This window comes from Oryctolagus cuniculus, chromosome 8, assembly GCF_964237555.1.
Source record: "Oryctolagus cuniculus chromosome 8, mOryCun1.1, whole genome shotgun sequence".
In the NCBI taxonomy this organism is placed as follows: Eukaryota; Metazoa; Chordata; class Mammalia; order Lagomorpha; family Leporidae; genus Oryctolagus; species Oryctolagus cuniculus.
In genome coordinates, this window is record NC_091439.1 from 95,075,940 (window position 1) to 95,148,028 (window position 72,089).

At 38.3% G+C, this 72,089-nt stretch overlaps 2 protein-coding genes and 1 long non-coding RNA gene across 7 annotated transcripts in view; 1 reads left to right on the top strand and 2 right to left on the bottom strand.

Moving 5' to 3' along the window:
• LOC138843285 (skin secretory protein xP2-like) overlaps positions 1-7,064 on the bottom strand; it is an 8,624-nt gene extending 1,560 nt beyond the window's left edge. The window contains exons 1-4 of the mRNA XM_070047098.1: positions 7,017-7,064; positions 5,016-5,105; positions 3,815-3,850; positions 112-635 (exon numbers count right to left, since the gene is read on the bottom strand). Coding sequence (XP_069903199.1) covers positions 129-635; positions 3,815-3,850; positions 5,016-5,069 — 597 coding nt within the window. The 5' untranslated portion in view covers positions 5,070-5,105; positions 7,017-7,064 and the 3' untranslated portion in view covers positions 112-128. The remainder of the gene's footprint in view (positions 1-111; positions 636-3,814; positions 3,851-5,015; positions 5,106-7,016) is intronic.
• A 14,960-nt stretch (positions 7,065-22,024) lies between these two features.
• On the bottom strand, positions 22,025-24,242 carry CABS1 (calcium binding protein, spermatid associated 1). 4 transcript variants are annotated; one of them, XM_008267775.4, is made up of 3 exons: positions 23,914-24,242; positions 22,780-23,706; positions 22,025-22,175 (listed from the first exon to the last, which is right to left on the bottom strand). In XM_008267775.4, exons 1-2 carry the CDS (start codon positions 24,104-24,106, stop codon positions 22,916-22,918), a joined length of 984 nt encoding a protein of 327 aa, XP_008265997.3. In that variant the 5' UTR covers positions 24,107-24,242; the 3' UTR covers positions 22,025-22,175; positions 22,780-22,915. The 4 variants fall into 4 exon arrangements, with proteins under 4 accessions (XP_008265997.3, XP_002717167.3, XP_051675696.2 ...); XM_002717121.5 differs by having other exon boundaries at positions 22,785-24,242; XM_051819736.2 differs by having other exon boundaries at positions 22,695-24,242.
• Positions 24,243-24,263: 21 nt separating this feature from the next.
• LOC127483198 (uncharacterized) lies at positions 24,264-40,134 on the top strand. 2 transcript variants are annotated; one of them, XR_011378058.1, is made up of 4 exons: positions 24,264-24,536; positions 29,595-29,732; positions 30,040-30,220; positions 39,558-40,134. It is a non-coding gene; the product is annotated as an uncharacterized lncRNA (long non-coding RNA). The 2 variants fall into 2 exon arrangements; XR_011378057.1 differs by having other exon boundaries at positions 24,265-24,536; positions 30,037-30,220; positions 39,558-40,132.
• Positions 40,135-72,089: the final 31,955 nt, after the last annotated feature.

Here is a 72,089-nt window from a genome sequence, read left to right on the forward strand (position 1 = left end):
CAATATCCCAGAGTTATTAGTTAGAAAATATTTTCGAAGATATTTTTTACCTTGGTTTGTCTTTGTCTTCCGCGGTTTGGGTCTATTTGTAATCTTGGTTTTAGAACTTACCAAGTCTATTTTCGCTTCTAAACAGCAGCAGGAGCTGGGGCGGCCTCATCCGCAGGAGCTGGGGCGCCCTCATCTGCAGGAGCTGGGGCTCCCTCATCGGCAGGAGCTGGGGCGCCCTCATCTGCAGGAGCTGGGGCTCCCTCATCGGCAGGAGCTGGGGCGCCCTCATCGGCAGGAGCTGGGGCGCCCTCATCTGCAGGAGCTGGGGCTCCCTCATCGGCAGGAGCTGGGGCGCCCTCATCAGCAGGAGCTGGATTATTGTCACTGGGGTTGTTATCAACAGGAGCTTCAGGATTGGAAGCCTCAGCTGGAGTGTCACCGACCGAAACAATGGCAGCGGTCGTGGGGGCAGTAGTGGCTGATGGTGCTGGTGGTGGGCGATGTGGGGGATGGGGTTGAGGTTGGGGTCGGGGGCCTGGACGGTGAGGCAGGAAGTGGGCTTTTATTCTGTTGACCAAAGCTTCTAGGGTTCCAAGTCCTCTTTGTAGAGTTGGTCTAGAACTTTCCTCAGACTCACCACTAGACTTCAGGGAACAAAAAAATACAAAAACAGTTGTTTATACACAGATGGGGTACACAAACTGAAATAGCCTTTAAATGTACATTTAGGAGCTGCTGTTCAACCTAGCATTTAAGATACCTGCCTTCTGGATCAGAGTGTCTGGGTTCCATGCTCAACTCTGGATACTAACTCCAGCTTCCTGCAAATGCAGACACTGGGGGGCAGCAGCAATGGCTCAAGTAATTGGGTCTTTGCCGCCTATGTTGGAGATCTGGACTGAGTTTCCAGCTCTTGGTTTGGGCCCCATCCCAGAACCTCAGCTTTAGGGGCCATCTGGGGACTGAACTAGAGGATGGGAGCACCGCCTCTCTGTCCTCCCAACTCCTGCCTCTCAATTAAATAAAAAAATTAATATATATTTACATTTTTATTTAGATTTGTGTAATTATTCTAACATAATCCCATAGGCAATTTGATAGGATAATGTGTGCATGCCATGTAGGGTTTTGGTGAAATATAAAGGCAATAAACTGTTCTTACTGATTTCATCCAAAATGTGTTCTGTGATGAGTGGTATATTTTAAAGACTTTGTTGATCAAAACACTATGCAAAAATTTAGAATGAAGTAAAATGGTTCTTTAACTGAAAGGACTTACTGAAATTGTTAATATAAAATGTCAATGACTGAAATATCAAAGGGATATGCACAATTTTCAAAGTTTACTTCACTGTCGAAATCTTGTGTGTGTGTGTGTGTGTGTGTGTGTGTGTGTATGCAGAATTTCTTCATTCTAGTGTTTTAGTCTTTTATGGAACACCTTGTTCTAATCTCCCTCCTGTAAAAGAACATACTGATTTTTCCTGCTCTAGATACAAAGAACAAAAAGATACTGTGGAAGCTTTTCATTATCCTTTTTCTTAGGTATTCCAGTAGCATGAGATTGACACAAACTCCATGAATCCAAGTGACTGACTCATTGCTTCATAGACAGTAAAGCTGGAAGTGCAGTTGATCAGCCAATGAATTTCTACTGTGTAAAAGTGTGTTAGCCAATTATTCGTAAGTGTTGAAATTTAACTGAAAAGTGATCCCTGTTAAGTATAAGAGTGGGAATAAGAGAGAGAGAAGATGTACAATTAGGGGCATGCTCAATCAGACTTGCCCAAAATGGTGGAGTTAGAAAGGTGCCAGGGGATTCCAATTCAATCCCATCAAGGTGGAATGTACCAATGCCATCTCACTAGTCCAAGTGATCAATTTCTGTTCACAACTGATCATAATGATAGGACTAAGAGTCAAAGGGATCACATAAACAAGACTAGTGTCTACAAATACTGACTAATAGAATAAAAAAGGGAGAGAACGATCCAACATGGGAAGCGGGATACACAACAGACTCATAGAATGGTAGATGTTCTAAACAGCACTCTGGACTCCGAATCAGCCCTTAATGCATTCAGATCTGGCTGAAGAGCCCATGAGAGTATTTTAGGCATGGAAAGCCAAGACACTCTGGCAAAAAGAAAAAAAAAAAAAAAAAGAAACAACAACAAAACAAACAAACACACAAAAAAAAAAACCAAAAAAAGCTAGATGAAAGATCTTTGTGAGTGAGATCCCAGTGGAAAGAATAGGTCATCAAAGAAGGAGGTACCTTTCTCTGAAGGGAGGAGAGAACTTCCACTTTGACTATGACCTTGTCTAAATATGATCAGAGTCGGCGAACTCAAAAGGCTTCCATAGCCTTGGTAACTCATGACAAGAGCCTAGGGTGATTAATGACGCCATCAACTAGAGTGTCAATTTGTTACGTCAACAACAGGAGTCACTGTGCACTTACTCCTCATGTAGGATCTCTGTCCTTAATGTGTTGTACAATGTGAATTAACCCTATAGCTAGTACTCAAACAGTATATTACACTTTGTATTTCTGTGTGGGTGCAAACTGATGAAATCTTTACTTAATATATGCTAAATTGATCTGTATATAAAGATAATTGAAAATGAATCTTGATGTGAATGGAAGGGGAGAGGTAACAGGAGAGGGGAGGGTTGCGGGTGGGAGGGAAGTTATGGGGGGAAAAAGTCATTGTAATCCATAAGCTGTACTTTGGAAATTTATATTCATTAAATAAAAGTTAAAAAAAAGAAAGTGTGTTAGGAATGCCACACACTTTTTCCCATAATTGGCTTTAGTTACAAAGAGTTTTAATGACACTTTCCTTTAGGATTTCACATTGTATTGCTTCTCAGACTTTTGGATACGATCAACCATAGTTTTCATTTTGTCTAATCTCTCCTTTTGCTTTCCCTGCAGAACCTAACTGTGATATTCTACATAGGATGTTTTCCTTCCTATCCATGAAGGATTAGTTCGTGTCTATCTTTGGGCTGTGAATTTCCCTCATGCCAACATCTTTCAGGCTGGATTTGGAGTATCTAATGGGATAGAGTGTTGGGGGGAAAATTATAAGTCTCAGAGTCTGATGGTCTGTGAACATGTGGTACTTATACACTGTTGTGTGTGCCCGCTGAGTAGAAACCCTCACACCCAGCAAGTCTTTAATGGAAGACCTAGGGGTTACTTTCAGCTTTTAGGATACATTTTGCTAGAGCACTGCTTTAACATTTTAACAATGATGTTTTCTCTGTGCCCTCTTAGAAACTTTTGCTAATAGGTAGATATGAGTTCCCAATTTAAAAAGCCAGTAATTGAACATCAGATTTTATCCCTTAAAAAGCTATTTGCATTTACATTTGGTTCCTCAACTTTGATATCAAGGTGACTATCTTTCTCTCCCTGTTAACGTTGTCTTTTTATTCATTTCGAGAAAGAGAGAGATAGAGATAGATGGATAGATAGATATGTCCACAATGGTCCCCAGCTGAGACCAAACACAGAAGCAAGCAGAAATGGAGAATGCAATCCAGAACTCCAGTGAGGGTGGCAGGGACACAGTTACTCAGACCACCCCCCACTTTTTTCCAGGATCTGCAGTAGCAGGGATCTGGAATTGGGGGCTGCAGGCAGGATTTGAAGCCAGGGATGAAGGCATCTTAACAACTAGGCCAAATGCTAACATCTCCTTAGATTAGAAATAAAAGGAAATATTTATACCTTATCGATTCCTCAGACACAACTGGCTTTGGTTTATGATTGAAAATGTGAAAAGATAATCAGAAATATAATGATACTTACATCTGTTTGGTGGTCTTGCTTAAATGCACCAGCAGACTAAAATGAGATAACACAAACATTAAAACATCAGATGCAGTACATGAGAACATACCATGGCATTTTGTGAATAGTGACTGCAAGTCATTATGAGGATGAAATATTGTTGGGGTAGGATGAATACTGCGGTATATAATTTTAAAATTTCTTGGGTCATTATTAAACATGATGGAGTTTCTAACTGTGTAAACAATACACAGTTCATAGATGGGGTGATCTGGTTTTCTGGGTTCCTTTAAGGAGGATTCTTTTTCGCCACATTCGTATGGGTGTGTTTGCAGCTGTTTCACTGTTTCTTGGAAGTGCTAGATTTGAGTCCTTTTGTCATTAAAACTGCCACTCACTCTGGTGCCAAGCTTAGGGATCATCATGTAACCAATATCTTTAAGAATTTTGTTTAAGGAAAACCCAGCATGTGGTTTGTGAAAAAGGGATGGTCTAATGAAGCCCTGGACTAGGGTTTATTATTATTATTAATTAGAAATCTTCCTTGTTTCATTTTAGCATGAGTCAACAGAGGAGGCAGTTCCTGTAGCTGGAAATCATTATAAGACTTTGCTTGCTCATGAAATGCCATTAGATTATGTTTGCAGCAGTACGTCTTAGAGAATGTGCCATTTCCTTTTTAGGTAATGTAGCTTGGGTCTTGGTGTGGGTAAACAAAAATATTATAGGAAACCAAGCAAATGGTCCCAGATGGAAGTTAATATCATGTCTAGATCTTAACTTATTTGACCCATATGAAATTCTGAATATGGCGGCAAATGTATTTCATCATGTCCCTTATAAGCTGTTTTCTACTTGACCCATTTTTCTTTTTGGAGTGTGTACAAGGACTAAATTTTATCTAGTAGTGCTACTACAAAGGTAGAATACAGTAAGCAATGTAAAAACCACAATGCTATAATAGTCAATTTACACATGCTTGCATTCTAGAAACTAGTAAGAAGAAAAAGAAAAAATATTAAGATTACATCTCAAGATCATCAAAAGATTGTAAAGTTAAATTAGGATTTTGGGCAGAAATAAAAAGCAGAAATAAAAATAAAGCAGAGTTTATGTAGTCTAAATATGTTTTATCATAAAAATAGTAAAGTGAATGAATACTTCATGATTAGGAACCAAGAAAGAAAAAAAAAATATGTGTAATGTGTTTTATATTTACCGAGAAGCAAGCAGTGAGGGTCAAGACGACAGTGAAGAAAATCAGCACCCTCATTATGCCTCCTGGAACCAGGCAGTAAGAGATGCGTCACTGGTAGTGGGATGACAAACACATTTTTTTTTTACTATATTTTAACCATATGAAAGACATTTATGCCTATTATGGCAGTTCAAGAATGTATTAAATTTATTAGAAAGATATCAAGAGTCCAGCACATGTGAGTGAAGAACAATGAATTTCTATAGTGGGTAAAAAATACACAAAAAATTTAGTTCTTGTTTCATTCTCAAGAAAACAAATATTGAACTCATCTTTTGACTGCTATTTTTTGATTACTATTTTTAAATTACAGGAATTTAAGTTTAAGGAATTGTTGAAGAAGGCATACTCAAGTATGACTGAGAATGTGGTGATGTTGATATCCTGTGCAAAACCATTGGTTCTATAAATTGAGATAATTTTTTTGATAAGCTATATGACAGAATGCTAGAGAAACATAAAAATGTTTGTATCTTTACCTTAAGGAAATCTGTTCTTGAAGTCATGTTTGATACAATAACTAGTAGAAAAAATGCCAATCATGTTCATTTTACTATTATTTGAAATTAAAAATAATAACCACATATTTTGAGACTGAAGACACGATTATGTTGTAACCATAAATGAAATTTTAGCTTTGAAATTTCCTAAACATGTAAGAAAAGTGAAAGTAGGTGTGATACAATGGTATCATTTATGTGTGTGAATATTCTGTTGAAAAATTTATGGGATTTTGTTGATTTCTTAAACACAAAAAAGAAATCAAGAAAATTCTATAGAAATGGTCTCCTGGTTCTGATTTTGACCTTCCATACTAGACTTCAAAATTTAAATGTTAACTTGTAACTTAAAAATATATAATTAGAAACATGAAACATTTGTTAGTTTTATCATTGGTATCATTTTTACTATCTAAAATTAATTAAAAATTTTTGTTGTTCCAGCTAAAAAATGTGACCATTATTGCTAGATTCTCTTCTCCAAACAAAATGTACAAAAGTGACTCTCCAGCTGTAGTTATTTGAACACTGTTATAGGAATATCCATTCCTTATGAATTTTGCAGTTACATATGATACTTTAGTAATGAATCAGTTGTTTTTGCTGATAGTCAATTACCTCATTCCTTTCCCTATGAAGCCAAATCGCTAAGAAGAATTTCTAATCTTTAAGTTCAAACAACAAAAAAAAGCATGATAGAAGCAACATAATTGATAGTGATAATTTTTTAATGAAGACTTGTTTCCTCGGAGCATCTCTGTGTGACTCTAATGGGAAGACCCCTTGATTAATAGTCACAAAATCCTCGTTTGTAAAATACTGAGCATGTTACCTAACCTATCAGAGGTCCATTCTCCTAATTAAAAAAGAAATGAAGGGATTAATTTATTTAATTGATGAAGTAGTAATCAGGTTTTAATACTCCAAGAATAAGAATAGAAATCCAAATAAAAAAAAATCTAAATCAATAAGAGTATCTCTGTCATGTGAAATAGTCATATTCTCAAGCATTAGATACACTAGATATTTACAGGCCCTCTCTTTGTAATAAAAAAGCAAATACAATGAAAATAGACAAAATATTAAAAAAGGCTCAATGATTTCTTGAATAATTAGTAAAATTGAAAAAAAATTTTGTTTATAGGTGCAAACTAACATGTGTCATACCTAGAAAGGACTATTTTAAAGTTACCTGGAATTCCAGAAAAGACATTTTTAATATAACTTTTACTGAAATTATCACCTGTTTACAGAAAAATGTAGCTGCAGCATTGGTTGAGAACTTGTTAAAGCATACCCACTTTTTTCTGTATACGATATTTCCTTTCAAATGCCTTGTCTATTAGTACTCAACAGAAAGCAGAGTTTTCGATTTCACAATTCTTCCAGAAATTCAAGCTATATATAGTCAAAGTCTGAAGAAAATTGTATATTAATCCTATGAAATTTAAAAAACAGTTACCGTAGGCTCTTTCAGCAATGTCAGCCCTTCCTCAGCTTCTGAAGTCTGTAAACTCAGTGAAAGAGTATGGGTGATCATGCCTTTTAAAGGATTTTTTTCTTTCCTTTATCCCTTCTAATTTGTAAAGCAAATACAATTATTATTTTTTTAGCATTTGTTTCTGAGCTAATTCAAACTATTTCCTGAACTAAAAAGAAAAGGCAGTGGCATATAGTGTTTAATCATGGGCATTGTTCTTTTCATTGTACTCAGAAATATCATGTGTAATTATCAGTACATCAAAATGAGTGAAGGATTATGCTTTGTAACATCAGTTTGATACTTCAAATCAATCACCTTTCATTTCAGATATTTTCTTAACATTTTACTACAAAGTGATAATTTATTGAAGATTGAGTACAATCTCTAGACCTACTGAACATCTGCATAAATAAATGTACTATGCTATTTCTAATATAATGCTTTGCTATTAAGTGCTAATGTGGACTCTGAGCTGGTGCAAATTATTTAAAAGCAATAGCTTCTTTTGTCTTTGTTTTAGCTTTATAAGTTAAAGTAATTCATTGCTGAAAGTTAATTTTAGAAATTGTAAAATTAGTGCAATTTAGATATTAGAGGTTCTAAAATATTGAATTTTTTTCTTGATGTAAAAATGAGGAAAAAAATGACTGATTAAACATGTTAATTACCCCTTTACCTCATGACTTATACTACTAGATTCATAATAATTCTTTAATTCTTATGGAGGATTTTTGCATCACAATAATCATCTTGCTTATGAGAAATGTGTCAGTTGTTGAACAATACAAAATGTGAGCATTGTGGTAGTTTGATATTTGCCTTCATGTCAGTAAGATTTACTTTCCATGAAAATGTCACTCATCATCAGAAAGATAGGAAAACATCAAGTAGAAGGCCCCTGGTTTATAATCGGATTTGCAATGATCTTCTTTCAAGCTGCTGTTAAGGATGGTGTATCCGCTTGGCATTATCCCAATGCGATGAGTTAAAGAGCAGAGGAAGGATCTTCCAGACTTTTAATCTAAAAGGTGAATTGGAGGACACTGTGTCTCTTTGGCTACTGACTTTCCAATTTATTCGTATCTTAAAAAGTTTTCAAGGATAACTAATAAAAAGAGAGCAACCTAAAATACAAATCAAGATGTAGATGCAGATTTGTGGGCTTTTCATGAGTAGTGATTTTACCTATGATTAGTCTGAGACTTGAAAGTACGTCTTACTCACAGTTTCCCAAACCATGATTTCAACCAAGATTTGTTTGTCTTTACAGCTTTTTCCTTTCCTTTCCTTGCACCAAGATATTCTTAAGTTCTAATATGTTTGAGTTCTGTGATGAACTTTTATTATTATAGTGACTTAGATGTAGACAGAGAGACTTTGTTTAAGGCATTTTTGTTCTCTATCAACTAGTAAATTTCCTGGCATAAATTTGAGTGAAATATAATGCTTTTTACCAAGTAAATAGAAATAAATTTCTCCACCTGTTAGGACTCTATTGCAAATGATAACTAACCCCAAATTCTGGAGATTGGGAGAAAGATGTAAGGATCCCAACTCACAGGACACTTGGCTGTCAGCGAAGAGGAGCAACCAACTTGTCTAGGAACATCTACACATTCAGGTTGGTCTTAGGGTTCTACATAAGATGTGATGTCAAAGTCTATGCAGTTACGTCTGTGATTCTTTTATTATTCTGGTTAATAGTTTGTTTCAGACTCCCCTGTTAAATGTTGTGAAATATTGATTTCTGCTTTTTAGAGCTTTATCTCTTTCTTTTTAGAGCTTTATCTCTGAGTGCCCTAGCTTCTAGCTTTCTAGGCTATTTCCAGTACAACTTTCCTTTTTCATACAAGTAATATTTCTAGAACAGTTATTATGTTTTTCTTCTGCTTAAAATTTTTGATGCCTCCCATCTAAATCAGCATTTACTAGGTCATATTACACAGAGCTGTAGTCCTAGAGATGCTTCCTGGAGCTCTGTGACAAAAGAGCTCAATAAACATTTTTTTTTAATTTTTTTTTTTTGACAGGCAGAGTGGACAGTGAGAGAGAGAGAGACAGAGAGAAAGGTCTTCCTTTGCCATTGATTCACCCTCCAATGGCCGCCGCAGCTGGCACGCTGCGGCCAGCACACCACACTGATCCGATGGCAGGAGCCAGGTGCTTCTCCTGGTCTCCCATGGGGTGCAAGGCCCAAGCACTTGGGCCATCCTCCACTGCACTCCCTGGCCACAGCAGAGAGCTGGCCTGGAAGAGGGGCAACCGGGACAGAATCCAGCGCCCCGACCGGGACTAGAACCCGGTGTGCCGGCACCACAAGGAGGAGAATTAGCCTAGTGAGCCGCGGCGCCGGCTCCATAAACATTTATACACATTGCCATTTAAAGACTCCAAAAATGCATTCCAGTATGTCATCAGTGCATTTTATCCTGATAATCTTTTTTTAGCTTCTGTAAAAAAATAAAATATACTAACTCCTATAAAACTAATATAGGGAGTATGGGCTATTAGTTCTATGAATTTTTAGTTCAAAATTGCTACAGGTGACAGTTTTTTGTGTCTTAACTGGGCAAGGCTATGATGTCCTGTTATTTTATCAAATACTAGTCTAGATGTTCCAACAAAAGTATTTATAAAGATATGGTTAACATATAAAGGAGAATATATGATATTTGTCTTTATATGTCTGACTTATTTTACACAATATGATGTCTTCCAATTGCATCCATTTTGCTGCAAATGGTTGAACTTCATTTTTTATACCTGAATAATATTCCATTGAGTATATATACCACATTTTCTTTATCTGTTCATCTGCTATTGATTGGAAGCAATTTGCTCTCCATTATGTGACTGGACCTTTGTCTAATGGGAAGCAAAGCCTAATACTTCCTTTAAAAGAAAGAATTCTACCTCAAGATGGCAACATAGACCTGTCTGGATTTTCAGCCTTCAGGCCTGCTCTGCAGATTTTGGACTCAAGACTGCAACACAAACTCCTTCCTGAATCTCCAGCCTGCCTATCCTATCTTTCTCTGTATATCCCATTTGTGGGGAGCAGCTCGGACTGGACTAAGTTACTGGAATTAAGACTTATTCTATGCATCTGCTCTCCCACAATATGGCGCTGGGAGAGAAGTAAACAGCTTCCGCACAGCTGCCTCCAGTTCAACCAATAAACTGTAGGACCTGCTCCTGATTGGAGAGCAGCGTACTCGGCGTGTGGGCAGCCGAGTTGGGATTGGCGGAGGAGGACTATAAAGGAGGAGAGAGACGGCATGCACCGGGAACATCTATGGGGAACATCTAGCTGAGGGAACCCGTGCAGCCCCCGAGAGAACCGGCCGGCGGTGTGCCGCTCCCCTGCGGAAGTGGGGAATGTGGCCAGGGGGAACTGCCCTTCCACGGAGGTGGAAGGGATAGTAGCCAACCCGGGAAGAACCAGCAGCAAACCCGGGGAGGGCCGAGCAGACGAAAGAACAGCGCAGGGTCCTGTGTCGTTCCTCCACGAAGAGGGGGAGCGACACCATTTAATTTTGTTTTTCTGAAGAACCCTGACTAATGAGCACGATCAGATATGGTTTGATTAGTTTTCTTGTTGGTTTGTATGCCTGTAATTCACTCACAACCTGGTATTTCTGTTACCATTCTCATGCAGACCAACTGTGATTCACTCTTACTTCACAATTTTTAAGCAGATTGAAGTGACCCTGACAGAAAGGACTCCATTTTAGAGCATCCAAGGCTCCATCTTGAGAAAGCACTCCCCACCATGAAACTATGGTCTGAAACTAACTATGGTCTAAAACAAAGACAATAACAGTGCCTTTCATCCCTCTTGGCAAAACATGGAAATCCCCTAGCATGATCACTCAAGCTTAAAGCAGATAGGCTGCACCTGGATTGATGTTAAGATTGTAATTTGTCCCACCTGCGGTGCCGGCACACCAGGTTCTAGTCCCGGTCGGGCACTGGATTCTGTCCCGGTTGCCCCTCTTCCAGGCCAGCTCTCTGCTGTGGCCCGGGAGTGCAGTGGAGGATGGCCCAAGTGCTTGGGCCCTGCACCCGCATGGGAGACCAGGAGAAGCACCTGGCTCCTGCCATCAGACCAGCGCGGTGCGCCGGCCGCAGCGCGCCAGCCGCGGTGGCCATTGGAGGGTGAATCAACGGCAAAGGAAGACCTTTCTCTCTGGCTCTCTCTCTCTCTCTCTCACTGTCCACTCTGCCTGTCAAAAAAAAAAAAAAAAAAGATTGTAATTTGTCTATGTCCAGTTTATGATTTAGGTTGAAACCTGGATTAATGTCAAGATTGTAATTGGTAATAGTTTCACATATGCTTTAGGTCAGCTTGACCCTATTAAGCATGTATTCCCCGACCCTAGCAACCAAGTATTCATCCTCCCCTCCTTGTGTTTTTTGTCTTTATAAACCCTGTTGCTATGAGCTTTGGGGTCAAAAGTTCTTTAGGGCATGAGCCTACTCTCAACTGCTGGCAATAAAGGACCATCAAATTTTATCAGTGTGTGGTGCTCCTCTGTTTGCACTTGCTGGGGCACAAGAGAAAGTATTTTGTGCTTCTGGATTTTTGCCCTTGCCCTCCTCTTGGCTTCTAACCAGTGATCCTGTTGTCATCCTGCTAAACTCATATCCAACTCTAAGTATGCAGCTATTACCAGCCCTCCTCTGAGAACACTCAAAGTTAACACACAGCAACATCTTTACCTCACTTACTGTTTATTTTTGTCTCTTCATTTATCAGGTGTTTACTGAGCACCTATGGTATTCCAAGGCATCAGAACTGAGTAGCAAATCAGTGGGATCTGATCTCTTCCCTTTGAATTGGGGGATCAGATAGCTCTATTTACTTTGGACAGTCTGATTTATGCTATTGTTTTGGGTTCATTATTAATAGTACCTTTCAGTCTCAAACGTGTTCTGTTCTTGATGATGAATTATGTGATCATCTTAATTATTGAACCTATAGTCTTATAGGGAAGAAAAACATTAAGTAGATATTATGGGTTATATTGGAGTAAATGTGACCTCTTTATTTGGAAATGGGGTCTTTTTGGGTGTAATCAACTTGAGAAGTGGTCATATTGTATTAGGGTGGGTTTAATTCAATGACTTGAGTCCTTGTAAGTAGAGAAAATTGGACATTAATACATATAAGGGAGTATGATGTGACAATGAAGGTAGAGACTGGAGTGATATATTTGCAAGCCAATGAGTGTCCAGGATTGTCAGAAACTGTCAGAAGCTAGGAATAGGCAAAGAAAAGTCATCTCTTAGAAACTTCAGAAAGAGTGTGGCTTGTTGACATGTTGATTTCAGATGAATGTCCTCCAGAAATTTGAGATGAAAATTTCCATAGCTGTGTTATAAAGTCTGGGAAAAGTAATACAACAATTGAAAATTTTATGGGTATCGTATGAAGTAAGGTATAATGTGCCATGAGAAAAATGAGGGAAAGATACAGGGGCCTACATGGAGAGGGGCTCAGGGAAGATATAACTAAGGAAGTAACATGGAGGTGAGCACCAAAGGAGGAGTTCAAGGATGTTTTAGGGAGAGCACCATATGGCCAGTGATCCTGAGAAAAGACATAGTTTGATGTGCTAATGAAATCACAAGTAGATCTGTACAGTTAACAATGGCAGTAGCATATGCTGAGGCTGCACAGATGAGCAGGGTCCTGGTTGTAGAGAACCCGACAAGTATCTCAAGGATTTTGCACTTTTTTTTTGAAGTTTTATGGAGTCATTGAAAGCTCTGAATATGTACCTGAAACTGACATGATTGATTTGTTACAAAATGTCACAATTTCTTAAAATAGAGCTTGGGTTATAGAAGTGGCAACAGAAATGGAGGCAAATGGATTTCTCTGGTATTAAGATGCAGAGGTAAAAACTTTATATTTGTTGTGTATGGGGAAGGAAAGAGAGAAATGAAGAGTGAGTCCTCAATTTTTCGTTTGGATGACTCTGGAGATGTTTTTTTGTTGAGACTGAGATATATTAGAAGAGGAGAAGTTTGAGAAGGGGGATGTCAATGCCAATTTTTTTATTACTGTTCTATTTGTAGTATGCATGAGAAATCGAGAAGAACATACCAGTAATGTTGTGGAAATAGATCGAAGACTCAAGATTTGTTCATGTATCCTTTGTTTACTTCTAACACAGCAGGTAGGATCGGGGAAGCACGAGTAGACTGGCCCAATGATTCAATCTTATTGGTCCTTTGAAGTTAAAAAGATTATTTAATGCATCTTCCTGTAGAGTTAGTTTAGCAACTTGAACATGTGCCTGGGGTTCTCCTTAGGAAAAGTTTCTTTATGGTCAGGAGTCTTTTCCTATATGACTTCTCTCTCTGTCCTCCTCCATTGTAGTCAGGAATTCCCAATAACATGAGGAGCTTTTTATGCCTTAGGATGTGAATAGCTGTGGGGGATTATGAATAGGGGTTACACTGGTACATAGATCTTGTGTTAGAGGGAACTATGGATGATTATCCCATGACACAGGAATATATTATTTCAAAATATTAAAATGTAATACTATAACAAAATATTATAGGTGGTATGATTATAGATGCATTTAGTAGTACATATAACAGGGTATACCCTGGGGTAGGGAAAGAAGATAGCACCTGAGGTGAACATGAAAGATTTACCCTGTGAGATTATAAGGAATTCTAAGTAAAAGGAGCAAGAGGAGCAGACACAAGGACTGGAAGTAGCTTGGATCCTTAGTTATTAGACTGTTTTTTCATTATAAAGAGAGAGAGAGAAAGGAAGGGAAAGAGAGAGGGAATTTTTTTTTAAACAGTCTAATAGTTTAGTCTCTCTTTTTATGTATGAGAATGGTATCATAGAGAAAAAGGGTGTAGGTGGGAGAGGGAGAAATGCATGTGCGTGTTACAGTGAAATTTTAGAGCTGTGGGAGTGAAGAGACCTTCTTTGTCCCCTGAAGTTTTGATACATTGGAATGTCTTCTGTATTGTCAGTTTATTATAGGCATGAGGCATCATACAAATCGAAAGTGAGTGCTCAATAACCCAAGGAGACTTAGAAGCTCATATGCTGTCTTCACGTGGACAGGGAAGTGGGAGTGTAGGCAATTTCAGAGGAAGAGTAAATGATTTTTCAGAGACTTGCATGAATGGGCCCGAAGAACAGATAATACCTGGGACAAAGTCCATCTGGGCTCTGGGTGTTGTATCACCTCCAGTTCATCTTCCCTGTTTTGATGAGATTATAGGGAGGGGTTCAGGACATTTGGTCTCCTTCTGGAAAAACTTCCCTTCGTCACGTGAGGGAAATTCTGATAAAGCTACTCTGCTTCAGGAAAGACAGAGGGGCAGGAGACAGGGGAGCAGTAGGGCAGAGAGAACTTGGTTCTGAGTTGGTTTCTTCAGCTCAAGGACTCAGCACGTCAAAGTGCCATTCTTTGGAATTTCATTTTCCAAGCCATAACAGTGGTCTAATTTTCTTAGATGTCTCACTATGACTTTTTAGCAAATTGCTTTTAGATATATTTTGGGTACTAACAAAACTGCCGTAGGGGTAGTGGGTAGTGGGCCTTGGCGCAGTGGTTAAGACATCCCTTGGGATCCTCATATTGGAGTGCCTGGATTTGATCCCCCATATATATTTTTAATCATTATTCTATTGTAGGATATTTAATCTGTTCCTAATTTTTATCAGTTTCAATATCCTTATGATTATCATTCTTATACATGGTCTTTATTTCTGATTATTTCCTTAGGATAAATACCTAGAAGCAGGAACAAGCATTTGGCTGAGTGGCTTGATTCTTACTGGAGTGCCTGGTTTGAGTCCCGGCTCTTCTACTTTTGACATTTCCTGCTGATGAGCATCCTGGGAGGTAGCAATGGTGGCTCAAGTACTTGAGTTCTTGCTTCCCATAAGGGAGACTTAGATTGGATTTCAAGCTGTGGCTTTGGTGTGGCCTGCTCTGGTTTTTGCCAGCATTTGGTAAGTGATCCAGCAGATTTTCATCTCTCTCTCTCTCTCTCTCTCTGTGTGTGTGTGTGTGTGTGTGTGTGTGTGTATGTGTGTCTTTGCCTTTCAAATAAAATTAAAATAAATAGGGGGCAGGCATTTAGCACAGTGCCTTAAGTCACTGCCTGGGACATTATTAGATTGCTAGCTTTGAGTCCAGGTTACTCTCCTGAGAGGCAGTGGATGATGGCTCAAGTACTTGAGTACCTGTTACCCTGTGGGAGACCTAAATGGGTCCAGGCTTCTGGCTTCATACTGGCCTGATCCTGGTTGTTGTGGCTATTTTGGAAGTGAACAAGTGAATGGAAAATACCTCTTTGTGTCTCTTTCTCTCTCTCTCTCTCTCCACATGTCTCTCTGCCTTTCAAAATAAAATGAAAATAAGTAATTACAAAATAAACTGCATGGAGGTGTGAGGAACTGTTTTCAGTGGCACTGTGGGCTCTGCTGGACCACAACAGATGCTTTTCAAAGCCTTTTTTAAATTCTACTCTTGATTCAATATGGACTTTTCTTATAGAGACTCTGGACTATGTTTAAAATAAAGATTTTTGAGTTTGGGCCTGCCTTGTAGCACAGAGAGTTGAGCTGCCACCTGTGGTGCCATCCAAGTCAGAGTAAGTCTCAACTGCTCTGCTTCTGATCCAGCTTCCTTGCTGCTAATGTGCCTGTGGAGGGAGTGGAAAGATAGCCCAAGTTTGTGGACCCTTGTCACCCACGGATACTTGGGTGAGGTTCCCAGCTCTTGGCTCCTGGCTTTGACTTGGTCTAGCCACAGCCATGGAGGCCATTTTGGGAAGAGAACCAGTGGATGGAGGATGTCTGTTTATGCCTCTCCCCCTCGGAAGAGAATCTTCTGTCTGCTGGGTTATTCCCAAATGGACGCAACAGCCAGGTTTGGGTCAGGCTAAAGCCAGGAGCCAGGAACTCCATCCAGGTCCCCCACATGGGTGACAGGGTCCCAAGCACTTAGGCCATTATCTGTTGCCTTCCAAGGTATGATAGCAGGGATCTGGATCAGATATACAGTAGCCAGGACTCAAACCAGTGCTCTGATATGGGATGCTGGAGTCACAGAGAGCCTCTTAACCTGCTGTGCCACAATGCTAGCCATGGGATGCTTTTTCTTCTAATAACAGAAAGCTCAACCCAATTTTGCTAAATTTGAGTAGAAAATATACTGTGTCTGGTCGATAAATAGACCAGATAAGGCTTGAGACACAGTGCAACCAGGACTGCCGTTGTGTATTGTATTGATATTTCTTGGTTCTCAATTTCTCAGTGTTGTTCTTTTTTTCCCAAGCAAACCACATCCTTGTAATTCCAAGATGGCTCTAGCAACTCCTGGAGCTAAAAGTTTTCAGACTGAAGTCTCTTTCAGAAGCTTATTTTCCAGAAATCCTGTCAAACACTTCGTTATGCTTCCTTTTCTCTGGTTTATTTGTTTATTTCTGCATGACTGGGAATGAGCACAGGACACAGAGTGATTAGCCCATGGCTAGGATTAGGAGTAGGGTGCCACCCAAATCACATGTGTGTGAAAGGGAGGCTTTGTATCACAAAGACAATCTGGTGTTCACTTTTGTGACAAGCTAGAAGGTAGATCAAGAGCAGCAGGTGCCAGCTACGTCTACTGGTTTAAAATCAGTATTAAGAAGCTATAATTCCTTTCATTTCTTCATTTGTAACCATTTATTGTATGCATACTAGGTTCTTGGTGTTCTTTAGCACAAATAGTATGTGTCCCAGCTCTCAGGCAGCTGGCAGATAGTCCTTCCTACTGCCTGTACAGTACTTCCTACTGTGTGAAGAGAGGACAGGAGTACTTGTGTGTTGTAGGTAGAGAAAGAACATGTAGGGGTTATGTTTGTGCCTTGCTAAGGCTGGAATTTATCATAAAGATAGTGGGGAGTGAGTGAAAAGCTTTAGAGGACAGATGAGGGCTGAAGGAGTGGTTATTTGATCAGTAGGTACAAGACCTAAGGTGAGAGGACCAGTTATTAGTTACATGGAGGGCATGCTTAACCAAGGCAGGGTATAGAAAGGGGTGGTGGTGCTCAGGAGGGGAATGAGTCACTATTAAATGGTGAATTTTTTATATTTTGTTTGTATTTATTATTTTTATTATCACATTATTTTAAAAGTTTTAGTTTTTAACAGATTCAATATGGTTCATAGATAAAATTCGAAGGACATAATGTTATTCCCTTCCTTCCTCCCTCCCTCCTCCTTTTTCCCTCCCTCTCTCTCACCTCTTTTCTTCTGTCTTTTTTTAGTTTTTGAGATAACATATTTTAGATTTACATTATAGTAAAAAGGCTTATTGAACTTTGGCAGACCTGGGGAGCTGAGCTTTGACTTACTTGATTACCTTGGGCCAATGACTTTCTCAGTTCAATTTGGTCCTCTAAAATGTGACTACTCCAAGTGTCCATCCAATGTATACATGTCCCTATCACTTCCTTTTAGGGTCATGACTAGGTAGTGAATAAAAACTGTCTCAGAGCCATTCTTTAATTCCACATTTTAGCTGGTTTTGCTTTAGTTCACCTGTTCCTTTATTTTCTCAAGAATTGTGTATTCAAGACTTTGTGTCCCACATATATTTAATCAAATTCCAGAGCAAGAAAACATTTTGAAGCTATACAATTTAAAATTGATTATTAGGCACCAACTTTCTAAAAATATCTGTCATTCACTGGCCACCAGGAATCTCACTGGGCACTCTTCTCCCAGTGTCTAACCAACATGCTCTCTTCTCCTCCCTAGTCTCAAATTCCTGTTACTTTATGTTGTAGTTATTTTTTCAGATGTTCAACTGATTAAGTACAGTTTGTGTGTCATGGTTTCATTCCTTGCACTCAAAAGAGATCATAAGCTATGTTTTCTGAGCACAGTACAGCCCCGAGAGGAAGTATGGTTGCAGTTTATAAAATAATGATGCTTTTCAGGTTGCTAGAGTTCTTAGTATCAATGTTGTTTTGATGATAAAACTAACACATTTAATAGCTTCCAAATGGATAAAATCCTGATGTTTAATAAGCACCATATTATCTGTCTTCTGACTTCCTTTTCATCTTTATTTCCCAGTTTGTAATTTTTCTGTGCACTTCCTTGAAAAACCTGAAAGATTTCTAGATTTTTCTTTCTTTCTTCTCCTTCCTTCCTTCTTCCTTCCTTCCTTCCTTCCTTCCTTCCTTCCTTCCATTCTTTCTTCCCTTCTTTCTTTTTCTCTCCCTTCCCTTCTTCCCTCCCCTCCCCTCCCCTTCCCTTCTTCCCTCCCCTCCCCTCCCCTTCCCTTCTTCCCTCCCCTCCCCTCCCCTCCCCTCCCCTCCCCTCTCTTTCCCTTCCCTTTCCCTCCCTCCCTTCCTTCCTTCTTTCCTTCCTTTTTTCTTTCTTTAGAGATTTATTTATTTGAAAGTCAGAGTTACAGAAAGAGGGAGGGAGAGACAAGAGAGAGCAATCTTCTACCTAGTTCACTCTCCAGGTCTCCCACGTGGGTGACAGGAGCCTAAAAATTGGGCCATCTTTTGCTGTTTTCCCCAGGCCATTTATCAGGGAGCTGGATCAGAAGTGGAGCAGTCAGTACATGAACTGGTGCCCATATGGGATGACTGCATTTTGGGTGGCAGCTTTACTCTCTATGCCATAATGCTGGCCCTGAACCTAAACAATTTCTTTTTCTTTTTTAAGATTTATTTTCTGTTTATTTGAACGGTAGAGTTAGAGAGAGAGGTAGAGACAGAAGGAGAAAAAGAGAGAGATCTTCCATCTACTGGTCACTTCCCAAATGACTACAATGGCTGGGCCTGTGCCAGGCTGAATCCAGGAGCTTCATCCAGGTCATCCCTGTGGGTATAGCAGCACAAGGACTTGGTCCATCTTCTGCTGCTTTCCCAGGTACATTAGCAAGGAGTTGGATTGGAAGTGGAACAGCAGGGACTTGAACCAGCGCCCAATGGGATGCTGATAATATAGGCAGTTGCCTTCATCCATTATGCCACAACAGTGGCCCCACCTGAACAATTTCTAACTTAGGGATTTCAGTATGTTATCTCCTAAGATCTCCATATTTTCTGGTCATTTGACTCAAATCTCAGTTCCTTAGGAACATTGGTTTAAATTTGTGGGAAATCTGAAACTACATACTATTACTATTTTGCTTCATAACACCAATTGGAATATGCTATAAGGCATTTTTTCCTATGTTATTATTTGAGATTATTTAAAATTTGGTTTTGCTTGTAGATTAATTTTCATAAAGGCAGAGGCTGTGTCATTTATTTTATTTTTTTTTTTATTTTTTTGACAGGCAGAGTGGACAGTGAGAGAGAGAGACAGAAATATCTTCCTTTGCCGTTGGTTCACCCTCCAATGGCCGCCACACCTGGCGCGCTGCGGCCGGCACACCGCGCTGATCCGATGGCAGGAGCCAGGTGCTTCTCCTGGTCTCCCATGGGGTGCAGGGCCCAAGCACTTGGGCCATCCTCCACTGCACTTCCCTGGCCACAGCAGAGAGCTGGCCTGGAAGAGGGGCAACCGGGACAGAATCCGGCGCCCCGACCGGGACTAGAACCCGGTGTGCCAGCGCCGCTAGGTGGAGGATTAGCCTAGTGAGCCGCAGCGCCGGCCGAGGCTGTGTCATTTGATCCATTATAGTGTCTCAAGAGATTTTTATGGTTCTTAGAGCATATGTATCAAAATAAATGTTTAACAAATGAAAAACTAATAAAATACTTTGTGGATAAAACAGGAAACACTAAAAGTGGTACCTAATTTTTCATTTGGTGTTGGATGGAAGAGAGTGAAATCTACTTGGTTTCCACTTGTCTGGCAGATGGTATTGACAGTCATCTTCCCATAGGTTTGCTTTTTATTGTAGATGATTGTAGAACATTTAAAAATGTGTGAAAGCACATAGAATGAACATCACCTTTACTCCTTCTTAGAGATAATCACTGTTAAAATAATGTGATTTATAGTCTAAGAGATGTTCTCTCTCTCTCTGTTGCAAATGTACCATTATGTAATCTTTGTGAACATTTTCCTCGTTTGATTAAACATTTTCCCATATAACTTCTTTAAAAGATGTGTATTGGAGTGGGTGGTTAGCCTAAGCAGTGAAGATGTTTGCACCCTGCTTTGAAGTGCCTGGGTCTGAACCCTAGCTCTAGACCTTAAATCCAGCTTCTCGTCAATGCAAATATTGGGAGACAGTGGAGATGGCTCAAGTGGTTTGGTTTCTGCCACCCAGGTAAGAGATCCAGATTGAGTTTCTGGCTCCTGGCTTCTATCCTGGCATACTTTCATACCTGGCACACTAGCACATTGAAGGTCTGTATCACTTTCTTTCCTCCTTTCCCTTTTAGATAACAACAACAACAACAACACAACAACAACAAAGTATACACACAACCATGGTTTCATATGAATATAAAAATATAACCAACTCCATGTTACTGGAATTTTAGATTGTTTTCAGTGTATCTTAATTATGAAAAAAAAATGATACTCTTACAGTAAAAATGTTTGCCAACATCCTTGCTTTTAAATCTAAGAGCTGATACACATAGTGATTATATGCTTTGGAGAAAGAGTGGGTGGATTTGAAGGCCACATATTAATTATGAAGCTTGGAGCATGTTGAATAGCTTTTCTGACTCAGTTTTCTTAACATTAAAATGATTATAATATTCTTCTATAATAGCACCTGTCTTAAGAGTAAGAACTTAGTAACTGTTAGCTCTTTTGTGGTTTGTTCTTTATTTTTTTTACTTTTTACATTTATATAAAAGGAACCAATTTCATATATAGTTTTAAGAGCATAATGATACTTCTCAACCTCTCCTCCCCTTCTCCTTTGCTTATTTTTCTATTTTCTTTTTGCAATGACATACTTTCAACTTTATTTATAATCACAAGCTTAATACACCACTAAATACAGAATGCAACAAGTAGCAAGTAGAAAAACCACTGTTCCTCAAGAGTGTAGACAACTACAAACAATAGTAAATTATGCTTCGTGAAATAAATCAGTCTCAAAAACACATAGATCATGTTTTTCGTGATTTGTGGTAACTAATATAAAGAATGCAAAAATGTAATGTATATGAAAAATTGACATTTTGAGATTTGATTTATTATTAAGATGATTCTCAGAGATGAAACTTTTATATTTCTAATGTTGTTACATACATTGTTAAATTGCCTTTAAGTCTTCAGAAATGTTGAAAAATTTGGAAGAATATGTAAAATTAACACTATTTCAAATGATCACTATCAATTGTTGAATGGCTACAAATGGTACATAATAGTTTTTTGGATATGACTAGAATATTTTTCGTGTTTATTGTCAAATTTTGTTCCAAAAATGATGTGTTTCTATGGCATATTTAAAATGTTTTCTCTGAGGCAACTCCTTGTAGAATAAGAGCACTAATCTTTTCACTGGTATATAGAAAGTGTTTCCATTATTTGGTTTTGATTTTGTGTTATTGCTTTGTACAGAATTTTAACTACTCATGGTATAAATCTATCAGGATACCTTCACACTGAATTCTTTAATACTTGTAAAATTAGAGAGTATGATCTTAAACAGTACATGGGATTTCTTTTTTCTCAAATGCTTGATAATTTAAGCAAGATTAACCATTATATTCCATGGTATTGAAATCTACTTTATCATATACTAAGTTTCTGTGTTATATTGTGTTTCTGGGTTAATACACTATCATGATTATTCTAGTCTATTGTCTATTTAATGTTGCTTATAATCATTCTATCCCAAACATGATGCTTATTATTCAGTGTTTTTTTTTTATTAATATAACAAGGTTGTGAATCTTTATAGGAACCAGAAATTCTATTTCTTTTGATGAGAGCTAAGTTATTATTTAAAAAAGGATTATAAGTTAAATATCGTTCTCTTAATTTGAATGTCAAGCATTCCTTTTACACAGTAAATCAGTTGCTGTCAAAAAGATTTATTAAAGAAAAACCAACAAAATGAAAACAGACCCCTTAAAGAAGTGTTTCAGAGAAGAATGAGGATCTAAGTTCTTGAATTGCTAGCCAAGAGCATTCTTAAGAAGAGTGCAATATTCAGTGTTTAAGACCTGTAAAAAGAAGGACAAATATTCAGGACACAAATTTTAACAGAAGGAAAATTAGATTGATTAATATATTGGTACACAATATTTGTATGTGTGTTTAGGTATGCACTTGTAAAATAGCACTTCACTTTAATTTGTATAATTAATAAGCCAAGAACATCATATTTCTTTTACATCTTATATACAGATACTGAATAGTCTTAGTTCTTATGTGAGGATTGCAAACATATTTGCCAGCAGAAAAGAATCATTGGTGAGATATTGATAACAATATTTAAAATAGGCATGTTATAAGATCTTTTAATACTATAGTATTTTCTAGATATATCTTCATGTCACTAGTTCTCACTAAAATTACATACTGAAGGTCAACTAAAATGATATACATCATTAAATTTAGCCAGAAGTAAGCTTTTTCACAACTGACTCTCTATAACCCGAACACTAGGGTGTAACATTTTACATATAGTTAGATAACTGTTGGATAACCTAGATTTTGTGATACTAGGGAAATTTTCTTACTATTGTTGTTTTAAGTTTCCATATGTATATTCTGCTGAATGACCTCTATTCTTAAGCATCTGCATTTCCCAGGTTTGCTACTTGCCTTACATGCTCACATTCTTCCAGTTTTTTTTTTTTTTTTTTTTTAAGATTTTTTTGCTTGCAGGAAAAACTTCTTAGTTATTAAGACTAGCTGTCCAGGCTGTTACTCAAATCTAAGTGGCATCCCTTTTGTTCTCTCAAATCATGAATTCGTCTGGGTCTTCTTTCAGTAGTTTAAAGATTCCTGTTTCAGTTGTAGAGGTGTCTTCCTGGTGGTTTGGGGTGTCTTCTACAGGGGTAGCGTCAGACAGTGATTCAGAGATGCTGGTTACAGATTCTGATCCGCTATCTTCAGGGAGATCTCCTGTAGTGTTGATAGCCGATTCATCTATGAAGTTCATAGCAGCTGTTGCAGGGACAACAAAGTCGTATCTGGATTCAACGGCAGTGAGCAAAACGGAATGGGTTTCAGGTTTATTTACAACATCACTCTCCACCCAAATGTTGACCTCCTCAGTAGAGTCTTTGTCGGCTAATGGAGTCTCTTCTGGATTATCTTTGTCTTTTTCAGGAGGAGTAGAGAGCTCAAACACGGTGATGAACTTTTCCTCATCAGAGTCAGTAAATTTAGTTACAGCACTGGGGTCATCCTCTGAAATAACTAGGTCAATTTCAGTTATGTTCTCCTCTTCAAGGTCAGTTACGTCTGGAATAGTGGTGAAGTTTTTCTCAGTAGAAGGAGGGATTTCATCCTCAGGTATAATGGAGTCAGCGACAGCGTCATCAGCAGGGATATTGGATTTGATCGAGGAGTTAGTATCATTTACATCAGCTTCACCTGTTTCAGCTGAGAAAGCAGGGGTGTCAGCAACGCTGGTGCTGCTTTCTTCTGGTGTACCAGAGACTTCAGAAGTTACTGTGATTTCTTCATCCTCTGTTTCAATAGTCGCCAAGAGGATGTCTTCTTTTGTTATGTCAGTGGAAAAATCTATTAAAGAAACAGTAGCAACTGGTGATGAAATGCTCCCATGTTTCATTGAAATGAAATTTTCAGTAATAGACTCATTGGCTCTGGAGTCTGTAGTGCCAGACTGACTGGTAACTTCTTTCTCCAGATGAGTCGTTGGCTTAATAATATGGGTTTCCACATCCTCCTCTGATTTGAGTCTTTCCTTTGTAGGGGTAAGCTTATTACCTGTAGTTGTTGAAAAATCAGTTTCTAGGAGGAAGTCATTTACTGAAGTAATGTGGTCTCCTTCTGAAGTGATTGTTTTTTCTGATCTTGTAACAGTGCTGTCAGCCCCAAAGAAAATGGTTGCTTCATTTGGTGCTTTACCGCTTTCTGTTGGAGGATGAGAATAAATTTTAGGCAAACCATCTTCAGCCATGAGGTGACGTGGTGCTATGCACTCTCACAGGTGTTTCTGTTGGTCTTAGTGGCATCCCTAGGCGAGGGAGTGGTTGTCATTACAGTGATTGAAGCACTGGTCATCATGGTGATTGTTGCATCAACAGCAGTGGTGATGGCACTGGCTGCATAGCAGGAGATGTTTTCATTGCTATGATTGATATTAGATGAAAAGACAATAGAGTCCTCCCTGATTATGAGATCAAAATTTACACCAAACATTGCAAATGTAGGAAACTCAGGATTTACCATGTTTATGTTTACAAGGGTCATGCCATCTGATAGGGAGTTAGTGTCTGTTGAAAAAGAAATTGCAGAGTTTGCTTGATACTTCATGGGCCTAGTGTCCACAGAAGAAATTCTGAATTCCATGATATTATCAGCATCAGTTTAAAGTTGCTGTCTTCCAAGTAAGTAAAAATGTCTTTTTGAGGTGAACTGTCTTCCCTTGCAATTTATGGTATTGAAGTGTCTAAGGAGGTTTTCATGGAGATGCTGGCAGTGAATGTAGCTGGAGGAAGACAATAAGTAAGAGAGACTTCAGTCCTCTTCTTTGGGAAGGGAAGCCTCATGCTTTCAGTAGGAATAACAGAAAATAAGTTAATGACCTGTTAGAGTCTTTGTTTTCTTCTTCATTGTAATTTTTACTCTTTCTTGAGTTAACGGTGAGTGTGCCAAGTTTTATAGATTCAATTTTTTGAGGAATATTTTTCTGCAGTTTTATTTCAACTCCTAAAGCAATTTATGGCTGTGAGTTAGTATCAAAACTGACCCAGAATTAAGAAGCAGAGGTGACAAATTAACTTTAAAAATTAGATTCTCAATTTCAGAGAGAGTATTTCTTAAAATGATGTTAAATTATATCAGAAATCATCATTGTGTTATAAACTTTTAGGTTAGGTGAAATGAGAATTAATGCTTTAGAATCACTCTTTCCCTTGTATTAACAGAACTAGTATTTGAGATTCAAGCACAACCAAATCCAAGGCCAGCATTACTAACTAGAGTTGTGGTTTTCAGGTCATGGACATATACATATTATCATTAGATATGGATCCAATGTCAAAATTTACAGCTTCTTCTGTTAGCTAATTAGCTTGACATAGATATATTAATATTCTCTGTATAAAGATCAGTATGGATTTTAAGATAGATATTTTTCATTTTAATGACATAGACAACTTCTCTAGAAATGTTTTTCCATCAGCGAGATGTCCCTTTGAGGGTCCAGTGTCTGTTGATATAGGAAATGCTGTCAGAATCAGAGATAGTAAAGGAAGAATCATGTTAGTAATAGGCAAAGTTATTGTTCCAAACAGAAATACTGCCATTTCTCAGGTAATAAAGGAAGTCGCAAGGTAAGGTCATTCTCTGAGTTGGATAAGTTGAAGTTTTTTTCTTTTACAATAATTTTTTTTAATCATCTAGTATTTGTGAAGCTTAATTCAAGATAAGGCATGCAGTAAACAAAAGATTTGGTGCCCTTTTAGGAGGAACTACTTTGTATACAAATGAAAGATGAATTGGTCATGAGTTATATAACTGCTGGGAGGGGGCTGGTGCTGTGGCATAGTAGGCTAAGGCTCTGCCTGTGGCACTGATGTCCCATATGGGCACCAGTTTGTGTCCTGGCTGCTCCTTTTCCAATCCAGCTCTCTGGCTGTGGCTTCAGAAAGCAGTAGAAGATGGACCAAGTGATTGGGTCCCTGCACCTGCATGGGAGACCTGAAGGAAGCTTCTAGCTCCTGGCTTTGGCTTGGCACAGCTCTGGCCATTGCAGCCATTTGGGGAGAGAACCAGTAGATGGAATACATCTCTCTCTGACTCTCCTTCTCTCTCTCTCTGTAACTCTGCCTCTTAAATAAATAAATAAATAAAATCTTTAAAAAAATAATGGCTGGAAGTTATCTTGTAAGATCTGGTATCTGCTATGTTGAATAAAATTAGAATAAGGAGCAATATATTCAGTTTCATGACCATTTAATCTCTGGGTGGCTATGTCATATGAAATGTCATCTTCATTTTACTAATTTGTCAAATAGTCTTTAATTTCAGGGATGACTTTTGTATTCACATCAACTTGATTTCCATCGGTCTAGCAGTGAGATGAAATAACATTGATTGTAGCCTAATTTTTATTTTTAAATTATATTTATTTATTTGAAATGCAAAGACACAGAAAGAAGGAGAAACAGAGACAGAGAGAAGGGGAGAGAGGCAGAAAAATGAAAGAGGGGTCATTTCTTCTGTCTGCTGGTACACTCCTCAAATGCCTGTAACAATTAGGGCCAGATGGCACCCCATCCAGGTCTTCACTGTGGGTGGCGGGAACCTAACTAGTAGGACCATCATTTGATGCCTTCCCAGGTACATTATTATCAGGAAGCTGGATCAGAAACAGTAGCAGGGACTTGACCCAACACTTTGATACCTATGTATACATATATCTATATCTATATCTATCTATCTATCTATCTATCTATCTATCTATTCCACCTCAATTTATTCTTTTCTAAGGGGAATATCATTACAATTACCTGTGTTTTTAAAATGGTTGACCTTAAAAAAAAGAAGCATGGAGTGAAACTCCTGATGAGAATGCTAGAGTTTAAGCTGTCTGATGTTGAAACTGGAGTCACATGCTCCAGGAAATACAGCTTATACTTCTCTGGCCCATTTATCACTGACATGAAAAATACTATCTGACCTAAAGACAGGGAATCAGGTTCTGTGGACAAGCTTTATTTGAAAGTAGTTTCTTTCACTGGAATATCACACTAAAGGGAACGTTTTATCTTTTCTCAGCATAATATTAAAATTGCTCCTATTGACATGCCTTTTAGAATATGCATCTTACTTTGGCAGCTGTAGCAAAAGCTTTCATCCCTAGCAATTGTCCTTTACTTGCTCTAAACGTTGACATATTTGGTTCAGTGATTATGCCTTCTTTTTAGTAGAGATGTCTTCAAGTCGATGTGGAAAAGCTTCTTTTTAAAAATTTTTATTGAAGTGAAAATGTTAAATCTGCTAATAAAAAGTGGATATTTCTCAATAAGGCCCAGGGAAGTTATTTGGCACATGTATGATTTTCAGGGATACTTGACTGGGAAGAGTCATTAGGCACAGGCTTTGAAAATGCTGATGTCATAATGGTGCCCATCATTGAGACTTTTTTGGTATGCAGAATGTCTTCAGATTCACTGGAAGAAATGTCACATGTAATTTAAAAAGAATCAACTTTAAGGAAGTGGTATCTTCTATAGACAGAAGAATTTCTCTTTTATAAAGAGCCTGTATATCTTCTGATTCTATAAATTTATTAGAAATAATAGTTATTTTCCTTAGTTGAGGTGACTATAATCATTATGAAGTCACTTAGTAAATTTATTTCAAAAACATCATTTATAAAATAATTTCCATATTCAGAAACACTAAATAAGTGAGAAGAGAGATCCCACTTGGAGAGTTGCTTAGGTCAATACCCACACTTTTGTCTTCTACTCCTCCTTTAATTGTGATGTTGGGTGCATGATTAAGGAAAATATAACCAAAGGACATGCTGTCCTGTGAAGTTGTTATTTGTTTGTTTTCAGGAATGTGGATTTAGAGGCGAGTCGGTCATGGGCCTCATATTCACTTTGCTGCTCATAGGTTCCTTAGGGATATCCTTTGGAGTAACTATTTTTAGCTGTAACTGAAGACTATCAGTCACAAGAAAGTTGTTTCTTTCAAACTTCTTGTTAGATTGTGGTCCAATAGAAATTTCGTGAAACCTAAATAATATTTTTTTTCTATCTCAACAATGGATTCATGAGTGACATTTGTGCTTTCCAAAGCTTGGAATTCAACATTTGTGTCTCTAAGCTCAGCCACATCAAATTTCAACTGAGTATTTTCTTCTACCAGGGAAATAATCTTGGTGTAATATGATGATTTTCCATTAGTAGAAATGATAGTAATCACTTCTGTGATGTAAGCACAAGTTCCTAGCCATGGAATTGTTTTCATGAGGAACAGATTTAGATGGGAAGGAATACTTGGATGTAGGAAAACTTTAATGAACTGCCCCTCAACACCAATCCATGTTGATAGTTTGATCATCAACAATTTTTCTGATTCCGTTACTGAAAGGTCAGTCTCTTTCCCTAGTGCCAAATCAAAATCACTAGGACAGGTTTGAAGGTAAAAGAAAAAGATAGTTGAATCAATTGATAGATGAGGGGGAAGTGGAATAGCACTCTCAAGAGCTAGCACCCTTGTTCAAGGAAGTTGGGCTACTGAGTCAGGGGAATCGATTGTGGGTCTGATAATAGAGCATCCTTGGAAGGTGTGCTTGATGGCTTTATCCTGAGGATAGAATAGCATGATGGTCTGCAAATCTAAGCAGCTACAAAAAGTTATTTGGGATCTGAAAGAGGCAAAGTATTGTATGGATTCCAGTGTTTCATCAGTCAGGCGGAATCCCACTCAGCCTAGAGCCCATGCTTACTGTGCCCTTTGTTATTACTCTCCCTTTACATTCTGTTACAATAAATTCAACATCCAGACATGCGGGCTGGGAGGGCCAGATTGCTTTGAAACTTTAGCTGGCTCTCTCCAGGCCACTTGCTGGAATTCACAAGGAAGTGTTATTTCTTGGTTTGAATAGAAACTCTGGTTAGTCCCGGATCAATTGTCATCAGAATATGCAAGGAAGAAGAAAAATGTATTTGGATTATCTACACAGTGAGATTTTTATTCATAAGACAAAACTTCAGGTCAGCATCTGGTACAGGGCTCATTTTCTTCTAGATAGGTGCATCATTTCACACTATTATATTAAAATTGTGATGTGATGCACTCCAAATTCAGTGGCTATATCTTTCCACTCAGAAACTTTAGCTATTTTCCTCATGTAGAAGAAACTGGGTTCACTATATTTGTTGGGAAAAAAAATGGTGATTATTTTTGAAGCCTCTGAATTTTTACCTCTGAAAGTATCAGTATAAAAAAATGTCCCTGATGACAGCAGCAGATGTCTTAGGTTTGACCCCTACAATATCACTGGAAGAGGCAGCGCAGTCAGCTCAGCTTGGGCAACAGAGTATACCAACAGGAGAGCCTGTGGAGACATTTGACTTTTAGTGTTTCATCCTTTTGAACTGTCACCTTCATTGAAGTAAGTTGAATCTGCTGGTGCAGGCTCTAGTGCTGTTGATGATAACATATTTGGGTGATATAGGTTATCCTCTCTTAAAAGTCTGGAAGATGTGGTTTCTTTTTAAGGAACATTATCAGTAAGATGAGAGTTCTGGGTAGTAGTTCCAGACATGTGGGTCTTAGCTATATTAAATTCTCTGATGGAAGGCTGGAATAGAAAGCATTATTTTTATCCTTAGTATAAATAGCAGAAGCAAACATCTTTCTCAAAAGAGAAAAGGAACTGATAGCTGTGTTGATTGTACCTTCTGTTGTTTCCACCATATAAGAAGTGCATCACTGGAAGCTGAGCTAAAGGAAAATGACCAAACCTTGAATCAGATGCTGCAGCTGCCCCTGTTTCATTGTCAGCAAAATCAGATATACTAGATGTGGTAGTGGCTGCTCTCCTAAATGTCTTGTAAATGGTAGGTGATCTATTTATCCTGAACAGGTGATAGCTATTTTTGAAAGCATGAAAGTAGTATCAGTTGTGAATGTTCTGCTTTCCACTATGCATTTTGTGTCTGGAGAAACAGAGCAATACTTTCAGTGAGAATGATGGTGTTTTCTTCACCATTTGTGATGCTTTTCTTCTATTGATGTCTTATAAGAAAAACCAGAAGGCAGTTTTTCACTGTGTCAGCTGGAAAGTGAGTATTGATATTGGCATTACTTTTTTTAGAGTAATATACGTGCTTCTTTATTAATCTACATATTTCTTCGCATGAGGAGTCATCTGGCTACAGAATTTTTGGAGAAACTCCCGGGTACTTAAACTGGAACCTGTAAACCTGAGGTGGGCTCAGCACCACAGTATTGCGAACACCATTCTTGTTGTCTAACAAACTGATGTCTTCCAACAACCATGATTCTGCGGGCCAGAGATTTGGCTGGGAAGCTCTTCCAGATTTGTGTAAGTCCTACTTGGCATCCTCCAGGGCAGCTGCTACAAATACAGTTCCAGAATGGCCTCCTCACTCACATGTCTGGTACCTCAGTGCTCCCTGGCACCAATCTCTACATGGCGTGGACTTCTCATGGTCCGGTGGTGTCAGGGCAGTTACACTGCTAAGATGGCAGCTAGCATCTAAAGGCATGTTTTCCAAGAGATAGGAGTAGAAACTGAGAGTATAAGATATGGATATTTTTCTTTTATTAAAATTTTATTTGAGGCATAGAAATTTCATGTATTTCATTTATAGAGACTCAGGAACATAGTGATGCTAACCACCCCACCCTCCCTCCCGCCCACACTCCCACCTTTGTTCTTCCCTCTCTTATTCCATTCCCATTCTTAATTTTTACAAAGATCTATTTTTAGTTACTTTTTTTCTCTAAAGGTTTATTGATTTATTTGAAAGGCACAGTTACAGAGAGGTAGAGGCAGAGAGAGAGAGATGGTCTTCCATCTACTGGTTTACTCCCCAGATGGCTGCAATGGCCAGAGCTGAGCCAATCCTAAGCCAGGAGCCAGGAGCTTCTTCCAGGTCTCCCACATGGGTACAGAGGCTCAAGGACTTGGGCCATCTTCTGCTTTCCCAGGCTACAACAGTGAGCTGGGTCAGAAGTGGAGCAGCCAAGACTCGAACCGGTGCCCAAATGGGATGCTGGCACTGCAGGCAGAGGTTTAGCCTATTATGTCACAGCGCCGACCCCTATTTTCAGTTAACTTTATACTCATAAGATTAACCCTACACTAAGTAGTGTTCAACAAATAGTATGAAGAAAAAAAACACAGTTTCTCAAAAGTTGAGACAAGGTTTGTTAAAAATCATGGAATCTCGGGGCCAGCGCTGTGGCGTAGCAGGTAAAGCCACCACTTGCAGTGCTGGCATCCCATAGGGACATTGGTTCAAGTCCAGCTGCTCCACTTCCAATCCAGCTCTCTGTTATGGCCTGGGAAAGTGGTAGAGGATGGCTCAAGTCCTTGGGCCCCTGCACCCACGTGGGAGACCTAGAGGAAGCTCTTGCCTCCTGGCTCTAGATCGGCACAGCTCCGACTGTTGCTGCCAATTGGGGAGTGAACCAGTGGATCAAAGACCTCTCTCTCTGTCTCTCTCTCTCTGCCTCTCCTTCTCTCTCTGTGTAACTGTGACTTTCAAATAAATAAATAAATCTTTAAAAAAAAATCATGGAATCTCAAAATGTCAATTTCACTCCTATAGATTACCTTTTAGGTACTCTATTAGTTACCACAGATCAGGGAAAATATATGGTATTTATCTTTTTGGGACTGGGTTATTTCACTATGCATAATGGTTTCCAGTTGTATCCATTTTGTTGCAAATGACAGGAATTTATTTTAAACAGCTGTGTAGTATTCCATAGTGTGTATATATATATATATATATATACACACACACACCCCAAATTTTCTTTATCCAATCATCAGTTGATGGACAACTGGGTTGATTCATATCTTAGCTATTGTGAATTGAGCTGCAGCTATTAGCTTTAGAGTCCTTAAAAACAATGACATCAATTTTAATGTTCTTGTTTTCCTAACTAGGAATTATAGCTTGGTAGTTTTCTTTAGCTTTGCATTCTGCCGATGTTGGTTTAGATACACTGGAGCCATAAATGTGATATATAGCATATGAGACCCATGTGTCTTGGGGAGATATCTATGTCTACTCATTTTTTTAAAAGAATCATTTCTTTTATCTCCTTATGCTGACATAGTTATGTGAGATATATTTGGAAGCATTGTCTTCAGACATAACAGTTATATGTTTATATGTGCTATAATGATTTTGCCAGTAGAGGAAAGGTCATATACCCATTCTTTAAAATAATTTTCTCTTCTGTAAAATAAATTATTTCATACTTAGAATATGTGTCTCTCTTTTTAAAATCTTTAGGCCTGAATAAATTACCTTTAAAGGTACTCACCATATCTCCCCCCCTACCCCCCAGGGGTATTGGTAGTAAGCAAAATGATAACTTGGTCAGATGGAATAATTGTTTCCTAGAGTGAAATGTTAAAATCGATATTTTTTTTCCTTTTGTGTGTAGAATATTTTCCCATAGTAGAACCTGGAACAAGTTCAGGATATTGGGAGTACCCATGAGTGCTGTTGTAGTTTATATGATCCAGTTGGGGTGTTTGTACGGGCCCTGTGGTGTTCATCAGTAGACCTGGATGCTCCATGCAGAGTTAATGTGGGATCAGCTGAAAATATTCTTCTACGTTGGGATGTGCTGGAGATTTGAAAGAAGTAACATAAAATGTAACAGTGAAAGGATCATCTTTGAGTGTACTTGTACCTCCAGAAAATGAGTGTCCTGCTTCAGGAATATAGCATTCTTTATTCATTCATTGCTGGGGAGAGCACTGGGCTCAGCTGCTGAAGGAAGGATAATTTTCCCCATGGGTGAGACAAGAACAATTTTATTTTATTGTGACTGAATTCAAGTTTAGTCTCTGAATCTTCTTGACCAGAAAGATGAACTGTGTCCTGAATCTTGTAAATGCTATTTTTAAAATGTTTTTTAATTTATTAATCTATTTTTTTGACAGGTAGAGTGGACAGTGAGAGAGAGAGACAGAGAGAAAGGTCTTCCTTTTGCCGTTGGTTCACCCTCCAATGGCCGCTGCGGCCGGCGTGCTACGGCCAGCGCATTGCGCTGATCCAAAGCCAGGAGCCAGGTGCTTCTCCTGGTCTCCCATGTGGGTGCAGGGCCCAAGCACTTGGGCCATCTTCCACTGCACTCCCGGGCCATAGCAGAGAACTGGACTGGAAGAGGAGCAACTGGGACAGAATCTGGCGCCCTGACCGGGACTAGAACCCAGTATGCCAGCGCCACAGGCGGAGGATTAGCCTATTGAGCCGCGACGCCGGCCGTAAACACTATTCTGATATTCTTCTATAGGTGTATAGGCTTTATCATAGATCTTTGAGATCTGGAATATTACAAATTGCTTTGCCTTAAGTATATGGCAAACAGGAATATAATTAAAATCATCAGTGTTTTTGCTTTTGAATTTTTTTTTGTTGTTGCGGAGGAAATGCTAGGTGAGCATTATATGTAATTCTGCCAATATTCTTTATCTCTGTGACATCAACTCTAATAGAATTGTCTTTCCCTGGAAGGTTAGGCTCATTGCCCACAGCTTTGCTGTTTTGGTCCATGTAAACAAGATTATTGAAAACTGTGTATTGTCTTCAGGTTTAGTATGTAAAACAGAAATGGATAATCTTCTGGAATGTCTGCGGCATCAAGTGTGCTGGATTGTCCTCTGCCGTAAGAGCTGTGCTATTGGTGAAGGATAGACTGGCCCTGCTTCCTCCTCGTGATCAGTGGTACTAGCTCCAAGGGGATTGTTTGCATTTGATATGGCAATGGCACTGTCAGCTACCTAGATAGTAAACTCATCCTTAGTATTTTGGTTGTATGTGTCAAGTATTGCAAACTCTGAGGTGTTATGGTCTGTTTGAAAATGAGGAAAAGCAGCAGAAGTAGACTCATACTTGTAGGTGGTCATGCATATGGGTACTGAGATATTATTTCCTCCCTCACCCCTAAAGTTATCCTGTTCTATATTATTTGAGATATGGCTGCAAAGTTAGACATTGTGGACCTGACAACAATGCTATCCTGCATAGTGTGAGAGAAAGGTAAAACATTGCTTGTTGGAACCTTTGCCTGAGTAGGATTGTCTGCTGTACTCTTGTCATAGCAAATGTAGCCCATGTCTGGTTAGCTGAAGGATTACTTGGTGAATCATCCCCAAGTGGAGAAAAGTTAATAAAACAAGCTTGGAGGATCTCTGAGTATATTCTCTCTGAAAGAGATCCAGAGAGCCTTGTTACTCCATTAATATGCCCAGAGTAGTGTCTGAATCTTCTGTAGATGCAGAATTTCAGAGAGATCACAGTGGACTTGCTAAATGTCTACTGAAAACAAAAGTGGATTGGCAGATAAATGTTGGTTTCTTTGTGTATCTTCTGAATTATACTATGTAAGAAGTATAACATTTTTGTGAGGTTCCCTTTATAGACGTTTTGATAAATAATGGAAATTACTACATTGCAATAAATTATTCAATCAGAGCCACATTGTGAATATTTCTGCTTTCTTCTTTATCTGTTAGTTGTTAATTAAGTTAAATTACACAACACTGATGGAAAAAGAGTAGGTGGTAGGTTAGGGTTAAATCCTTTTTTAAAAAAATATTTATTTACTTGAAAGTCAGAGTTACACAGAGAGAGCAGGAGAGGCGGGGGTGGGGGAGGGAGTCTTCCATCCCCTGGTTCACTCTCCAGTTGGCTGCAATGGCCAGGGCTGTGCCAATCCAAAGTCAGGAGCCAAGAGCCTCCTCCAGGTCTCCCATGCGGGTGCAGGGGCTCAAGGACTTGGGCCATCCGCTACTGCTTTCCTAGGCCATTGCAGAGAGCTGGATTGGAAGTGGAGCAACTGGGACTTGAACCAGCACCCATATGGGATGCTGGCACTGCAGCTGGCGGCTTTACCAGCTATGCTACTGGTCCGTTCCCTCAATACTTTTTATGAATAAAAATTCAGGTTTCCCACAGCAAAATGTCAGTAAAGAACCCCTTACAGTGTAAAAATTCTCATAACTTGTTTTTATTTCATTATGTAATTTTATTAATTTAATCTTATTTTTTATGCTTCACTGATCCATAAAGATTGTACTCATTTGTAGGATACTATATGATGTTTTCATAATTTAACTTTCTGTAACGGTGAAATCAGGATAAATCTATCTCTTCATGATTAATTTTTTTAAACTTTTATTTAATGAATATAAATTTCCAAAGTACAGCTTATGGATTACAATGGCTTGCCCCCCATAATGTCCCTCCCACCCGTAACCCTCCCCTTTCCCACTCCCTCTCCCCTTCCATTCACATCAAGATTCATTTTCGTTTCTCTTTATATACAGAAGATCAGTTTAGCATACATTAAGTAAAGATTTCAACAGTTTGTTCCCACACAGAAACATAAAGTGAAAAATACTGTTTGAGTACTAGTTATAGCATTAAATCTCAATGTACAGCACACTAAGGACAAAGATCCTGCATGAGGAGTAAGTGCACAGTGACTCCTGTTGTTGACTTAACAAATTGACACTCTTGTTTATGGCATCAGTAATCACACTAGGTTCTTGTCATGAGCTGCCAAGGCTATGGAAGCCCCCTGAGTTCACTGACTCTGATAATTTTTAGACAAGGCCATGGTCAAAGTGGAAGTTCTCTCCTCCCTTCAGAGAAAGGTACCCCTTCTTTGATGACCCGTTCTTTCCACTGGGATCTCACTCACGGAGATCTTTCATTTAGGTTTTTTTTTTCCCCCAGAGTGTCTTGGCTTTCCATGCCTGAAATACTCTCATGGGCTTTTCAGCCAGATCCGCATGCCTTAAGGGCTGATTCTGAGGCCAGAGTGCTGTTTAGGACATCTGCCATTCTATGGGTCTACTGTGTATCTCACTTCCCATGTTGGATCGTTCTCTCCCTTTTTGATTCTATCAGCTAGTATTTGCAGACACTATTCTTGTTTATGTGATCCCTTTGGTTCTTAGTCCTATCATTATGTTCAATTGTGAACAGAAATTGATCACTGGGACTAGTGAGATGGCATTGGTACATGCCACCTCGATGGGATTGAATTTGAATCCCCTGGTATGTTTCTAAGTCTACCGTTTGAGGTAAGTCAGCTTGAGCATGTCCCGAATTGCACATCTCTTCCCTCTCTTATTCCCACTCTTATATTTAACAGCGATCACTTTTCAGTTAAGTTTCAGCACTTAAGAAGAATTGTGTATTGAGTACAGTATTCAACCAAAAGCATTAAGTAGAACAAACAAAAAAAATACTAAGAGGGATAACATATCAAGTTGCTCATCAACAGTCAGGGTGAGGGCTGATCAAGTCACCGTTTCTCATAGTGTTCATTTCACTTTAACAGGTTTCCTTTTTGGTGCTCAGTTAGTTGTCACCTATCAGGAAGAACAAGTGGTATTTGTCCCTTTGGGATTGGCTTATTTCACTCAGCATAATGTTTTCCAAATTCCTAACAGAGATCACTTTACAGTTAAAATTTAAACACCTAAGAATAATTGTGTGTTAATTACAGAGTTCAACCAATAGTACTAGAACAAAAAAAATACTAAAATGGATAAAGTATTACATTGTACATCAACCGTCAGGACAAGAGCTGATCAGGTCACTGTTTCTCATAGTGTCCATTTCACTTCAGCAAGTTTCCCCTTTGGTGCTCAGTTAGTTGTCGCCGATCAGGGAGAACATATGATATTTGTCCCTTTGCGACTGGCTTAATTCACTCAGCATGATGGTTTCCAAATTCCTCCATCTTGTTGCAAATGACAGGGTTTCACTGTTTTTGACTACTGTATAGTATTCTATAGAGTACATGTCCCATAATTTCTTTATCCAGTCTACTGTTGATGTGCATTTTGGTTGGATCCAGGCCTTAGCTATTGTGAATTGAGCTGCAATAAACATTAATGTGCAGACAGCTTGTTTGTTTGCCAATTTCGTTTCCTTTGGGTAAATTCCAAGGAGTGGGATGGTTGGGTTGAATGGTAGGGTTATATTCAGGTTTCTGAGGAATCTCCAGACTGACTTCCATCGTGGCTTAACCAGTTTGCATTCCCATCAACAGTGGGTTAGTGTCCCTTTATCCCCACATCCTCTCCAGCATCTATTGTTGGTAGATTTCTGAATGTGAGCCATTCTAACTGGGGTGAGGTGGAACCTCATTGTGGTTTTGATTTTCATTTCCCTGATTGCTAGTGATCTTGAACATTTTTTCATGTGTCTGTTGGCCATTTGGATTTCCTCTTTTGAAAAATGTCTATTGAGGTCCTTGGCCCATCTCTTAAGTGGGTTGTTTGTTTTGATCTAGTGGAGTTTCTTGATCTCTTTGTAGATTCTGGTTATGAACCCTTTATCAGTTGCATAGTTTGCAAATATATTTTCCCATTCTGTCAGTTGTCTCTTCACTTTCCTGACTGTTTCTTTTGCAGTACAGAAACTTATCAATTTGATGCAATCCCAAATGTTAATTTTGGCTTTTACTGCCTGTGCTTCTGGGGTGTTTTCCAAGAAGTCATTTCTGGTACCTATATCTTGCAGGGTTTTTTCCAATGCTCTCTAATAACTTGATGGTGTCAGGTCGTAGATTTAAGTCTTTAATCCATGTTTAGTGAATTTTTGTGTAAGGTGAAAGGTAGGGGACTTGCTTCATGATTCTGCACGTGGAAATCCAATTTTCCCAGCACCATTTATTGAATAGACTGTCCTTACTCCATGGATTGGTTTTGGATCCTTGATCAAATATAAGTTGGCTGTAGATGTTTGGGTTGATTTCTGGTGTTTCTATTCTGTTCCATTGGCCTATCCATCTGTTTCTGTACCAGTACCATGCTGTTTTGATTACAACTGCCCTGTAGTATGTCCTAAAATCTGGTATTGTGATGCCTCCGGCTTTGTTTTTGTTGTACAAGATTGCTTTAGCTATTCGAGGTCTCCTGTGTCTCCATATGAATTTCAGCACCATTTTTCCAGATCTGAGAAGAAGGTCTTCGGTATCTTGATTGGTATTGCATTGAATGTATAAATTGCTTTTGGGAGAATGGACATTTTGATGATGTTGATTCTTCCAATCCATGAGCATGGAAGATTTTTCCATTTCTTGGTATCCTCTTCTATTTCTTTCTTTAAGGTTTTGTAATTTTCATCGTAGAGATCTTTAATGTCCTTGTTTAAGTTTATTCCAAGGTATTTGATTAATTTTTAAAAGAAAATTTATAAATAGTAAATAAAACAAAATATAAGGATGTTATGTTTAGCAAAATATTCTTTCTTCATTATATGTAAACTAATGATCTAAATCAGTTGTCCCTCTGCTTAATTTTTAGTTGTGTCTTTTAAAAACTTTTTAAAAGATTTATTTAATTATTTGAAAGTCAGAATTACACAGAGAGAGGAGAGGCAGAAGCGGGGAGGGGGGGTCTTCCATCCAATGGTTCACTCCCCAACTGGCCGCAAAGACCGGAGCTGCGCTGATCCGAAGCCAGGAGCCAGGAGTCTCCTCCAGGTCTCCCATGTGGGTACAGGGGCCCAAGGCCCTGGGCCATCCTCCACCACTTTCCGAGGCCACATCAGAGATCTGGATTGGAAGTGGAGCAGCCGGGTCTTGAACTGGTGCCCAAATGGTATGCCGGCACCACAGGTCAGGGCTTTAACCTGCTGTGCCATTGTGCTGGCCCCAATTTTTAGTTCTGAAAGGATACTGAATTCTAGATATAGGATTTTGGATTTTTCTGGAAAGTAAGCCACAAAATTTAAGATGGTCATAGTCAAGATTAGGAACTTGATCTTGTATTATTGTTTATTCCCTGCCAGTAAGGTGCAAATTGTAATAATAATTTTTAGAATATTAGAAGCAGTTTGTTTTACTATCATTGATATTAACTAAAATACCAATTTAAGAAGAAAAATACAGTGTCTAAGTATTTCTAGTACATTGTTACAAATTATATTACATGGATGAAGTGCTCTGTTTGCTAGGGCTGAAGGCATTTAATCAGTTAAAATAGAAAGAATTTTGGCTGTTTTCTACAGTTTAGCAGTACCATGGAATAAACAATATAGCAAGTACAGTTTGGACAAACTGCTGTGAGAATTTCATCATATAAACTCTTATTTTCATGTTAATAATTATTATATAATTTGTTACATTTTGAGAGATAATTTAGACAAAAATCAACTTAATGCACATATATTCTTTCAGAGTTTTAAAATTCCATCCAAGTAGATCCTCTACCAAAATAGTTAGATGAAAAGAATAAGTTCTAGTGTTCTACAGTATCGTGAGATCCTCTATGTATGTTTTGTGAGTAATAAAGGAGAGAAGTTCAATAAAATAGTGAGTGATAGAGAGATGGAAATTTTAATAACCTTGATTTTATTAGTACACATAATATACATATATTGAAACAGAAAACTGTACCTCAGAAAAATATACCATTATGATGTGTTAATTAACAATTTAAAATGCTTAGGAAATTTAAAGTACCTACCCTGGTTTGATCATCATGCATTGTGTATATGTATTGAAGTATTACACTACATATATATCCCACAAAATTGTATAACAAAAATAATTGAAATTAGGGGTGTGAAGAAAGAATAACTTCAAACATTCTGATTTATTCAAGCATTTACCTTGTAAACATGTTTTTCTGTTTGGCTGACTTCTAGGTTAAACTTTTGATGAAACCTGCTTCTTCCAGCAATGTGTGAAGATGAAATCCATGCTGCGAGGCACAAATCTAAGACAGACAGACTCTCATTTCTACTCCTTTAATACGGTGGGGAAGAGAAAAAAGTATCACATCTAAGGGATTGCTTTTGAGTCAATCTCAAACATTTACTATTTGTTGGATTCTTCACTTAGTGAAGGGTTAAGCTTGTGATTATGAAATAAACTGAAAGTACATCAGTGTAAAATTTAAAAGAAAAAATAAGACATGAAGGAGGAAGGCAGGTGGGAGCATGGGCTGGAGGGAGTGTATAGTGGAAGTATCACTATGCTCCTAAATCTGAATATATAAAAATACATAAAATTTGTTCACCTTATATAAGTAAAAAAAATAAGAAAGATGCATTTTTTTTTCTAATAAAAATAGAGAGGAAAGGAGAGGGAGTGTCCTTTTTTGTGCATGTATCTTAGCTTATCTTCAAACTGGGCAAGGCTCATATTTTAAATCATGTAAACCCTAAAAATTAAATCTGTGGTTTCTTATATTTTTCCTATTTTCCTTTTTATAAAGTAAAAATTTTTCTTCTAATTCCATAGCAGAATTTTAATTCACTGTAATAGAAGTTTTTATACATTGCAATTTATTATTTATTTGGTAATTCACCCTTACAGGATACAGTTTTCTTAAGGACAATATTATGTTTGGTTGAGTGTTTGAAAAATATTTTAAAATATAGGAGAAATTTTTAAAAATTATATGGCCTCAGTTAATCTTTTTATTCTTTTCAACAAGATTTAGGTAGATACCATGCTAGACTTTCAAGTATTTAATGCCCTCAGTAAACTTAATAGTGGCTCATATAACCAGTACTCAGTTACTTAAACTAATTATCTATTTACATGGAATCAACCCAGATATGTCTTCTAGTATCAAGTCTGTGGATTCTGGTTTCTGTGATTGGTCCTCTGGTTTACTAGCTGGTGCTTATTAACGTTAAGCCCCTATCCTCCCAAAGAAACTGGGAGATAGAGGCACTACCTACCCTGATGATTACATTTCAAAAGGATGGCTCCCAGGTGCCCCCTCCTTTTTATAATTTATTTATTTGTTTCCAAAGAGTTACAGAGAGGAAGGAGGGGGAGAGAGTGGGAGAGGGAGAGAGAGAGGTCCATATTCCATCTTCTGGTTCACTCCCCAGATAGCCACTATGGCCAGGGCTGAGCCAGGCTGAAGCCAGGAGCCAGGAGCTTTATCCAGGTCTCCCACATTGGTGGCAGAGGCTCAAGCACTTGGGCCATCCTCTGCTGCTTTCCCCAGGCCATTAGCAGGGAGCTGGATGGGAAGTGGAGAGGCTGGGATGTGAACCAGTGCCCATATGGGTGCAGGCATTGCAGGTGGCAGCTTTACACACTAAGCCATGTCACAACACCAGCCCCTGACTCCCAGATCCTTAAGAAAGACACTGATGGGTTATAAAGCTGACAAAAGACTTGTACAAAGATTTACATCTCAAAAAGGTGAAGAACAAATGTGTAACTCCAAGTGTTCTAAAGAAATACTGTAAGAGTGATGTCAGAGGTATAGAATCTGTAAGAAGCCTATCTAAAGTGCAATGTGCTAGAAACATGAAGACCTTTGACAACTGTACATTTAAGTATTGCTAATTACTGGGAGCTTTTTAGAGGGGTAGCCATATGATTCTTTTGATTCATTTACAAACACGTGGGGATAACAAAATGTATACAGACTACAAATGAGCTTCAAAATGATTTATTGAACAAAAGCTGAAGCGGTAAAAATAAACTCATTGAAAAACATGAGAGATTGAAAGAAGAATTTCTAGAGTGGTCTCATTTCTGAAAAGGGACAATGGTAAACTCCTGAAGCAATACTGCCAATGATAGTGATAGAAGTTTCATATGGGGGCATATGAGGACCCAGGAATAGAAAATTAATTCATACAGTCTAGTTGTTTTTAATATTGTATTTTGTATTTCTTATATCAAATTAACCCATTCTGTATAATCTTCCAGCAGCCCTGTCTTATTTTCTAGACATATTGCTCTATCTTCAAGTGAAACATTTGGTTACATATTTTATGTTTAGAGGAAAGCACATCTGGTTAGCTACACTGATGGCCTTGTCCATTGTTACTGCTTCCCACTGACAACAACCACAACAAAACCTTCTACAAAATTTGAAAGGCAGTGTGTTCCAACAATCCTTTCTCAGAAATGGTTCTAGATATGCCGTTTATGCTAGATTATGTTTCTATAATCTGGACTTGTTCTTTATCATATTGTATATTCATGTGTACACAATATTCTGAATTCTGTTTTGTTCTCCATGGATTTTATTAATAGTAATATTATGTCTTTATTATTTAAATATGAATGTAGTGGCTTAACTCTTGCTATAGTTTGTCAGTTCTTGAGTATGGCTCATGCCTTCTGGTGTTTAATTTCCCTTTCTGAAATACCTTCTAGGCAAGTTTTTCATGTGACCTCATCAGACTTCCCTTGACTTCCCAATGGCTTTGTTAAAAAATATAATTTCTGGGGGCTGGTGTTGTGATAAAGTGTGTAAGGCCACTGCCTGCAATGCTGGCATCCCACATAGGCACCAGTTCATGTCCTGGCTGCTTCACTGTCAATCCCAATCCCTGTTTATGGCCTGGGAAAAGCAGCAGAAGATGGCCCAAGTGTTTTGGCCCCTACTACCCATGTGGGAGGCAAAGATGAAGTTACTGGCTCCTGGCTTTAACCTGGCCCAACCCTGGTCTTTGCTGTCATCTGGGGATTAAACCAGCAGATGAAAGATTTCTCTTGCTCGCTCGCTCTCGCTCTCGCTCTCGCTTTTGCTCTCTTTGTGTAACTCTGACTTTCAAAAATACATCTTTATATATATAAATGTCTAGAGTGGTAGGACCAAGTAAAACCTTTTCTTTTCTTTTTAAATTGCTTTTTCTTTTGGTAAAAGAAGCCAAGTGATTTTGATTCAACTATTTACTAAACTATCTTCTGGGGTCACTATTCTGGAGTTCTAAGCTTTCTGACATTTCACTGAATTATGAAAATATTTGAAATCTCATCTGACTTTGCCACCATGTCTTCTGAATTTGAGTATACATCCTATACCTCTGTGTTCTTACATGTAAAAGGAAAGAAAGCCTGCTCTCTTTCATAGCATTGCAAAATCAAAGCTTAGTTAGATGAGGAGTAATTGACTAATTTGCAGTTGTGCTCAAAACAGCTGTTGAATCATTGGTGGCAGAGGTGGTAGCTGTGCCGCTGGTGGATGTGTTCACCCCTGCGGTGCTCTCATTCACCAGAGTTGTAGTTGCAAGGGTTGAAGATGCAGGTTCAGCAGTAGAAGAAGCAGCTTCAAGGGTTGAAGTGGTGGCCCCTCGTTCAGTTGTTTGGGTACCACCTGCAAGAGTGCTCAGAGTAGCTGTTGAATCATTGGTGACAGAGGTGGTAGCTGTGCTGCTGGTGGTTTCCACCCCTGAAGTGCTCTCATTCACCAGAGTTGTAGTTGCAAGGGTTGATGACCCAGGTTCAGCAGTAGAGGAAGCAGCTTCAGGGGTTGAAGTGGTAGTGCCTTGTTTAGTTGTTTCAGCAGTGCCTCCCTCAGTTGTGCTCCCAGAAGCTGTGGAATCATTGGTGGCCGAGGTGACAGCTGTGCTGCTAGTGGTTGATTGTGCTCCTGGGGTGGAAGAGGCTGCTACTGTCATGGCAATTGTTTCCACAGGTGTAGTGGTGGAGGAGGCAGCAGCTGTGGTAGGGCCAGTGGATGTGAAGTCTGCTCTTGAGCTTGTAAAGTCAGTGGCACCAGTTGTGATCCCATCAGGTAGTGTTGTGGTGGTAGATATGGTGCTTGTATCGTCTGTAAACCTACTGGTTTTCTCAGTTGTTAGGGCAATAGTTTCTTTTCTTTGAGTTGTGGTCTTATCCACCCATGTGACAGCAACACTTGATGTGGCAGCAATGGCAGTATTAAATACACTGGTGTTTGTCAAACTTGGTGCAACTGTTGTTGTGGTGTCTAGTGTGGTTGTGGCAGAAACAGAAGCAGAAGTTCCAGGTATTTCTGTGGTAGCAGACACAAGAGTTGTAGCAGCACTGGCTGATAACAAGGTGGAGCTACTGGTGATGGCACTAATCCCTGGGGTTGTGGAAGGCATTGCTGTCATTGCTGGAGCCAGTTTGGAAGTTGTAGCAGCAGCGGTTGGGGCAGCAATGGCAGGAGCTGTGGTTCTTGTGTTTGCTGAAGTTGTAAAGGCAGCTTGCATGGTGGAATCATCTATGTCTGGGTAGGTGGTGTCTTCTGTTGTGTTTGTGTCAGTTTCTAAGTCCTCTGTGGTAAAATCAGGTGCAGTGGTGGAGGCCAAGGTAGAGAGAGTTGGGGAGCCAGCCGCTGGTTTTGTGAAGGTTGTGGCAGTGGATGCAGCAGGCTTCTGGGTTGTGGATTCCAGCGAAGGTGCCTCTGAGGCCAGTACAGATACTCGGGCTGTCGCGGTGAAGGCAGGCTCTGGGGATGCAGCACTTGTTGCTGAGGTAATGACTGATGTCAATAGAATTGTGGTGGCAGTCAGTGTGGGTAGAGTTCCAGGTGTCTTGATTGTTGCATCTGATCCCTTAGTGGTAGTGGCAGTTGTACTTGTGGCAGCTGACATAGATGTTTTGCTGTTCCATGCAGTACTAGTAATAGTGGCAAGCTTAGGAGTAGTTTCAGGTGGAGTAGTGATTGCACTGGTTGAGGTAGAAGCTAAGCCAGTTGGTTTAGATGTGGTTCCTGCAGTACTTGTCTGAGGTTTTGGTGTACAACAGGGTGGCTTATGAGACACATTAGGGTGTTGATGGTGATGCTGCTGTTCTGGGTGTTGTGGGGTACTTGGACATGGTCTTGATGGGAGTGGGCATGATTGGTAGGCCTTCAGCGGGAACTTGCGTGGTGGCTTTGGTCGTGGACAAGGACGTTTATTATGATGATAAGGATATTTATCAAATCGGCATGAACGAGATTTTAATGGAAAAGAAGCATGAGATTGTGATGGAAGTGGTTTTTTGATTTTCTGGAAAGATTCCTTTTTCCTTCTTGGATACTTTTTCTGTGAAGCTTGAACAGATTTAGATCCTTGTAGTTTAGATGATTTTTTGGCATGTGTAGATTTTCTTTTTTTGGATTGTTTCTTATTTTTTTTTGGTGAGGGAGGTGGTGTTTTCACCCCTTGAAGAGATTTAAACTGACTCATGTCCTTAGAAGATTTAGACAGTGTAGTTATAGATTTACTTAGCTTTTTATTTGCTGTTGTAGATGTGGACTGTCTTTTTTTATTTGGTTTTGCAGATGTGTTTGCAAGGTGTGTTTTTGCAGTCTTTATACCTGATGTAGGCCTTTTCAGTTTTCTGACAGCTATAGATTTGTTTTGGATTTCCTTGTTGGCTTGAGATCCTTTTGGAACTACTAGAGTAGAGTTAGGCTGATGGAATAATTTTTTTGATGATATTGATGACCATTTCTTACTGTCTTTTAGAGTATTGACAGTTTTTCCAGTTGTTTTTAGCTTTGCTGGTGACTGATTTAGTTGTTTCTCAGTTGATTTAGACAAAGCTGCCTTTGTAGATGATGATTTATTTGGTCCTTTTTGGAGTACATTTTTATCTGTTTTATAATTTGGAATTTTCTTCTTGGATGAAGTTTTTTGGGGGACTCCCTCAACTATTGTTTCCTGACTCAGCTTTTTCTGGGCAGATGAAGACAGAGTTCCTTTAGATTGATTTTGTCCTCTCTTAGGGGTTGAAGAGGTTTTAGGGGAATCTTTTATTGTTATAGATTTTGATAATTGGGTTTTAGGTGATATGGAGGCGGCTTTCCTAGAAGATTTGAGAGATTTCATCATAGGTACACTTGTTTGGAGAGCTGCTCTACTTGGGAGTTGTTTTGACTGCTTCTTGACAGTTGCATGCAGATTTTGGCTTTGTGGTGGTTGGAAAGATTTCTGTCGTATACTTGATGACCTAGAATTTGAGTAGAGCTTGCTGGCTGCTTTGTTCTTTGATTTTTGAGTATTGAAACTTGGCAAGGGATCCTTTTGGGGGAGTGCCTGGAGAGGTGAAACAGAGGCACGGGAATGAACTTGAGGTTTCCTAATGAGCTGGGTGGATGGAATTTTGCTTCGTGATGTTCTGGCAGGGAAGCTTTGGATTGGTCGACTGTTGACTGTCTTTCCTAGTGTGTGGTGCTGTGATTGCTGAGTTTCGCTGAACTGCAGGGAGAGAGAATAGAAGGTATCACCGAATGAGATGTTGAGTCAATTATTACTCTGCATATTCATTTTAGTTATAGATTTGTACAGCTCTTTAGACTGGAAGGTATATTGGTTTTTACTATGTTTTAATTTAGAACAAATTGCAATATAAATTAAAGCTAGAGCAACGTGGCAGAATAGGAAATTTCAGGCTTCATTCCCCGCTTACAGAAATTTCAACTGGCAGCTATCTACAAATTGTTAACATCTTTATGAAAACCCCAATACTTGGAAACAAGCTGGAGGTACTCACATGATCCGCAGAACTGAATGGAAACTGAATTAGAAGGGTACAAGGAATGGTTTCACTTGAAACATGTTCCCTCTCCCCCTCTCTCAAGTCAATACAGAAAGGATTTCTCTGTGAGGTAAGGCTGAAGCACTGGGAATAATGACATGCCTTGACTACCTGGGATCCAGTAGAAACAGAAAAGAGGCAGAACTCACAATTACCAAGGTATAGATCTTGGTGGTATCTCTGTGTTCCTACCAGCTATTGTGCCTGATCAGAGCAGGAGAAGAAAGCAGAAGGAGAAAAAAACCCTGCCAACTGAAAATACATAGCTTGGTGAATATGTCTATCAGAAATGAAAACTTTCCTAGAAAAAAAATCGTGAGATTATCGCCATTAAACTTTCCTTACAGGACTTGTTAAACGAAGTTCTATAAGATGAAAGAAAAGGCTATGAATTAATGACATAGAACTTATAAAGAACAAAACTCAGTGATCTAAGTAATACAGAGGCATATTCAGAATGTGACATGTAAAGCACTTCCCCCTAAGAATGAATATTAAAAGTAAAAAGCTAATAAATGACAATTACAGCTAAAATAAATTATCAGGGAATACACACTAAAATTTTGTGAATTTTGATATAAAAATGAAATAAAATGAGGGGTGAAGAAATGTAGAGTTGTACAAAATCACAGTGAAGTAATCATTTTAAAATAGACTACTTTTAAGTATAAGATGTTTAAGCCTCATAATAATCACAAAGCAAAAAATCTATAGTAGAAGCACAAAATAAAATTAGAAAGGGATCCAAATATACCAGTACAGAAGGCATCAATCCATAAGGGTAAGACAAGAAGAGAAGAGAAAAACTATCTACAATCCAATCAGAAAACAAGAAAAGGGAAATAGTAAATCCTTACCTCTCAACACTTAATTTGAAGGTAATTAGATTAAATTATCCAACAAAAGACATAGAGTGACTGAATGGATTAAAAAGCAGGACTCAACTATATGCTCTCCATAACAAACTCACCCTACTTTCAACACCACACATAGAGGAAGTAAAGGAATGGAGAAAAGATATTCATAATAAATGAAAGCCAAAAGGGAGAAGGGATTAATTATTATCTTATTATATTTTAAGTTAAAAACTATAAATAGAGACAAGGAAGCACATTATAGAATGATAAAGGGGTCAACTTATCAAGAAGATATAAAAATTATAAATGTGTGTGCACCCAACATTAGATTCCTAAGTATATAAAACTATTAATATGAAGAGATTTCAAAAAGTTTATGGAAGATGGAATTAAAATATCCGCATATTTTTTCTGAATTTATTGAAGATCTCATTTATTTTAAGGGAGAGATGGATCACAATACAATAATAGTAGGGAGTTTCAACATCCCATTTTCAACAATGGACAGATCATTCAGAAAGAAAATTAATAAGAAATCAATCATTGGACTTAACAACTTTAGACCAAATGGACCTAACAGATATTTACAAAACATTCCATCCAATAGCAACAGAATATACATTCTTTTTTATTTTTATTTTTTTATTTTTTGTGCCAGACAGAGTTAGTGTGAGAGAAAGACAGAGAGAAAGGTCTTCCTTCCGTTGGTTCACTCCCCTAATGGCCGCCACAGCTGGTGCTGTGCGGATCTGAAGCCAGGAGCCAGGTGCTTCCTCCTGGTCTCCCATGCTGGTGCAGGGACCCAAACACCTGGGCCAACCTCTGCTGCCTCCCGAGCCACAGCAGAGAGCTGGACTGAAAGAGGAGCAACCGGACTAGTACCTGGTGCCCCAACCGGGACTAGAACCCGGGGTGCCGGTGCCACAGGTGGAGGATTAGCCAAGTGAGCCATGGTACCGGCCAATAATATACATTCTTTTGAAATACACATGCAACATTCTCCAGGACTGATTATATATTATTAGGCCACAAAACAAGTCAGGATATTTAAGAAGACAAACTATGTCACCTATGTTTTCTGACCACAATGGAACTATAAATCAATAACAGGAAGAAAAGCAACATGCTTCTGAACATCACCTCACTCCAGCTAGAATGGCTCACATGCAGAAATCTACCAACAATAGATGCTGGAGAGGATGTGGGGAAAAAGGGACACTAACCCACTGTTGGTGGGAATGCAAATTGGTTAAGCCACTATGGAAGTCAGTTTGGAGATTCCTCAGAAACCTGAATATAACCCTACCATTCAACCCAGCCATCCCACTCCTTGGAATTTACCCAAAGGAAATTAAATTGGCAAACAAAAAGCTGTCTGCACATTAATGTTTATTGCAGCTCAATTCACAATAGCTAAGACCTGGAACCAACCCAAATGCCCATCAACAGTAGACTGGATAAAGATTATGGGACATGTACTCTATAGAATACTATACCGCAGTCAAAAACAACGAAACCCGGTCATTTGTAACAAGATGGAGGAATTTGGAAAACATCATGCTGAGTGAATTAAGCCAGTCGCAAAGGGACAAATATCATATGTTCTTCCGGATTGGCGACAACTAACTGAGCACCAAAGGGGAAACTTGTTGAAGTGAAATGGACACTATGAGAAACAGTGACTTGATCAGCTCTTGTCCTGATGGTTGATGTACAATGTAATACTTTATCCATTTTAGTATTTTTTTTGTTCTAGTACTATTGGTTGAACTCTGTAATTAACACACAATTATTCTTAGGTGTTTAAATTTTAACTGTAAAGTGATCCCTGTTAGGAATTTGGAAAACATTATGCTGAGTGAAATAAGCCAATCCCAAAGGAACAAATACCACTTGTTCTCCTTGATAGGTGACAACTAACTGAGCACCAAAAAGGAAACCTGTTAAAGTGAAATGAACACTATGAGAAACGGTGACTTGATCAGCCCTCACCCTGACTGTTGATGAGCAACTTGATATGTTATCCCTCTTAGTATTTTTTTTGTTTGTTCTACTTAATGCTTTTGGTTGAATACTGTACTCAATACACAATTCTTCTTAAGTGCTGAAACTTAACTGAAAAGTGATCGCTGTTAAATATAAGAGTGGGAATAAGAGAGGGAAGAGATGTGCAATTCGGGACATGCTCAAGCTGACTTACCTCAAACGGTAGACTTAGAAACATACCAGGGGATTCAAATTCAATCCCATCGAGGTGGCATGTACCAATGCCATCTCACTAGTCCCAGTGATCAATTTCTGTTCACAATTGAACATAATGATAGGACTAAGAACCAAAGGGATCACATAAACAAGAATAGTGTCTGCAAATACTAGCTGATAGAATCAAAAAGGGAGAGAACGATCCAACATGGGAAGTGAGATACACAGCAGACCCATAGAATGGCATATGTCCTAAACAGTACTCTGGCCTCAGAATCAGCCCTTAAGGCATGCGGATCTGGCTGAAAAGCCCATGAGAGTATTTCAGGCATGGAAAACCAAGACACTCTGGGGGAAAAAAAAAAACCTAAATGAAAGATCTCCGTGAGTGAGATCCCAGTGGAAAGAACGGGTCACCAAAGAAGGAGGTACCTTTCTCTGAAGGGAGGAGAGAACTTCCACTTTGACCATGGCCTTGTCTAAAAATTATCAGAGTCAGTGAACTCAGGGGGCTTCCATAGCCTTGGCAGCTCATGACAAGAGCCTAGGGTGATTACTGATGCCATAAACAAGAGTGTCAATTTGTTAAGTCAACAGCAGAAGTCACTGTGCACTTACTCCTCATGTAGGATCTTTGTCCTTAGTGTGCTGTACATTGAGATTTAATGCTATAACTAGTACTCAAACAGTATTTTTCACTTTATGTTTCTGTGTGGGAGCAAACTGTTGAAATCTTTACTTAATGTAAATTACTTAATGTAATGATCTTTATATAAAGAGAAACGAAAATGAATCTTGATGTGAATGGAAGGGGAGAGGGAGTGGGAAAGGGGAGGGTTGCGGGTGGGAGGGACGTTATGGGGGGGAAGCCATTGTAATTCATAAGCTGTACTTTGGAAATTTATATTCATTCAATAAAAGTTAAAAAAAAAAGAAAATTATAATGGAAGTTAAAAAATATTTTGAGACAAACAAAAATGTAAACATGGCATATTAAAACTTTCAGGATACAGCAGAAAAGTCTCTATAAGGAAGGTTTGTAGTTAAATGACTATATTAAAAAACCCCTTAACTACACAACTTAACATTAATCCTAAAGGAACTAGCAAAAGATGAACAAACTAAGTCTGCAGTTAGACAAAAGAAGGATATAATAAGGATCAGGAGAGGAATAGAGACTAGAAAAATAGTATAAAAGATCAACAAAACTAAGAGGGGTTGTTCAAAAAGATAAACAATTAGTAAACTTTTAGCTAGACTAACCAAGAAAAAAATAGAGAACATTGAAATATAATAAAATCATAAATGAAAGAGGAGACATAACAGATATTATGGAAATACATTTATAAGACCATAGGAAACTATTATGAACAATTAAATACCAACAAATTAGATAACATATAAGAAATGGATAAATTCTTAGCATATATTATCTACCCAGACTGAATCATGAAGAAATAGAAAATCTGAACAGACCAATGAGTAAGGAGATTCAATCATTAATGATGATAATAAAAAAAATCTCCCTTCAAAAAAAATATAGGATGTGATGGCTTCAATGGTGGATTCTACCAAACATTCGAAAAAGAACTAATAGAATCCTTCTCAAACTCTTCCAACAAAATAATGACAATGAGCTACTTATAAACTCTTTTAGTTTAATATTACCCTGATACCAAACTAATACAAAACATTATAAGGAAAAAATTTACAGTTAAATATACTAATGAATATAAATGAAAAATTATCAGAAAAACCTAACAAACTGAATAAACATTATAGTAAAAAAGATAATTCACTATGATCAAGTGGAATTTATCACTGGGATGCAAGACTGCATCAACTTACAGAAACTGATAAATGCAATACATTTAACACAATGGAAGAAACCATGTGATTATCTTATTAAATTCAGAAAAATAGATAAAATTCAACATCCTTTCATAATAAAAACTTATCAAATTTGGTATAGAAGGGGGTGTATATCAATACAACAATGGCCATTTATGATCAACCTGTACCTGATGTTATACACAATGGCTTAAAATTGAGAATCTCTCCTCTAAGATAGGTCTGGAACAAGACATGGAGGAGGTTTACTTTTGCCACTTCTATTTGACATAGTGTGGGAGTAATTACAGAAGAGAAAGTAATAGAAGGTATCTGAATAGCACAGCAAGAAGTGAAACATTGTTTGCTAATGACATAATTTCATATATAGAAAACCCAAAAGGGGCCAGAGTTCTGTCATAGAAGGCAAAGCACTGCCTGTGATATTATCATCTCATATGGGCACCAGTTCCTGATCCAGCACCCTACTAATTGCCTGGGAAAAGCATTGAAAAATGGTCCAAGTCTTTGGGCTCCAGCTGTCTACATGGGAGCCATGGATGAAGCCCTTTGCTTTGGCCTGACAGAGACCTGGCCACTGTGGCCATTTAGGGGGTAAACCAGTGTATGAAAGATGTCTCTAGGGCCCGCAGTGTGGTGTAGCAGGTAAAGCCACCGCCTGCAGTGCTGGCATCCCATATGGGTGCTGGTTCGAGTTCTGGCTGCTCTACTTCTGATCCAGCTCTCTGGTATGGCCTGGGAAAGCAGTAGAAGATGGCCCAAGTCCTTGGGCCCCTGCACCTGCATGGGAGACCTGGAAGAAGCTCCTGGCTCTTGGCTTTGGATCAGCACAGCTCCAGCCTTTGCAGCCGACTGGAGAGCGAACTAGCAGATGGAAGACCTCTATCTCTCTCTCTCTCTCTCTCTCTCTCTCTGCCTCTCCTTCTCTCTCTCTGCCTTTCCTTCTCTCTGTGTAACTCTGACTTTCAAATAAATAAATAAATTTTTCTTTAAAATAAAGACGTCTCTGTTTCTCACTCTTTCTCTGTAAGGCTGACTTTCAATTAAATAAATCTTAAAACAAAGACAACTCTAAAGATTCCACAAAAGACTCAGAACTAATAGATGAACAAAGCAAAATTTCAGCATACAAAGTTAACAGACAAACAGCAGTAGTATATATATACAATAATAACTAACTGTCTGAATAATAAATCAAGGTAATAATCCTGTTTCTGGTATCAATAAAATATGTTTAATAAATCTAACAAGGAAATAACTGACCCATACATTGAAAACTACAAAATTTTAGTGAAATAAATTGAAGAAGATACAAATAAATAGAAATATATCTTTTGCTCTTAAATTATAAGTTAATATTGTTAAAATTTCCACACTACCTAAAGTGATCTACATTTCCAAAATGATCTCTATGAAAATGCCAATGTCATTTTTTATAGAAATAGAAAAACCGATCCTAAAATTATATGCAACCACAAAAACCCCAAATAATCAATATCATCATGAGGTAAAGGAACAGAGTTGTAGGTATTGTAATACCTGGTTTCCAGCCATCCTGAAAAGCTTTAGTAATGGAAGTAGCATGATCTCAGTATGAAAATGGACATGGTGACCAACGACAGAGCCCAGAAATGAGCCCAGGTGAGTGTGATTCACTATTTTTGACAATGTTTCCAAGAATATGCAATGGGAAAAAGACAGACTCTTCTACAGATGTTGGAAAAACTGAATATTCACATGCAGAAGACTAAAATTTGACTATTATGCCATACCATATAAAAAAGCAAATTCATAATGGAATTGAAGACTTAAATGTAATCCTTAAACTGTAAAACTACTGAACAAAATCATAGAAGGAACTCTATATTGCACTGGTTTTGGCAATAATTTTGTATTTGACCTCAAGAGTGTAGGCAACAAAAGCAGAGATAGACAAATAGGATTATAACAAAGTAAATAGTTTTTTCATGGATAAGAAAACAATTGTAAGGGTGAAGAGACAACTTATAAATATGAGGAAAATATTTCCAAGCCACATATCTAAAAAGTATCAATATCCAACTCAGCTCAATAGCAAGAAAACAACCCAATTAAAAAATAAATAGGCAAGGGACTTGAATAGGCCTTTTGAAAAGCAGACATACAAATGGCCAACAGATGAAAAAATGCACATTCTGAATCACTAAGGAAACACAGATTTAAACCATATTGAGATATTACTCCATATCTGTCAGAATAGCTAGTTAAAAAGATGAAAGATGAATGTTGGCTAGAATGTAGAAATTGTGTGGAGGTTCCTCAAAAGCTAAAAATAGAATTACTATATGTCCAGAATCCCTACTTCTGAGAATTATCCAAAAGATTTGAACTCAGTTCATCAAAGAAATGGCTGCTCTTCTGTGTTTATTTAAGAGACTATAGATGAGTGAATTAAAAAACAACAACAAACAAACACCCAAGTGTGGTGTATGTACACAATGAGATATGATTCAGAAAAGTCCTGTATTCTGTGACAGCATGGATGGGACTGGAGCACATTGTGACAAGTGAAATAAGCCAGGCACAGAAGGACAAATACTGCCTGTTCTTGCATACGTGTGGAATCTAAAACTCACAGAAGCAGAGAGTAGAATGGTGGGCACTGGAGTTCGGAAGGTGGGGGGAATGGACAGATGATGGTGAAAGGGAGCAGAGCCTCAGAGGGAATGAGTTACTCTTTCAAATATGTTCTATAGCCTGGTGATTATAGTTAATAATAATAATGCAGTGTGCATTTCAAAATCGCTCAGGGAGTAAATTTCAAATATTCTCCCCACAAAATAGTACATGGATATATTATGTAAGTTGCTTTAATTCCATATTGTATTAACAAATCATAACACCACTTTACATACATAATTATAAATAATTCACAATAAAAATAATGGGGCAAAATAAGTGAATGGTTAAAAAAGGGTCTGGGCATAACTTTAAAGGCTTAGAGTATTTGTAAGAAGAAATAAGGAAATGTAGAAATGTAATTTGTGCAAAGCAAATTGCTTTAATAAAATATAATCAAATTTGTCTAAACCTACTTTTTGTTAAATTTTATAGAGTGAAAAAATCATTGTAACATCCTTTATGAGTAAATAAAAGGGTGATGTAATAAAGAAGCCATGGTATATGAATCTTAATGTAAGTGTTAAAGCTAACCTCCAGTTTATAAATTATATAAAAGCAAAACATTTGTTGTTGAATTCAGAAAACTGGCTATATAAAATTTCAACAAAAATAAACTTTCTCTTGCCCATGAAGGAGAATGTTGATGGTTATGGAAAGAATTCCACAGGGAAATTATAGTTATGGCAGAAGGAAGAAGCATCCTTGGAATGAAGCATGGTTAGTTAAATAAAATAGGCAGGTATTTGAAGATAAGTGGTAATTCTAAAAGTAACGGATACTATGCTCTCTAATCACAGGGAAACAGAAGGAGCCTGTGAATAGTTCATAATAAAATCAGATGAACAGAAGTAAGGATTTTCTTTTAAAACTTTGCAAGAGATATGAAAGGGAAAAGCCAAAAGGCATAAATTCAAGAGACCAAGACTCCCTCTGAAAAGTGCACTAAAATCTAGTTGCAGAGCTGGCGCTGTGGTGTAGTGGGTAAATCCGCCGCCTTAGTGTCAGCATCCCATATGAACACCTATTTGAGTTCTGGCTGCTCCACTTCAGATCCAGCTCTCTGCTATGGCCTGGGAAAGCAGCAGAGGATGGCCCAAATCCTTGGGCCCCTGATCCCACATGGGTGACCCAGAAGAAGCCCCTGGCTCCTGGTTTCAGATCGGCACAGCCAGATCAGCACAACTCCGGTGGTTGTGACCATCTGGGGAGTGAACCAGCAGTTGGAAGACCTCTCTCTCTCTCTCTCTCTTTGCCTCTGCCTCTCTGTACCTCTGCCTTTCAAATAAATAAAAAGTCTTAAACAAAATAAACAAAAAATCTAGTTGTACAAGTCATGTTTCACATCAGTCAGGTAGAACAGCTGTTTATTTTATAGTTTAATAGAAAAGACCATCTCCTTGTCTTATTTTTATGTCTGAAGTGGAACAGCGTATTAGAGCTTTTGATCATGATGTAATTATAGACCCAGAAGTTGAGTGAAAACCAAGCTTGGCATGAATGAGATCCCTCAGTTTTTCACATCCCAGGGGAAGCTTCCTTCAAATACAAGCAGTGGGTGCACTGGATACCTAAGAAGTGTAGCAGTTCCAGTGTGTGTGCACATAACTTTGTTTTTATTTTCAAATTTAGCTCTAGTCCCCCACGTTTATTTGGAGATTTCCTCATACCTTATCCTTCTTTGTTGGTGTAATTCTTCCTGCTTTTCTCCCTCTTTGCCCTCTTCCCTTCTGCATCTCCTTTTCCTTTGCTCCCTCTCCTATTAGAGAGGAAAAGAGGGTGGGCTGGAAGGAGGGAGAGAGAGCAAGAGTGCTCCTATTCACTGGTTCAGTCCCCAAATGCCTGGAACATCTGGGTGGGGCTGGGCCAGGCAAAGACCAGGGCTAGGAACCCAGTCAAGGTCTCTCACAAGAGTGGCAGGAGCCCAGCTGCCTGAGTCATCACTGCTGCATTCCAGGGTCTACACTAATGGGAATCTGGAGTTGTGAATGGAGCTGGGATTTAACCCAGTCTGATATGGAACATGAGCATCTTGCCCACAATGCTACCCCTCCTAGGTGATTTTAAATAGACTTTTTTTGTGGGTACTGGAAGCAAAATCTAATTACTCCAGTTTATTTTCATATCATATGATGTTATCTTGTTTTTAAAAATACAATTCTATAATCTTACTTTGAAAAGCAACTCAGTCTTGTATAGCTCTGAATTTTAGGTAGTTCTTCCAGTTTTCAAGTGCATGGACTCTTACCTGGAAACAGATGGCAAAGTACAGCATAAATCCACTCAGGATTAATGACTTCATCCTGTTCTTTCAGCCCCTATAGGTAAAGAAACAAGAGAAAAGATTGGTTAAGTGCTTGACAATGTGAGAATAACTTTAACAAGATTGCCAAGTTATACAAAATACAAATTTCAGTGACATTTTCAAGAATATAGAGGAAAATATTTACTAAAGTTAAACTTCAAATATGGATAGTAAATTAAACTATACACATGTATTTTTGGAAGATTCCATCATTCTGTGTAACTACTGAAAATCATATAGTTCATGGGCCAGCGCTGTGGCATAGTGGCTAAAGCCGCCTCCTGCAGTGCTGGAATACCATACAGGCTGGCTGCTCAACTTCCTATCCAGCTCTTTGCTGTGGCCTGGGAAAGCATCAGATGATGACCCAAGTCATTGGGCCCTTGCACTCATGTGGGAGACCTGGAAGAGGCTCCTGGCTTGTGGCTTCGAATTGGTGCAGCTCTGGATGTTGCGGTCACCTGGGGAGTGAATCAGTGGATGGAAGACTTTCTCTCTCTCTCTCTCTCTCTCTCTCTCCCTCTCTCTCTCTCTCTCTGTGTGTGTGTGTGTGTGTGTCTGCCTCCCTGTAGCTCTGCCCTTCAAATAACTAAATAAAATCTAAAAAAAAAAGAAAATCAGGTATTTCCAGGTGCTGTTGAGAGTACCAGTCAACCACTCACTGCACATACACACATCCTACTTGTCCTCCCCTTTCTAGTTTCATCATGTGGAAAAATTGCAGCAATTGTGACATAAAAGGAGTTTGATTAATAAAAGGAATGCTATTAATGTCAGGGGTCAATTTTATGAGACTCAACTGCTAAATGCATGATGTGTGGCATGGTTTGCTATGTATTATGTTCTGAGGATAATTTTCATGAAATCTGAGATTCTACATTATTGGACTTTGCTTCTCTTTTTTCCAGTTTATATTTTTTTAGTCTACAGGATTGATAGAAGTCTTTCTAAAATATTGACCTGTCAAATCTATTTCTGATCTATGACAGTCAACATGGTATTGATCTTTCTAATATCAGACAGTTGTATGAGTGGGAAGGGTACATTATCTCCATGCTGCCAGATTATTGGGGGGTGAGTATACAGAAGAAAGGGAATCTGGTACCATCATTTTGTGAAAGCAAAATGAAAAATAAAGCCTACCTGAGCCTAACTTAGGAATGACCTTAGGGAAGCTCCATTTGTTTTGAGTTTCACAAGCCTTGGAAGCATTTGGCTCCTGAGAACCAAGGTGGCATCCTCAGCTTCACTGGCCTTGGAGCTGACAGATGAACTTATAGAATCGTCTTCAGAAAACCTTGGAAACCACTTGATGAGTTCTATCTCATCCTGCAATGAATCTGTTTACATCATGATCTTTCCCCACAAAACAGAATTGGTGCCAATGTTTCCATTTTAGTGAATGGCACATTGTTCACGCAGCAGTGGGATCTGGAATCCTGTCTTAGCCGTGACTTTTCTCCTCATTTCAGGTCCAAAATTCATTAAACTCTTGCTGATATTTCACCTACTGGACAATGTTTTGGGTCAGTTCATTTATGTCCATTTTCACCAGCAGAATCCTATATAAATTACCCTCCTATCTCATCTGGTCCTTCATTAACTCAGCAAATACTACTTTGTCTATTGTGTGTTAGACACCCTTCCAGGAGGTAGGAATATACGGAGAACTATACAATGTCCCTGAGCCATTAGCATTTTCATTCTCATGATTACCAAAACAGTTCCTTAATTGACTCATGGCCCTGCTTTGAATCAACACTACAGTTATTCCAATTTTTATAAAATACAAATATGGTTATTCTAGTTCTTGGCTAACATCTTTAACTAGTTTCCCAGTTCTCATTATCCTAAAGCAAAGCAAAACAGGCAAACAAAACCTCAACAGACTTACAAGATCCTTAGCAATCCCACTTGTAGCTGTTCCATAGTCAAGTCCTTTTGATGTGGTGTGTGTGACACACACACACACACACACACAGAAAAAGAGAGAGACTCTTCCTCAAAGGTTCTAAATATTCTATTTCACACAATCCCTGTAAGAAGGCTTTTATTCTACCTACCAGTTAGAAAACTCCAGTCAAGTTAGCTCTTCATGTGTCAGTTATCAGTGATTATTCTTACCTTACTGGATGGAGTTCTCTGGAGTGTTTGACAAGGAGTCCATCCCTCCTCTCAGTTTCTTTGAAACCACCTTATCCTGGCTCTCTTTTTACCTCTCTGAAATTCTTAGGTTTCTTCAGGGGCTTTTGTCCTTTCTCACCTTCATTAGGGTCCTGGCATCAGTCCTATATTCTCTCACTATGTAGCAACATCTCTGTATGAGCTCTTGCAAACTTTTGGAAATAGCATCTAAAGTCACCGATCAAGATTAGAACATGCAACTCCTTTGTGGACAGCTCTGTTTGGCTGCACCATGATACTTTTAACCAAGCCTGCACAAAATTGGACTCACTAGTGTCTCCTAGCTTGTTCTTACATAGGAAACTAGTCATTAAGTGAGAGAAGAAGATTCTGGAGTAAGGGTGCTGTACAAGTATGGTACAATCCATACAATTACCTTGACCGGGGCGCACTTTTGAATCTTGGTCAGTACTTGCTTGTTCTTGACCACGCCACTCCCTCTAAGATTTGATATCTGCAGATGGAAAGTGAACTATTTGAAGGATTCTCTCATTTAATAAGGCAAACCTCCCTTTCCCCTGCCCCTCCTACTTTCCTCTTATTGGTTGTGGTAGGAAGTAGACTAGGAAAAAAAAAAATGTCCAGGTGGATTATTTTAGTTTAATCCTGATGCATTTGCCCTGTGGGATTTCTCTCCCAGCAACATGGAAAACTCTATTTTATTTTTTACTTGGAAGCGGTAAGATAAAATCTGATTGCTAACAAAATATGTAAACACATGGCTTGTATGTTTATCACTCATTTTAGGATAACTATGATTTAGTTTCTGATTTATAGTTATAGAATATATAGTAAATGTTTCAAAATTTTAGAATTTGTTATACATTTTTACAATTTGTTTCAGTATTTTTTTAAAAGATTTATTTATTTGAAAGTCAGAGTTACACAGAGAGAGGAGAGGCAGAAAGAGAGAGAGAGAGAGAGAGAGAGAGAGAGTCTCATCGATGCTTCACTCCTCAATTGGCCACAATGGCTGGAGCTGCGCTGATCCACAGCCAGAAGCCAGGAGCTTCTTCTCCCATGTGGGTACAGGGGCCCAAGGATTTAGGTCATCTTTGAAAATCACAAATTAAATTATCTATTAATATTCTTTCTGAATACTTTTTTAAAAAAGATTTTTAAAAATTTATTTGAGAGGCAGAGAGGCAAGAGGCAGAGAGAGAGAGAGAGAGAGAGAGAGAGAGGTCTTCCATCTACTGGTTCACTCCTCAGATGGCCTCAACAGCCGGAGCTACACCAATTCAAAGCTAGGAGCCAGGAGTTCTTCCAGGTCTCCCACGTGGGTGCAGGGGTCCAAGGACTTGGGCCATCTTCCACTGCTTTCCCATGCTATAGCAGAGAGCTGGATCAGAAGCAGAGCAGCCGGGACTCAAACCAGCGCTCATATGGGATGCTGGCACTGCAGCTATGCCAGCTGCACCAGTTACGCCACAGTGCCAGCTCCAATACTTTTTCAATTGTTCATTTGGTCTAATATTTATTAATTTTACACTGGCTTATTTATCATTTTTACATATTCATTTATGTTAAAGAACATACCAGAACATATGGCAAATGCACAGGTTCTTAATAAATGTAGCTGTGAGAAATTTCTAGTGTACCTGAGAACAAATTCAAAATCTGTTGTAGGTTCATCTAGAACAGTCAAAAAAGCACTGAAGTTGGAACCAGGAGGCCTAGATTTAACTAGTAGCTCTGTCAATTTATTTCTACATGACTTTGGTAAATTTATCTGTAAATGCCATTTAGCTGTAAAATGTGAATACCCCATACTATTTACCTCAATGAGTTGAGGTCATAATTAAATTAGAATAATTAAATTAGAAGATTAATGAAAATACTTTTAAAACTTTTTAGCACTGTGTGAAATAATTGTTTAAAATTTATATTTTTTTGTGTATTGAATTTTTCTAATACCTTATTTATAGATATATTTACCATAACTCTTAATCTTATAATTACTGGATTGGGAATGTCAACTGTGGTTTATTTGTTCATTCAACAGATATTCATTGAATATCTCCTTTGTGGTAGGCACTATGGATTCAATAGAAAACACAATAGGCCTATTTCTTGCCTTCAAAGTCTACCGATTTATTGGAAGGAGTTATAACATAAACAGAAAAGAACCACTTTGATCCAGGGATCTCTGTTTAATAAGTGTGATTCCACTCATCAATTTCTCTGGGACAAATGTCATCCCACTTTACGTCCAAGAACTTCACAGAGATCAGAAGTCAGGGTTTGGCTGCCCTTGAGTCACTGGACGCCTGAGTGATAATCGGTATCATAATAAGGTCTGTGCAAGACAGCATACAATGTTCACTTTTCCGAGGACTGAATTAATCACTTTAACGTCATCAAAATTAAATGTGCCTATCATTGTTAATCTTATTTGACTTATAACAAGGTTTTTATGCTAATCATACACTTTCCTTTAAGAAATCGCCATTATCTTAGGAGTTCCAATCTATGGTTTTCATTTTGATTGAATATTGGGATAGAGTACAAAGGATGCCGGAAGCTAAGAACCTTGGTCTTCATATTTGCCAAACTTAAGCTTATACTTAACAATTTTAAAAGGAAGGTCCTTATATGGACTTTTTATCATATAACATTTTAAGCATTTTTATATAAAGTCATTTATACCTTCTCTGATGTCATCTTAAAGATATTTAGGAAGTTTAGGAAATTAGACCAAGATTCTTGTGTTCATGAATTAAGTACATTAGAAGATTATTAATGTGTTAATTATATGGAGGGAAAAGATTATTATTTCATATTTAAATGCTAATCAAAATTAAAACATTAAAATATAAAATATTTCTATCAAAGTTTTGCCTACTTCAACACGACCTTCAATGATGTATTTCTATCAGGCTGTTGTGAAAAAAATAGGAGAAGTGCTTATAAGTGATTTATATTCAATAATTAGAGAAGGGAGTTTTAGAACACTTTCCCCATCTGTCCAAAACATAGTGCTTAGAAAAACAGGGCGGTGAAAATGATTGAATCATACAAAATTTGAAATTGAATATTACAAAAGTTGTGTGTGTGTGCATGTACGTATAGGTGGATAAGAGTAGTTAAATCGAATCTATAATCTTATATCAATCCCAAATAGTGGGTAACAAGTCACAAAATAGGTGAGAACTTGTAGGTATTAAGTTATCTGAAGAATATTAATAATGGAATATATCAAGTAGATTCATGTTCAGATACATATGCACATATCCAAATTCTCTAATTTTATGTCTATTCAATGTTAAACACTTGATACTCTAGCATTTCATTATCTAAGATTGCTTAGGTGTCTTTCGTCACAGTCATCATTCAACTCAGTATTATAGCCTTGATCAATAATTTTATGGGCTTTTCAAGAACTGAGCAACCATAATTCCCCCAATAGTTTATCATTTTCATTGCTAAATGTTTGTTGAATGAATAAGTCAGAACTCAAATGTAGATACTTTAACTCTCAATGTGATGCTTTTTCTGAAGTAATAAAACAGCATATTTCAAAGTTTTTGGAACTATTAGGACTCTTAATTCAGAAGTCTTATATTTTACTTATAGTAAATGTACTTAAAGTAATCTAAACTTAATTATAGTAAAATAATAATCCATTATTTGTGATAACCCTGATGACTTCATAATATGGCTAATGATAATAGTATACCTGTGTCTTTAAGCCCTTCTCTGAAAGAAATTTAGAGCTCACTTTCTTGGTATTCATCCCATTAACCTCATGTTTTCCTTGACAGAAGAATTCAGTTACACTGATCCTCTGTTAATGTGCTTTTCCAGTCCACACTCCCTTTTCCTCCTTCCCTCCATACTTAGGTATTCACCCAACTATGATATATAGCTTCTGCTTACATAGCACCACATGGCTACATGGTTTGCAGTGACTTTGTGTACATCCTTATTTCATCCTGAAACTGTGAGCTAATGAAGGAGAGGATTGCTTCAGTTCCTGTGAGTGCTTGCTAATCAGTTGACTCTAACAAGAAATCAGAAGGTGGGATACTATTGACTCAGTTCACACAGATGTGTTTTCTACAGCGGAAAGCAGAGTGGAGAAGGGGATGAGAGTGGATCTGGAGGCAACAATTTAAATTTCAGCACAAAGATAAAGCCAGGTCAGTGACCTGCAATTTTCACATCATTATGACATGCATGCGGCTCCATGACACACAGAAGAATTTGCCAAGAACTAAAGTTCTGGCAGTGTGCTGTAGCAGGTTAAGCCACCACCAAGCTGTTATCCTGTGTGAGCACCAGTTCATGTCCCAGCTGCTCCACTTCAGATCCAGCTCCCTCCTAATGCACCTGGGAAGATCGTGGAAGTTGGTGCAGTTACCTGGGCCCCTGCCACCCATGTAGGAGATCAGGATGGAGTTCTAGGCACCCGGCCTCTGTATTTCCTTCTTTTTATGGTTTTATGGATTTCTTTCCTTCTTTCTCTCTCTTTCTTTCTTTCTTTCTTTCTTTCTTTCTTTCTTTCTTTCTTTCTTTCTTCCTTCCTTCCTTCCTTCCTTCCTTCCTTCCTTCCTTCCTTTCTTCCTTTCTCTCTTTTCTCTCTTTTCTCTCTTTTCCCTTCCTTCCTTCCTTCCTTCCTTCCTTCCTTCCTTCCTTCCTTCCTTCCTTCCTTCCTTCCTTCCTTCCTTCCTTTCTCTCTCTCTCTCTCTCTCTCTTTCTTTCTCTCTTTCTTTCTTTCTCTCCCTCCCTTCCCTTCCCTTTCTCTCTCTCCTTCCTTCCTCCCTCCCTCCCTCCCTTCTTTCCTTCTCTCTCTCTTTCTTTCTTACTAGATGTATTTAATTCTTCTTTTTTAAAGAATTATTTATGTGAAAGGCAGAGCTCAGAGAGGTAGAGATAGAGAGATCTTTCATCTGCTGGTTCATTTCTCCAGTGGCCACAACAACCTGAGCTGAGACAATCTGAAGCCAGGAACCAGGAGCTTCTTCCAGGCCTCTCACATGGGTACAAGGGCCCAAGGACTTGGCCATCTTCTACTGCTTTCCCAGGCCATAGCAGAGAGCCGGATCGGAAGTGGAGCAGCTAGGTCTGGAACCAGCACACATATGGGATGCTGGCACTGCGGGTGGCAGCTTTACCCACTATACCACAGCACTGCCCCCTGTATTTACTTATTTGAAAGACAGGATTATGGGGGTGGGAGAGAGAGAGAGAGAGAGAGAGAGAGAGAGAGAGAATCTATCCACTGGTTCATTTCAGAAATGGTCACGGCAGCCAGGGCTGGGCCAAGCAGAAGCTAGGAGTCAAGAGCTTCATCCTTGCACATGGGTGCAGGGGCACAAACACTTGGGACATCCTCTGCTGCTTTCCCAGACACATTAGCAGGGAGTTAGATTGAAAGTGGAACAGCTGGAACACAAACCAGTGCTTATATGGGATGCCAGCATTGCAGGTGGCAGTTTAAGACCTTGTGTCATAATGCTGCCCCCAACTCTGCCTTTCAAATAAAATCTTAAAAAAAGAACTAAGATACCTGTGGGTATATCTTAGTTTTTGCCTGAAGGCAATCAGTACCCTTTCTCCTGACACCAGTGTATAGAACTGTATAGGACAAGACTTCACTGTTTGGAGAGCCCAATAACCAGCAAGTCCACAGTGCAGTCAGTTCAGAGAAGCCTGCAGATTTGCAGCATAGGAGGAATCTGAGATCTAGGTGGAATTCAGTCAGAGAACAAAACAAAGTGACAGCAACGGCAAACTAGTTTTTTGAGATCATTGTGCAAGTTTAGAGTCTTGAAGATGTCTAAAATAGGTCCAGACACATTTTGTCAGGAAAAATATTCTTTATAAAGAACTGTGCTTTCTAGAGATTCTATTCTTTAAAATACACAGAAAAAGGAAGGTTAACTCAACTAAGATTCCAGAATCATCTTGGCATATCTCTCTATTCTCTCCTAGACCTTATAAACTGGGTTTCTCATTCGTCCCTCTCATTGAGATTATTGACTTAAAACAGAGCTGCAAATAAGGCTTTTTAAGGCAGTTGTTCTAACCCATTCTCCATTTATACTGAAATCAGTTCAATTCGGCAATGTTTGTATTTTTATAATTCTCTCAAAAATTTTATGGGATATGGTATGGTTCCCCAAAAAGACACAATTTTTTGAGTGTCAGTGATTTTTTTTTAAGAAAAGCATTTCATGAGCCACTGGTCAATCTCGTTGGGATGCATTCTTTTTAGACAAAAATGGTACCCACAAAGCTCTTTGAATAAGCTCTTCCCTATCATAATCACTCTAGAGGTGGCTGAAAAACCATCTCTTAAGCTTTCTAGAGCTCCTGTTTTTGAGAAGACCTTTGAGGCACACAATCCTTTAACATGCTGTTTTTATGATTTAATAGTACTTTGCACATTTTTGAGTTTTCTGAGGCCTTAACAAATATTAAACACATACCCTTGGCTTTATATCTAGACTATATTCTTCCATGTGTCATAGAGCTCCATGTGTGTCAGAATGACCTGGAAATTGCTCTCAGGTTTTAAAGACAGATTCATAGGCTCAGTTAGTGGAAAGCCAACAAGATTAAGATGTTAAGTTTCTCCTATTGTAGACTTCAGAGGACACAGCCATCCACCAAGTGGGATGCTGGGGAGATGGAGAGGAACATAGACCATGCCATCACTTCCACACGTTTAATTCTAGTCCTCCCGGCCTACGCAGATAATTTCTCAAATCTTCAGAATGTTTTCTGCGTTGCTTTCCCTTTTTATTTTCTACTTACTTATCCTTGGTTCTTGTTTTCAATCCACTTTTCCTTCCTCTTCTAATTGAAGATATAAGTAGATAAGTTCTAAAGATTGTTTAAGGAAAGAGTTACTACTGTTTCTCATTTCTACGTGACTGCCCAGTGTATAAAACCCCAGTGCTGTGATCTTACCCTAAAATCTGTCTTTGTATGATATTTTTTTCTGTATCAAGGAGTTCTAAGTTTCCCATACATGGAGTTTTTACAAGGAAACAAGTGGCAATGGCTAGGTTGAACCCATTCAAAGGTACAACATTCCCCATTCCCCTTTTCCTGTTAACACCTGCCGGTTTCCAAATAAAAGAATTTCACATTAGTGATTTGGTACTAGCTCATAATTACTTTCCCAGGGAACCCTGGAAACTCTAATTTATAATTTGTTTTTGTATCAATCATAGTTTTTTCATAATAATTATCAAAATTTATATATGTGTGCTTATGTAATTATATGTTAAATAACTTGTTGCCATGTTAGATATTAAATTGTGTAAGGACAGAAGGACAGGGAATTTGAGTTTTTTTTTTTTTTTTGGTGATTTTTTGGTGGTGTGTCTTTTAGTATTTCAGTGCCTAGCACATAGGAAGTCATATATTTATTTTTTACATGACTCTAATTGTGTATTCACTGCAGATATCATGCATAAATCTGTTTCTTATTCCAGTTTTATTAATCATGGTGACTAATTGACTTTTTAAAAAATATTTATTTATTTCCATTTTATTTGAAAGGCAGAAAGGCAGAGAAGAAAGGGAGACAGAGAGGGGGTCGGTGCCGTGGCTTACTTGGTTAATCCTCCTCCTGCGGTGCCGGCATCCCATATGGGCACCGGGTTCTAGTCCCGGTTGCTCCTCTTCCAGTCCAGCTCTCTGCTGTGGCCCGGGAGTGCAGTGGAGGATGGCCCAAGTGCTTGGGCCCCTGCACCCACATGGGAGACCAGGAAGAAGCATCTGGCTCCTGGCTTTGGATTGGTGCAGCGCTGGCTGTGACGGCCATTTGGGGAGTGAAGCAATGGAAGGAAGACCTTTCTTTCTGTCTCTCTCTCTCACTGTCTAACTCTTCCTGTCTAATTAAAAAAAAAAAAAAAAAGAAAGAAAGGGTGACAGAGAGACAGAGAGATCTTCCATCCAGTGATTCACTTCTCAAATGCCTACAACAGCAACAACTAGGTCAGGCCGAAGCCAGGAGCCTGAAAACTAATCTGGGTTCTTCCACCTTGGGGGCAGGGATCCAAGTGTTTGTGCCATCACCTACCATCTCTTGGGGCACATGCTACCAGGAAGCTAGACTGAAAACTGAATAGCTGGTACTCAAACCAAGCATTCTGGACATGGGATGCAGAAATCCACGGGGTAGCTCAACTGCCTGGTAAATGCTCACCCCAATTAAATACTTTATAGACAATCTTTGCAATTCCCTAATTTCTACTTCTTTCATGACTTTGTGTTTTTCACAACATGTTGAAAACAAGTCTCCAAAGTATATCTTACCTCTATTCATTGTCTTTTAGCTCTCATTTCCTTCATAGTTGATCTACGTGGAAGATACTGCAAAACAACCTCATTTTCACACCTCTTCCTCCTTAACCAACTGCAATCTGCGGCCTCCTTTCACCACTTCCCTAAAATTAGTGTGCAGTTTGCTGGTTAACTCTTTGATGCTAGTACTAGTAGATATATTTTATTTGCTGTATTGGCAGCAGTTAACACTTTCTTTTCTTTTTTTTTTTTAAGATTTATTTATTTATTTGAAAGGAGAGTTACACAGAGAGGGGAGAGGCAGAGAGAGAGAGAGAGGTCTTCCATCTGTTGGTTCACTCCCCAGTTGGCAGCAACGGCTGGCACTGTGCCAATCTGAAGCCAGGAGCCAGGAGCTTCTTCCAGGTCTCTCACTTGGGTGCAGGGGCCCAAGGACTTGGGCCGTCTTCTATTGCTTTCCCAGGCCACAGCAGAGAGCTGGACAGGAAGTGGAGCAGATGGGTCTCGAACCGGCGTCCATATGGGATGCCGGTGCTTCAGGCCAGGATGTTAACCCTCTGTACCACAGTGCCGGCCCCAGCAGTTAACACTTTGACCAGATCTTCTCCCACCCCTTGTCCTCTGTGGAATCGCCCCTCTGTTGCTTTTCTCCTAGTTCTCAAACACTTTCTTGGCTCTGTTCCATTCTAGATGGGTGTTCTGGAAGACATCATCTCATTTCTTGTAGCATTTCCTTCTGTAGAGTCCTCTTACATGGTCATGCATCCTCTTAGGATCAGCACCACATGTATTTGATGTTTCTGATTCTATTGCTGAAGGCTCCAACTGCTTAAAAGGAACTCTCTCTCTCTTTTCAATTCAGAAATAATCAGGCTCACTATGTCTAAATTGACATAACTTTTCCTGGTCTCGTCTTTGAATAAGTAAAAAACAATTTAAAAAATACTTGAAAAGGAATGACCCAGAGGAATTCCTTTTTATCCAACTGGATACTTTCATAGGAATTCTTTCACTGAATCCTAATCAATAATTTTCTTTTGTGAACCTGAACAGTGTCCCCCAAATGTGCTGATACCTTTTTATACATATAGAGGACTAATAGAATGATTCTTCCAATTGATAAGGCAATTCAGTTTCTCTACATACCTCCTACTTTTCTAGGTAAGGAAGATGGTTGGTGGTTAGTGTAGAGGAAACCATTTTATATATGTATAGCTTTGACCCAAGTTAAAGCAGCAATAAAATAAATAGATATTTCCTGGAAGAAAAGTTTCTCTTTGCGTGTTCTCCCTCCTTATGAATTCTTACATTCGTTCATTATAGAAGATGACTATTATGAATATTCTTAATACTTTTTTCTAAAATTTCAAGGCTATTTTTTGAAAAACTTTATCAAAGACTCTATTATTTAGTAACAATATTAATTATAAAGTAAGTAGCAGATGAGAATACTTCAAAAAGTTCATGAAAGTTGAATTTCATGGATTTCATTTTTTTTTGCGCCAAGATAAACATCCCATTTTTCCTGAACTGTTTGAAGTGCTTTCATAATTATTTGTGGCTTTCTATGTGTCAGGCACTGAGATACAGTGTGGGGTACATTTATAATTTACAAAAGCCCCACAACCCCCTCTGCCCTCATAGAATTTAGAGGCTAGCATGGAAATAAGCTATCAATTATATAATTATATAAATATACAAGTATACATTCTTAATTGTTATTAAAAATTATAAAGATATCACATATTCTTAAAGTTTTAGAATTTTAATTCTATTTTAGCTTAATTTGATTTCTTATTCTTTTTGTAGAAATGAAATAATAAATGTATGAAAATATTCAGGGATGAAACAATAAAATTACTCCCTGTTAAAATGTATTGAAATATTTTTTTACAAATTGCTTTATTTGGAAAAACATGGAAATATCTTCTTGTCCACTGTTTTTAAATTGAAAATCAAAATTATTTCATTTTCTACTCAATTTCTGAGAATTCTCAATTATATGAAGGTTTCTTTGCCTAATTGTTATTTATTTAAATTATCATTATCATTTTTGAAATGTACTCATGTACTTGTATATAAATCACAAACTAGAGAACACAGCAAACATTGTATGCCTGATGACAGACTTCATCAGCAGAAATGGAAATTCCTTGCCATAATTTTTGTAAGGTAGTTTTATAGTGTAAATACAGTTGTCTTTAGAATTAGATTTATGTGGGGCTGGCGCTGTGGCGCGGTGGGTTAAGGCCCCAGCCTGCAGCGCCGGCATCCCGTATGGGTGCCGGTTCTAGTCCCAGCTGCTCCTCTTCTGATCCAGCTCTCTGCTGATGTCCTGGGAAAGCAGTGGAGGATGGCCCAAGTCCTTGGGCCCCTGCGCCCAAGGAGACCTGGAAGAAGCTCCTGGCTCCCAGCTTCGGATTGGCGCAGCTCCGGCCATTGTGGTTGTTTGGGGAGTGAACCATTGGATGGAAGACCTCTCTCTCTCTGACTGTACCTCTCTGTGTAACTCTGTCTTTCAAATAAATAAAATAATTCTTAAAAAAAAAGAATTAGATTTATGTTTAAATCCTACCTTACAATTGCTATTTGACTTTAGAGGTATCATTTAATCTGCTGTAAAAACAAAACAACAACAACAAAAAAGTCTTCCCAATCCATAATACAGGTTGTTATTTGATTTAAATAAGTATTTATCAATATCTTGAAACACTTATAAAATAGTTTGTAAATCTGGTTAACAAGTTAAAACCTAACTCATTTATATATGGAATTGAATTCACAACTACTTCCCTTAACTGACTTGTACGAAAAAATATTGCGTAAAACTTCAAAGCATTTCTTATTAAATTCCATTTGTTCATTCAGTTAAAATATTAAACAATGAATTGTTTTTTGGCTCCTTATTTGATATTAGGATATATCAATTAATATTCATGATGTTAATGAAAGATCAAGTGAAAATTAATGGTCAGTTTGTCCTTCATTGACCCCACTTAGTAGATACAACATATTTTCACTGGGCAGTTTTTGTACTACAATAGTTCTTCTAAACCACCTTTACTTCAAAGAGACTCTTCAGTTAGATGCCTGCTGGATCATCAACAATGTAGTAAACGTGCCAGTAACAGAACAATAGATAATGCTGTCTTTTCATGAGATTTGAGGTCTTCAGTTTCAAACCAGAAAGGTCATATACACATAAGACTGTTACACTGATTTGACTCATAATTTGATTGGCTTTCTTTCTCATTTTCTGTTTGCTTCAGAACAATAATTTCTATATATCCCTTCATCAAATTCTAAATTATAGTTCTGTTAGCTAGATATTGGGATATTGCTGACAACATTTTTGGATGAAGGGATTCTTGTCCTCACATATCAGCAAACAGAAGTTGTTTTGTCATAACAACTTTCTGGGAGAAATGATCTAGGTGTTTGCTTTAGTTCTCTCTACTTTGTCTATTCTTTCTTCCTGATGTCTACCTGGCTAATGATGTTTGTGGATATAAAAATATTTTGTTAACAATAATCATTTAAATATGCTTTAAATCTTATTTAATGTCAGAAAAAGGAGATTTTGTTTTAGTTAAATAGAAGAAATTAAATTTTATTTATAAAATAATTAAAGTGATAATTTAGGGCTTTACTTAGGAGTTTCTTAATGTTGAGATGCCAGGCTTGATGTATGACATTTTTCTCTTATCTTTGTATAACCACCCTGTTGGTGATCAAATATAGGTCCTGTGGTTTTAAATGCCATCTCTGTGCCATCAAGATAGACTCACTGGTTCTGACCTCTCTCTTATATTGTGGATTTTCATACAACTGTTTCCTGATCTTGCCATTTAAATCACTAAACACACATCTCAAATTTGATATTTTCATATAAAACTCCTGCTTTTCCTTCCCCTATAACCAACACCTACTGTGATTGTAGCCTTCTCCATGTTTTCACTTTTTCAGCAAAACTTTAACCATTGTAACTCCCTCTCTCTCATCCCTTACATCTAGTCCACCAGGAAATCTCTCAAAAAATATTTAGGCCTCTGTGTGTTTCACATCCCTCCCAAGCCACTGTTTTCTCTCACCTGGCTCATTTTAATGGCCTTCTATCAGGTGTCTGCCACATGAAGGCCTCATGGCAAGTGTGAGACAATGCTAAGTCCAGCGATTTCACTATATATATTTGTCACTGGTAATTCATGATTTCCCCGTGTTAGCAATTGGAACACAAGAAGTTTTGTAAAATCTTTAGACAAATGTCTGCACATGTATTTTACTACTTTCTATTTTTCCACATCTTGGAAGTTATCCCATGGAAAGAATTCTGGATCCTAGAACTGTATATCACAGAGCTATTTATAAATTTTTATAAAAGCATAGAAAATATATCTCCCCAAATAGAGAATTGGTTAAATAAATGAATATGAAATGATAATGTGGGGTCTTTTATATATTATACTGTTTAATGACTTAGAAATCGTCTCCATAACTAGAATGTGTAGCAGTGTGAGATGTGAGTATTTGACTTAGAAGATCATCTTCCTCTACACTCATGTGAATTTAATCATTTTGTTTGGTTTTTGCTTTTTAATCTGTTTATATTTTCTAAAATTTCAAAAATAAACTTGCATCAGTTTTAATAACATTAAAAATTAAAATACAAATGACATCAAATATTCATTGTTGTTTAACTCAGCTTTTTTTTTAATATTTCTTTTCAACTTTTATTTAATAAATATAAATTTCCAAAGTACAACTTTTTGAATTATAGCAGCTTTTCTCACCATAACCTCCCTCCCACTTGCAACCATCGCATCTTCCACTCCCTCTTCCATCCTATTCATCATCATGATTCATTTTCCATTATCTTTATACACAGAAGATCAACTTAGTATATACTAAGTAAAGAGGACATCAGAGAAAACCTTCAATATATAGGTACAGACAAAGACTTCTTGAAAATGACCCCAGAGGCACAGGCAGTCAAAGCCAAAATTAATAATTAGGATTACATCAAGTTGAGAAGTTTCTGTACTGCAAAAGAAACAGTCAGGAAAGTGAAGAGGCAACCGACAGAATGGAAAAGATATTTGCAAACTATGCAACGGATAAAGGATTAATAACCAGAATCTACAAAAAGATCAAGAAACTCCACAAGATCAAAACAAACAACCCACTTAAGAGATGGGCCAAGGACCTCAATAGACATTATTCAAAAGAGGAAATCCAAATGGCCAACAGACACATGAAAAAATGTTCAGGATCACTAGACATCAGGGAAATGCAAATCAAAACCACAATGAGGTTTCACCTCACCCCAGTTAGAATGGCTTACATACAGAGAGCAATGGAGGATGGTCTAAGTCCTTGGGCCCTGCACCTGCATGGGAGACCAGGAGGAAGCACTTGGCTTCTGGCTTTGGATCAGCGCAGCTCTCTGGCCATAGTGGCAATTTGGAGGGTGAACCAACGGGAGGAAGACCTTTCTCTCTGTCTCTGTCTCTCTCTCTCTCACTGTCTAACTCTGCCTATCAAAAAAAAAAAATCAACTAACAATAGATGCTGACGAAGATGTGGGGAAAAAGGGAAACTAATTC

What these genes read in the sequence shown, in the direction of transcription:
- CABS1 (XM_002717121.5), bottom strand. Translation starts at nt 24,106, where the DNA reads ATGGCTGAAGATGGTTTGCCTAAAATTTATTCTCATCCTCCAACAGAA.